Source organism: Rutidosis leptorrhynchoides, chromosome 1 (assembly GCF_046630445.1).
Source record: "Rutidosis leptorrhynchoides isolate AG116_Rl617_1_P2 chromosome 1, CSIRO_AGI_Rlap_v1, whole genome shotgun sequence".
NCBI classification, from domain to species: Eukaryota; Viridiplantae; Streptophyta; class Magnoliopsida; order Asterales; family Asteraceae; genus Rutidosis; species Rutidosis leptorrhynchoides.
The window spans coordinates 693,565,377-693,637,465 of record NC_092333.1 but is presented as its reverse complement, the minus strand read 5'-3'; the positions used below and the strand labels follow the sequence as shown (position 1 = coordinate 693,637,465).

General features: G+C 33.0%; 2 protein-coding genes across 2 annotated transcripts; one reads left to right on the top strand and one right to left on the bottom strand.

Moving 5' to 3' along the window:
* Positions 1-48,400: 48,400 nt before the first annotated feature.
* LOC139886097 (B-box zinc finger protein 22-like) lies at positions 48,401-53,249 on the top strand. Its single transcript, XM_071869840.1, has 3 exons — positions 48,401-48,731; positions 52,255-52,650; positions 52,808-53,249. Exons 1-3 carry the CDS (start codon positions 48,549-48,551, stop codon positions 53,063-53,065), a joined length of 837 nt encoding a protein of 278 aa, XP_071725941.1. The 5' UTR covers positions 48,401-48,548; the 3' UTR covers positions 53,066-53,249.
* Positions 53,250-54,618: 1,369 nt separating this feature from the next.
* LOC139886096 (protein trichome birefringence-like 41) lies at positions 54,619-66,975 on the bottom strand. The gene is made up of 5 exons (XM_071869838.1): positions 66,686-66,975; positions 55,727-55,904; positions 55,454-55,629; positions 55,177-55,335; positions 54,619-55,084 (listed from the first exon to the last, which is right to left on the bottom strand). The coding sequence occupies exons 1-5, from the start codon at positions 66,922-66,924 to the stop codon at positions 54,799-54,801; spliced, it is 1,038 nt and encodes a 345-aa protein (XP_071725939.1). The 5' UTR covers positions 66,925-66,975; the 3' UTR covers positions 54,619-54,798.
* Between the last annotated feature and the right edge of the window lie 5,114 nt (positions 66,976-72,089).

Genomic DNA, 72,089 nt, shown 5'->3' with positions numbered 1-72,089 from the left:
AAGGGTGGGGGACCATCTTGGCCTTATGTGGTATGGTGCATGGTGGTAGTACATGGTGATGGTGACATGTTGGGTGGTTTGAGACATCATGCAAGCCTTGGTACATAAGCATGCATAATACTTGTCTGATGCTTTCATGGGCTAAATCTTAATCACATGGGTTAATTAGTCCACTAACTAGCCCACTAAGTTGGGTGGGTTGGGCCATGGAAGTCCATTAAGGTGTTAAGTCCAATAAGGTAACTAGTAAGCCTTAGTAAACACTTAAGTATAATTAAGGAACCATAAAACCAAGTAATTGTCAATAATAAGTAACAATTACTTTTATGTAGTCATAATATCCCAATTATGGCAAAAGTTTAACGTGTGCTAAGTTCATAGCTTGTTTAAAGCGATAAGTGACACTAACGGTCGTTAAAGCAATCAAGGATCACGTTAAGTAACTCAGTACTTAAAAACACGTTGTAAGGCATTAACGAAAGTAATTAACATAATCAATGATCCCAGAATATAATCTATCTCATTACGCACAAGTACGCAGTTTCGTGAAAGAAATAAATATAATTAAAAGTCGGAAAAAAGTCGGGTCGTTACAAATTTCGTGCCTTAATCTGTGTTTAATTTAGGTTTTATCAAAGTTTCATACCAAATGGTTTTTTGATCAAATCTTGATCTAAAAGTGTTTGTGTCAAATTGATGTTAGTAAACATTTGTATATGAGTTACGTACATTCTCTAAGTGATTTGTAGTGTCAAAATAGTGCAAAAACGAGATTTGGGGCTCAAAATGACGAAAACAGTGACCTGGTGCTGATGAACAGCTCCCGTACGGTTATAGGATGCTCCCGTATGATTACAAGGTGTATCTGGACCATTTTGGGTGCAGCCGGGCGGTTGCAGGTGCTCCCGCGCGATTGCAGTCTGTCAGCTTTTTGGAAAACTTGTTTTGGCCGTAACTTTCAAACCGTAACTCCGTTTTTGATGAATTAAATATCGTTGAAAATGTAATGAAGTCTACTTTCCAATGGTAAGGTTTTAAAATAATAATTCAGACTCTATTTGGGGTGAAAAGGCTGTGATAGCTTGTATGCTTCGTTTTACACGCGTATAAGAGTTATTTTCGTGTGGAGACTTATGTAGCCTTGTCAAATAATGAATGTAGAGTTATATGATATAGTTTATAGTATGAATTGATGATTATCATTGAGTGGAAAAGTATACTAACTCAGTATATGATGTTCTAAGGTGATAAAGGAACAGAGAAGACTCAGTAACATTAGACCACTGAGTTCTTGCTGGTAATCGGTGAGTGAGACTATCCTTATGGATATTGGTATTTAGTAACAAATGTAGTTACTACCCACTGTTATGCTAGTAAATATTATGATTGAAATGTCCAGTTCATATTGATTAAAAACGTTCCATATTAATTGATTTCGTTGCGAGGTTTTGACCTCTATATGAGACGTTTTTCAAAGACTGCATTCATTTTAAAACAAACCATAACCTTTATTTCATCAATAAAGGTTTAAAAAGCTTTACGTAGATTATCAAATAATGATAATCTAAAATATCCTGTTTACACACGACCATTACATAATGGTTTACAATACAAATATGTTACAACAAAATAAGTTTCTTGAATGCAGTTTTTACACAATATCATACAAGCATGGACTCCAAATCTCGTCCTTATTTAAGTATGTGACAGCGGAAGCTCTTAATAATCACCTGAGAATAGACATGCTTAAAACGTCAACAAAAATGTTGGTGAGTTATAGGTTTAACCTATATATATCAAATCATAATAATAGACCACAAGATTTCATATTTCAATACACATCCCATACATAGAGATAAAAATCATTTATATGGTGAACACCTGGTAACCTACATTAACAAGATGCATATATAAGAATATCCCCATCATTCCAGGACACCCTTCGGATATGATATAAATTTCGAAGTACTAAAGCATCCGGTACTTTGGATGGGGTTTGTTAGGCCCAATAGATCTATCTTTAGGATTCGTGTCAATTAGGGTGTCTGTTCCCTAATTCTTAGATTACCAGACTTAATAAAAAGGGGCATATTCGATTTCGATAATTCAACCATAGAATGTAGTTTCACGTACTTGTGTCTATTTTGTAAATCATTTATAAAACCTGCATGTATTCTCATCCCAAAAATATTAGATTTTAAAAGTGGGACTATAACTCACTTTCACAGATTTTTACTTCGTCGGAAAGTAAGACTTGGCCACTGGTTGATTCACGAACCTATAACAATATATACATATATATCAAAGTATGTTCAAAATATATTTACAACACTTTTAATATATTTTGATGTTTTAAGTTTCTTAAGTCAGCTGTCCTCGTTAGTAACCTACAACTAGTTGTCTACAGTTAGATGTACAGAAATAAATCGATAAATATTATCTTGAATCAATCCACGGTCCATTGTATACGTATCTCAGTATTGATCACAACTCAAACTATATATATTTTGGAATCAACCTCAACCCTGTATAGCTAACTCCAACATTCACATATAGAGTGTCTATGGTTGTTCCGAAATATATATAGATGTGTCGACATGATAGGTCGAAACATTGTATACGTGTCTATGGTATCTCAAGATTACATAATATACAATACAAGTTGATTAAGTTATGGTTGGAATAGATTTGTTACCAATTTTCACGTAGCTAAAATGAGAAAAATTATCCAATCTTGTTTTACCCATAACTTCTTCATTTTAAATCCGTTTTGAGTGAATCAAATTGCTATGGTTTCATATTGAACTCTATTTTATGAATCTAAACAGAAAAAGTATAGGTTTATAGTCGGAAAAATAAGTTACAAGTCGTTTTTGTAAAGGTAGTCATTTCAGTCGAAAGAACGACGTCTAGATGACCATTTTAGAAAACATACTTCCACTTTGAGTTTAACCATAATTTTTGGATATAGTTTCATGTTCATAATAAAAATCATTTTCTCAGAATAACAACTTTTAAATCAAAGTTTATCATAGTTTTTAATTAACTAACCCAAAACAGCCCGCGGTGTTACTACGACGGCGTAAATCCGGTTTTACGGTGTTTTTCGTGTTTTCAGGTTTTAAATCATTAAGTTAGAATATCATATAGATATAGAACATGTGTTTAGTTGATTTTAAAAGTCAAGTTAGAAGGATTAACTTTTGTTTGCGAACAAGTTTAGAATTAACTAAACTATGTTCTAGTGATTACAAGTTTAAACCTTCGAATAAGATAGCTTTATACGTATGAATCGAATGATGTTATGAACATCATTACTACCTTAATTTCCTTGGATAAACCTACTGGAAAAGAGAAAAATGGATCTAGCTTCAACGGATCCTTGGATGGCTCGAAGTTCTTGAAGCAGAATCATGACACGAAAACAAGTTCAAGTAAGATCATCACTTGAAATAAGATTGTTATAGTTATAGAAATTGAACCAAATTTTGAATATGATTATTACCTTGTATTAGAATGATAACCTACTGTAAGAAACAAAGATTTCTTGAGGTTGGATGATCACCTTACAAGATTGGAAGTGAGCTAGCAAACTTGAAAGTATTCTTGATTTTATGTAACTAGAACTTGTAGAATATATGAAGAACACTTAGAACTTGAAGATAGAACTTGAGAGAGATCAATTAGATGAAGAAAATTGAAGAATGAAAGTGTTTGTAGGTGTTTTTGGTCGTTGGTGTATGGATTAGATATAAAGGATATGTAATTTTGTTTTCATGTAAATAAGTCATGAATGATTACTCATATTTTTGTAATTTTATGAGATATTTCATGCTAGTTGCCAAATGATGGTTCCCACATGTGTTAGGTGACTCACATGGGCTGCTAAGAGCTGATCATTAGAGTGTATATACCAATAGTACATACATCTAAAAGTTGTGTATTGTACGAGTACGAATACGGGTGCATACGAGTAGAATTGTTGATGAAACTGAACGAGGATGTAATTGTAAGCATTTTTGTTAAGTAGAAGTATTTTGATAAGTGTATTGAAGTCTTTCAAAAGTGTATAAATACATATTAAAACACTACATGTATATACATTTTAACTGAGTCGTTAAGTCATCGTTAGTCGTTACATGTAAGTGTTGTTTTTAAACCTTTAGGTTAACGGTCTTGTTAAATGTTGTTAACCCAATGTTTATAATATCAAATGAGATTTTAAATTATTATATTATCATGATATTATCATGTATGAATATCTCTTAATATGATATATATATACATTAAATGTCTTTACAACGATAATCGTTACATATATGTCTCGTTTAAAAATCATTAAGTTAGTAGTCTTGTTTTTACATATGTAGTTCATTGTTAATATACTTAATGATATGTTTACTTATCATAGTATCATGTTAACTATATATATATCCATATATATGTCATCATATAGTTTTTACAAGTTTTAACGTTCGTGAATCACCGGTCAACTTGGGTGGTCAATTGTCTATATGAAACATATTTCAATTAATCAAGTCTTAACAAGTTTGATTGCTTAACATGTTGGAAACATTTAATCATGTAAATATCAATCTCAATTAATATATATAAACATGGAAAAGTTCGGGTCACTACAGTACCTACCCGTTAAATAAATTTCGTCCCGAAATTTTAAGCTGTTGAAGGTGTTGACGAATCTTCTGGAAATAGATGTGGGTATTTCTTCTTCATCTGATCTTCACACTCCCAGGTGAACTCGGGTCCTCTACGAGCATTCCATCGAACCTTAACAATTGGTATCTTGTTTTGCTTAAGTCTTTTAACCTCACTATCCATTATTTCGACGGGTTCTTCGATGAATTGAAGTTTTTCGTTGATTTGGATTTCATCTAACGGAATAGTGAGATCTTCTTTAGCAAAACATTTCTTCAAATTCGAGACATGGAAAGTGTTATGTACAGCCGCGAGTTGTTGGGGTAACTCTAGTCGGTAAGCTACTGGTCCGACACGATCAATAATCTTGAATGGTCCAATATACCTTGGATTTAATTTCCCTCGTTTACCAAATCGAACAACGCCTTTCCAAGGTGCAACTTTAAGCATGACCATCTCTCCAATTTCAAATTCTATATCTTTTCTTTTAATGTCAGCGTAGCTCTTTTGTCGACTTTGGGCGGTTTTCAACCGTTGTTGAATTTGGATGATCTTCTCGGTAGTTTCTTGTATAATCTCCGGACCCGTAATCTGTCTATCCCCCACTTCACTCCAACAAATTGGAGACCTGCACTTTCTACCATAAAGTGCTTCAAACGGCGCCATCTCAATGCTTGAATGGTAGCTGTTGTTGTAGGAAAATTCTGCTAATGGTAGATGTCGATCCCAACTGTTTCCGAAATCAATAACACATGCTCGTAGCATGCCTTCAAGCGTTTGTATCGTCCTTTCACTCTGCCCATCAGTTTGTGGATGATAGGCAGTACTCATTTCTAGACGAGTTCCTAATGCTTGCTGTAATGTCTGCCAGAATCTTGAAATAAATCTGCCATCCCTATCAGAGATAATAGAGATTGGTATTCCATGTCTGGAGACGACTTCCTTCAAATACAGTCGTGCTAACTTCTCCATCTTGTCATCTTCTCTTATTGGCAGGAAGTGTGCTGATTTGGTGAGACGATCAACTATTACCCAAATAGTATCAAAACCACTTGCAGTCCTTGGCAATTTAGTGATGAAATCCATGGTAATGTTTTCCCATTTCCATTCTGGGATTTTGGGTTGTTGAAGTAGACCTGATGGTTTTTGATGCTCAGCTTTGACCTTAGAACACGTCAAACATTCTCCTACGTATTTAGCAACATCGGCTTTCATACCCGGCCACCAAAAATGTTTCTTGAGATCCTTGTACATCTTCCCCGTTCCAGGATGTATTGAGTATCTGGTTTTATGAGCTTCTCTAAGTACCATTTCTCTCATATCTCCAAATTTTGGTACCCAAATCCTTTCAGCCCTATACCGGGTTCCGTCTTCCTGAATATTAAGATGCTTCTCCGATCCTTTGGGTATTTCATCCTTTAAATTTCCCTCTTTTAAAACTCCTTGTTGCGCCTCCTTTATTTGAGTAGTAAGGTTATTATGAATCATTATATTCATAGATTTTACTCGAATGGGTTCTCTGTCCTTCCTGCTCAAGGAATCGGCTACCACATTTGCCTTCCCCGGGTGGTAACGAATCTCAAAGTCGTAATCATTCAATAATTCAATCCACCTACGCTGCCTCATATTCAGTTGTTTCTGATTAAATATGTGTTGAAGACTTTTGTGGTCGGTATATATAATACTTTTGACCCCATATAAGTAGTGCCTCCAAGTCTTTAATGCAAAAACAACCGCGCCTAATTCCAAATCATGCGTCGTATAATTTTGTTCGTGAATCTTCAATTGTCTAGACGCATAAGCAATCACCTTCGTTCGTTGCATTAATACACAACCGAGACCTTGCTTTGATGCGTCACAATAAATCACAAAATCATCCTTCCCTTCAGGCAATGACAATATAGGTGCCGTAGTTAGCTTTTTCTTCAATAACTGAAACGCTTTCTCTTGTTCATCATTCCATTCAAATTTCTTCCCTTTATGCGTTAATGCAGTCAAGGGTTTTGCTATTCTGGAAAAGTCTTTGATGAACCTTCTGTAGTAACCAGCTAGTCCTAAAAACTGACGTATGTGTTTTGGAGTTTTCGGGGTTTCCCACTTTTCAACAGTGTCTATCTTTGCCGAATCCACCTTAATACCTTCTTTGTTCACTATGTGACCGAGGAATTGAACTTCTTCCAACCAAAATGCACACTTTGAAAACTTAGCGTACAATTCTTCCTTCCTCAATACTTCTAACACCTTTCTCAAATGTTCACCGTGTTCTTGGTCATTCTTTGAGTAAATAAGTATGTCATCAATGAAAACAATGACAAACTTGTCAAGGTATGGTCCACACACTCGGTTCATAAGGTCCATGAACACAGCTGGTGCATTAGTTAAACCAAACGGCATGACCATAAACTCGTAATGACCGTAACGTGTTCTGAAAGCAGTCTTTGGAATATCATCTTCTTTCACCCGCATTTGATGATACCCGGAACGTAAGTCAATCTTTGAATAAACAGACGAGCCTTGTAGTTGATCAAATAAGTCATCGATTCTCGGTAATGGGTAGCGGTTCTTGATGGTAAGTTTGTTCAACTCTCGGTAGTCGATACACAACCTGAATGTACCATCTTTCTTCTTGACAAACAAAACAGGAGCTCCCCACGGTGATGTGCTTGGTCGAATGAAACCACGCTCTAAAAGTTCTTGTAATTGGCTTTGCAGTTCTTTCATCTCGCTGGGTGCTAGTCTGTAAGGAGCACGAGCTATTGGTGCAGCTCCTGGTACAAGATCTATTTGAAATTCAACGGATCGATGTGGGGGTAATCCCGGTAATTCTTTCGGAAATACATCGGGAAATTCTTTTGCGATGGGAACATCATTGATGCTCTTTTCTTCAGTTTGTACTTTCTCGACGTGTGCTAGAACAGCATAGCAACCTTTTCTTATTAGTTTTTGTGCCTTCAAATTACTAATAAGATGTAGCTTCGTGTTGCCCTTTTCTCCGTACACCATTAAGGGTTTTCCTTTTTCTCGTATAATGCGAATTGCATTTTTGTAACAAACGATCTCTGCTTTCACTTCTTTCAACCAGTCCATACCGATTATCACATCAAAACTCCCTAACTCTACTGGTATCAAATCAATCTTAAATGTTTCGCTAACCAGTTTAATTTCTCGATTCCGACATATATTATCTGCTGAAATTAATTTACCATTTGTTAATTCGAGTAAAAATTTACTATCCAAAGGCGTCAATGGACAACTTAATTTAGCACAAAAATCTCTACTCATATAGCTTTTATCCGCACCCGAATCAAATAAAATGTAAGCAGATTTATTGTCAATAAGAAACGTACCCGTAACAAGGTCCGGGTCTTCCTGTGCCTCTGCCACATTAATGTTGAAAACTCTTCCGCGGCCTTGTCCATTCGTGTTCTCCTGGTTCGGGCAATTTCTAATAATGTGGCCCGGTTTTCTACATTTATAACAAACTACATTGGCATAACTTGCTCTGACACTACTTGCTCCGCCATTACTCGTTCCGACACCATTTGTTCCTTTCGTTCTGTTAACCCCTGGTCCGTAGACATCACACTTCGCCGCGCTATGACCATTTCTTTTACACTTGTTGCAAAATTTGGTGCAGAATCCCGAGTGATACTTTTCACACCTTTGGCATAGCGGCTTCTGATTGTTGTTGTTGTTGCGGTTATTATTGTTGTTAAGATGATTTTTGTGGTTGCTGTTGTTGTTGTTGTTGTTGTTGTTGTTGGGCCGTTTGTTGTAGTTGCGATTGATGTTGCGATTGTTAGGATAGTTGTTGCGATTATTGTTATAATTGCTGTTGTTGTTGTATTGGTGATTCTTATCACCGTTTTCCTCCCACTTTCTTTTGACTTGCTTCACATTGGCCTCTTCAGTAGTCTGTTCTTTAATTCTTTCTTCAATCTGGTTCACTTGTTTGTGAGCCATTCTACATGCCTGTTGTATGGAGGCGGGCTCGTGTGAACTTATATCTTCTTGGATTCTTTCCGGTAATCCTTTCACAAACGCGTCGATCTTCTCTTCCTCATCTTCGAATGCTCCCGGACACAATAGGCACAATTCTATGAATCGTCTTTCGTACGTGGTAATATCAAATCCTTGGGTTCGTAACCCTCTAAGTTCTGTCTTGAGCTTATTGACCTCGGTTCTGGGACGGTACTTCTCGTTCATCAAGTGCTTGAATGCTGACCACGGTAGTGCGTACGCATCGTCTTGTCCCACTTGCTCTAGATAGGTATTCCACCATGTTAACGCGGAACCTGTGAAGGTATGCGTAGCGTACTTCACTTTGTCCTCTTCAGTACACTTACTTATGGCAAACACCGATTCAACCTTCTCGGTCCACCGTTTCAATCCGATCGGTCCTTCGGTTCCATCAAATTCCAAAGGTTTGCAGGCAGTGAATTCTTTGTAGGTGCATCCTACACGATTTCCTGTGCTGCTAGATCCAAGGTTATTGTTGGTATGTAGCGCAGCCTGTACTGCGGCTATGTTTGAAGCTAGAAAAGTACGGAATTCCTCTTCATTCATATTCACGGTGTGTCGAGTAGTCGGTGCCATTTCCTTCAAAATAGTTAAATGGAACAAGTTAATCTTACAGAATATTAAGAGTAGTTAATAGTATTTCGTAGCATAATATGAACTCATTTATAAAAGCTTTTTCTTCATATTAGCGTTTTATAAGTTTAAATTCGGGTAGTACCTACCCGTTAAGTTCATACTTAGTAGCTAATATACAATTCAACTACTACAATTCTATATGAAAAACTGATTATAATAATATTTCGCGTTCAAACTTTTATACAATATTTTACAAACTTACAATACCGCTTATTTTACATAAAGCATGAAATATAGCACACAATAACTTTGATACAAGATAGTTGTGAAGATAATTCTAGCTAGTACACAAGTCGTTCAGCAAAGGCAATAAAGACACGTAATTCATACGTCCAGAAACAAGTCATGCATTCTGGTTTTACTAGGACTACTTCCCATCCTTGGTCTTGTGCAACATAACCTTTATGGCCGTTGATAAGACAGCGTGTTGTAACGTCGTCAAAGGGACGAGGGTTACGTAATGTCCAACAGTCCCGTAACAATCTAAAAACCTCATTTCTTACCCCAATTACCGACTCCGTCACTTGTGGGAACGTTTTGTTTAATAGCTGTAGCCCGATGTTCTTTTTCTCACTTTGGTGAGAAGCGAACATTACTAACCCATAAGCATAGCATGCTTCTTTATGTTGCATGTTAGCCGCTTTTTCTAAATCATGAAGTCCTATATTCGGATACATTGAGTCAAAATAATTTCTTAACCCGTTGCGTAAAATAGCATTTGGGTTCCCCGCAATATATGCGTCAAAGTAAACACATCGTAACTTATGGGTTTCCCAATGTGATATCCCCCATCTTTCAAACGAAAGTCTCTTATAAACCAAGACATTCTTGGAACGTTCTTCGAATGTCTTACAAACTGATCTCGCCTTAAATAGTTGTGCCGAGGAATTCTGACCGACTTTAGACAAGATTTCATCAATCATGTCTCCGGGTAGGTCTCTTAAAATATTGGGTTGTCTATCCATTTTGCGTTTTTATACTGTAAAATAGACAAGAGTTAGATTCATAAAAAAAAATACTTATTAATACAAGCAATTTTTACATATATCATAAAGCATAAGCACACTATATTACATATATTACACCACATGAATACAACTATCTTATTAAGACTCGCTTGTTTCTTCTTCTTCGGTTTTGGTTCGTTTTGCCAAGTTTCTAGGGATATATGATTTTCCCCTAATACGAGCCGTCGTTATCCACATTGGTTTAGAAAAACCTGGTGGTTTAGAGGTTCCCGGGTCATTGTTACAACTTAAGGACTTCGGGGGTTGACGATACATATAAAGTTCATCGGGGTTGGAATTAGATTTCTCTATTTTTATGCCCTTTCCCTTATTATTTTCTTTTGCCTTTTTAAATTCAGTTGGGGTAATTTCTATAACATCATCGGAATTCTCGTCGGAATCCGATTCATCGGAGAATTGGTAATCCTCCCAATATTTTGCTTCCTTGGCGGAAACACCATTGACCATAATTAACCTTGGTCGGTTGGTTGAGGATTTTCTTTTACTTAACCGTTTTATTATTTCCCCCACCGGTTCTATTTCTTCATCCGGTTCCGATTCTTCTTCCGGTTCCGATTCTTCTTCCGGTTCCGACTCTTCTTCCGGTTCCTCTTCGGGAACTTGTGAATCAGTCCACGAATCATTCCAATTTACATTTGACTCTTCATTATTATTAGGTGAGTCAATGGGACTTGTTCTAGAGGTAGACATCTATCACATAATATCAAACGCGTTAAGAGATTAATATATCACATAATATTCACATGTTAAAAATATATAGTTTCCAACAAAATTTGTTAAGCAATCATTTTTCAAGTAAACACGGTCGAAGTCCAGACTCACTAATGCATCCTAACAAACTCGATAAGACACACTAATGCAAAATTCTGGTTCTCTAAGACCAACGCTCGGATACCAACTGAAATGTCCCGTTCTTATTGATTAAAAACGTTCCATATTAATTGATTTCGTTGCGAGGTTTTGACCTCTATATGAGACATTTTTCAAAGACTGCATTCATTTTAAAACAAACCATAACCTTTATTTCATCAATAAAGGTTTAAAAAGCTTTACGTAGATTATCAAATAATGATAATCTAAAATATCCTGTTTACACACGACCATTACATAATGGTTTACAATACAAATATGTTACAACAAAATAAGTTTCTTGAATGCAGTTTTTACACAATATCATACAAGCATGGACTCCAAATCTCGTCCTTATTTAAGTATGTGACAGCGGAAGCTCTTAATAATCACCTGAGAATAAACATGCTTAAAACGTCAACAAAAATGTTGGTGAGTTATAGGTTTAACCTATATATATCAAATCATAATAATAGACCACAAGATTTCATATTTCAATACACATCCCATACATAGAGATAAAAATCATTTATATGGTGAACACCTGGTAACCGACATTAACAAGATGCATATATAAGAATATCCCCATCATTCCGGGACACCCTTCGGATATGATATAAATTTTGAAGTACTAAAGCATCCGGTACTTTGGATGGGGTTTGTTAGGCCCAATAGATCTATCTTTAGGATTCGCGTCAATTAGGGTGTCTGTTCCCTAATTCTTAGATTACCAGACTTAATAAAAAGGGGCATATTCGATTTCGATAATTCAACCATAGAATGTAGTTTCACGTACTTGTGTCTATTTTGTAAATCATTTATAAAACCTGCATGTATTCTCATCCCAAAAATATTAGATTTTAAAAGTGGGACTATAACTCACTTTCACAGATTTTTACTTCGTCGGGAAGTAAGACTTGGCCACTGGTTGATTCATGAACCTATAACAATATATACATATATATCAAAGTATGTTCAAAATATATTTACAACACTTTTAATATATTTTGATGTTTTAAGTTTCTTAAGTCAGCTGTCCTCGTTAGTAACCTACAACTAGTTGTCCACAGTTAGATGTACAGAAATAAATCGATAAATATTATCTTGAATCAATCCACGATCCATTGTATACGTATCTCAGTATTGATCACAACTCAAACTATATATATTTTGGAATCAACCTCAACCCTGTATAGCTAACTCCAACATTCACATATAGAGTGTCTATGGTTGTTCCGAAATATATATAGATGTGTCGACATGATAGGTCGAAACATTGTATACGTGTCTATGGTATCTCAAGATTACATAATATACAATACAAGTTGATTAAGTTATGGTTGGAATAGATTTGTTACCAATTTTCACGTAGCTAAAATGAGAAAAATTATCCAATCTTGTTTTACCCATAACTTCTTCATTTTAAATCCGTTTTGAGTGAATCAAATTGCTATGGTTTCATATTGAACTCTATTTTATGAATCTAAACAGAAAAAGTATAGGTTTATAGTCAGAAAAATAAGTTACAAGTCGTTTTTGTAAAGGTAGTCATTTCAGTCGAAAGAACGACGTCTAGATGACCATTTTAGAAAACATACTTCCACTTTGAGTTTAACCATAATTTTTGGATATAGTTTCATATTCATAATAAAAATCATTTTCTCAGAATAACAACTTTTAAATCAAAGTTTATCATAGTTTTTAATTAACTAACCCAAAACAGCCCGCGGTGTTACTACGACGGCGTAAATCCGGTTTTACGGTGTTTTTCGTGTTTTCAGGTTTTAAATCATTAAGTTAGCATATCATATAGATATAGAACATGTGTTTAGTTGATTTTAAAAGTCAAGTTAGAAGGATTAACTTTTGTTTGCGAACAACTTTAGAATTAACTAAACTATGTTCTAGTGATTACAAGTTTAAACCTTCGAATAAGATAGCTTTATACGTATGAATCGAATAAGATAGCTTTATACGTATGAATCGAATAAGATAGCTTTATACGTAAGATAGCATATCATATAGTTTTTACAAGTTTTAACGTTCGTGAATCACCGGTCAACTTGGGTGGTCAATTGTCTATATGAAACATATTTCAATTAATCAAGTCTTAACAAGTTTGATTGCTTAACATGTTGGAAACATTTAATCATGTAAATATCAATCTCAATTAATATATATAAACATGGAAAAGTTCGGGTCACTACAATGATAATCTATATATGCATGCTGTTTCTATTGTCATTATAAGTAGTAGGTGATACTGCTATTATCAGGTTGCCCGATTAGATTGAATCTATAGCATGGCTGATTAGGGTGCCTTATATTTATTAGTGATGTTACCTACCATGAGGTTGTAGGTGGTTTATGTGCACATGTGAGAACTGTCCTTGTCTGTTTTCTATAATCATTGTCATCCCCAGTTAATACTTCCCCCCCTATTTGCTACGATTTATACTCCAATTTCTATTTCGGAGCTTTGTCCCTTCGTTTCTTCTTCTTCTTGCGATTGGGCATCTCTTGTAATGGTCCAGGATTCGCAGATATAAGTTTCAGAATGAACATTGTTAATGTCCTAAGAAAGAAACGGTAATAGCACAATTGACTTGTCAAATTACCAGAATTCAAGGAAAGATAGGACTATCAAGAAAAAAAAATATGTTCTTGATATGTTTATAGTTTAGGCAGAATGTAAGAGTCGTGTAACATGGCACATGATGACGTTATGATCTGTGAATCATCATGTTCCATTTAGAAACTCAGCATGACTTATTGTAATATAATCACGTTGATCAAGTGTCATTATATTATATTAACTCATGCATCAGTTCCCAACATTACTTCAATAACATTCATATTTTAAGCTCGAAAGTTTACAGAATATAGAAACTAACAGTTTCTATATGATGTAACACTGATAGCACGAAGAGATTAATGATTTCAGATAAGATTAGTTATGAAAATATATTCAGAAATATCGAGGATATTTATAATGAAAGATACGATAATATCTCGAAATATCTAAGATTAGAGGATGATAGAAACTATTGTCTACAAGGGTTTAGAGTAAAGAGCAAGATATTCGCTAAAGACTTTAGCAGGCATTGAATCATTTGGATTCTTTGAAGTCAAACTTATTCTTTGTGATTTGTCCACGGCTTCCTTCATAGTTTCGCATAATCCGCTTTTCGGTACTAAATTTTCTATTGAATGTTTCCAATATTCCATTCTTTATCATCAAACTTTCGACGGTTAAGGTCGTGTACAGTTTTTGCCGCTGTATTCAGCTCTTTCAGAATTTGTGGTATTGATTTGTAGACTGGGTGCTTTTCAGAATTTCAAAATGGAAGATCATAGTTCTAAGAGATAAATGTTATATGGATACATATAACTGTTGATGTGGAAACGTTGCGAGAATCACAATACAAATTTGCTGATTTCCGGTAATTGTTATGGTAGTTCTTGTTACAAGATGCGGATGAGTATATGATAGGGTTTCAATGAATAAATATAATGATTTATCAGAGAGATTTAAACCAAGAAACAACGAGGTTGCTGGTACGTCTGCTGGTAATATGGTAGAATATGAAAGGTTCCCCGGTAACAATAAAAGAGCATGCATATATATCAAGGTTATAGTAAGACTAGTCCGACTGAAAAGTCGAAGTTGACTTGTTGGAGCTGTGACAAAATTGGCTAATTTGAAAAGGGATTGCAAAGTTATATTGGGTAATAATAACACTAAAGGAATTAGCACAACTATGTGTTAAACGTTTACTCAGTTTCCGAGAGTTTTTCAGATGCATAACTAAATGCATCAATCTTTTCTCCCGTAGATGAAGTGCGGTTGGTTCATCCTCCCGTTCGAGATGTTTTCAAGAATCATGAAAGGTTTGAATGCAGATTGTAATCGTGAAGATACAAATGAGGTTAAGATGAAATCAAGTGGCAAACTTGAAGATTTGTTTATTTTCATATGTTATAATCAATATTTTAATTCATTTTAATTATCCAATGTTGGTAGTCCTCGATTGATAGTCCACAGTTAGCAATTCAACAATTAATATATAATTTAATATATAATATTCGAATTAATTAATACGTATCGTGACCCGTGTACATGTCTCAGACTCGATCACAACTCAAATTATATATATTATTGTAGAATCAACCTCAACCCTGTATAGAGAACTTGATCATTACTGCATATAGAGTGTCTATGGTTATTCCAAATAATATATATAGATGCGTCGATATGATATGTCAAAACCTTGTATACGTGTCCCGATATTTAAAGTGCGTAAAAATAAATAAATAACAGAAATTAAATAACGATAAATAAAGTGCGTAAAGTAAATAACAGAAATTAAATGATGATAAATAAAATTGCGAGAATGTAAATTGCGATAATTAAATTGCGATAATATAAAATGTAATCAGTTAGCTAGGAACAATTAGCTAGGAACAGTTAGCGTGGATTCTTAACAAAATTTCTCATAGTTAATTTGTTTGTTTCTAACAAATTTTTATTTTGTCAAATGTTTTCTTCATTATACCACTTGTTGGATTCAGATAAATCAAAATCCAAATATCAAATTGGATGAATATGATTATTCTGTGGTGAACGGATTCGTATATCCGTGGATGTAAGTAGAATAGTAAATTATCGTTGAATCAGATTCAAAGAATGTACAGTGTAACTTATTAATGTGGATTATAAATATTTCCTCAGGTATTACCTACCGGTTAAAATATTTGCACCATTAACAGTTTGTACAATACAACTTTTAATTACAATCCTTATGAAAACACACACACACACACACACACAAACACACACACACACACACACACACACATATATATATATATATATATATATATATATATATATATTTTCTTTAGACGTAATCATGGATTTAATGAGTCAATGTGATATTAAACTCATCAGATTTGCGGCTAGAACTAGAGTACATAATCTCTAAAACATTAGAGATTACATAATCGCCATGAAGGACGAAGATAGTTTATGTAGAACGATTCGTAGAACGATGATTATGCTTGAGATATAGATTGCGAGGTTGAGACGTGTGATGATGTTGTTGTTGTTGGTACTGGTTATGATGCTGGTGCTACTGATGGTGGTACTGTTGCTGTCGATGCTACCAGTGTTGTTGGTGTTGAGGTTGGTGATGATGTTGGTGTGGTAAGTATAGCTTGTAGATCACGCACCATTCTTTTCAGGGTTTCTACCTTACCTTCTACCATTTCTATCCATCCACTCATCTGATTCGATAGATCTTGATTATCAATTCGAAGTTCTTTAACTTCTTCTAATATTCCCTTTCGAATTGGTATTCGGAAGTAGAGGTTGAATATTTTCTGAGATTGCACTAACGCGACCCTCGAGGTGGAAAACTTTAGCAAGAAGGGTGAATACAGTGTTGCGCATAGGTTCACCAGTGAGTACATCGTTTTCCCCAATGTTAGGAGGTAAGTTTGGTTCGCAGTAGGGCTCGCCTTCTTCATTTCTCCATCGAGTGAGTAAGTCTCGGACCCACCCCCATCTCTTCCAGAAAGAAAAATATCTAAATGGTTGAGGCACTTCTGGTTCATTGACTTCGGAGTCTGCTTCAATATACATCTCGAAATCGCTCCCGGAACTAATGGAATCTAAGCTAAGTGTAGGATTCATCTCTCACAATCAGTTAAAGAGTTTTGATATGAAATGATTTTCGAATATCGAATGATATTCTAATTATATATAGAATATCTATACATACTTCCAAAGATCCCGTGAATTACGGAGAAAATTAAGGAAACGTGTCAGATAAAGTCTACAGTGATAGATATGCTAAGATATGGATTTTTGTCTATACACTATTCATGCAATCAATGCAGTAAGATGTGTCTAGACTAAGAATGATAAGCAGATGATTTGCCGACTACAAATGATAAGCAAAACTTTTGACATGCAGACACGGTCGAAGTCCAGACTCACTAATGCCTCCTAACGACTTATCAGTTAGACACACTAATGCAGACCTGGTTCACTAAGAACCTCGCTCTGATACCAACTCTAATGACCTGTCCTAATCCATCTGGACAAAGTCCATATCGATTACAAACGATTCACAATAGTTGATTACATCGCGAGGTACTTGACCTCTATATGATACATTTTACAAACATTGCATTCATTTTTGAAAAGACAATCTTTCATTACATCGAAAGTTGACGGCATGCATACGATTTCATAATATATCCAACTATATTTGACTTAATAATAATCTTGATGAACTCAACGACTCAAATGCAACGTCTTTTGAAATATGTCATGAATGACTCCAAGTAATATCTTTTAAATGAGCAAATGCACAGCGGAAGATTTCTTTCATTCCTGAGAATAAACATGCTTTAAAGTGTCAACCAAAAGGTTGGTGAATTCATTAGTTTATCATAAATAATCATTTCATAATCTTAATAGACCACAAGATTTCATATTTTCATTTCTCATAAATATACGTCCCATGCATAGAGATAAAAATATCATTCATATGGATTGAACACCTGGTAACCGACATTCACAATATGCATATAAGAATATCCCCATCATTCCGGGATCCTCCTTCGGACATGATATAAATTTCGAAGTACTAAAGCATCCGGTACTTTGGATGGGGCTTGTTGGGCCCGATAGATCTATCTTTAGGATTCGCGTCAATTAGGGTGTCTGTTCCCTAATTCTTAGATTACCAGACAAAAAGAGGCATATTCGATTTCGATCATTCAACCATATAATGTAATTTCAATTACTTGTGTCTATTTCGTAAAACAGTTATAAAAACAGCGCATGTATTCTTAGTCCCAAAAATATATATTGCAAAAGCATTTAAAAAGGGAGTAATGAAACTCACTATACTGTATTTTGTAGTAAAAATACATATGACGGAACTGAACAAATGCAGGGTTGGCCTCGGATTCACGAACCTATATCAATTGTATATTCATTAATACATATAATCGAAATCGAACAAATATTTATATTATTGTTAGTGATAATTTTTATATTATTAACTTATATATTTTATTATATATTTATTTTTATATACATAATCTTTTGTTTACAGAATAATAGTTATAGTAATACTAGAGTAATATTAATAATAAAAATGATAATAATTATAATACTTAAAATTTTTAATTAAGATAATAATGGTTATGATTTCATTAGTGATAAAAGTAATGATATAAATACTAATAATATACTTATATTAATAGTAATGGTTCTAATATTTATAAAGTGATAATAATAATGTTAATAAAAGTAATGATATTAATAATGAAAATAATACTAAATTGTATCATAATTATAATAAATATGATAAGAATAGTTATAATAATTTTATTAATTCCATTAAATCATATTTTGATTAAAATTCTAGTCATTTTTATAATGATAATATTTACATCAAAATTTCTATATTTAATTTTAATAATAATATGAAAACCTTTATCTTCATAGTCATGATAATGATAATCTTTGTAGTTATTAACTATTGCTTCTCATAACTTTAATTTGTATAAAAAAAAAATTATAATTTACGTGTAATCATATAATTATAACAATTTTCTATAATTTTTAATATAACAACTTTTATTATATACCTGTTTTATTAACCTGTTTACTAACTCTGAAATCATATTAATAACACTAACAATAATAACTAACAATAATAATACAATGATAATAATACTAATAGTAACAATAATAATAACAATCATAATCATAACAATAATAATAATAAATAACAATACTAATATTAGTTAGTAATAATAATAATAATAATAATAATAATAATAATAATAATAATAATAATAATAATAATAATCATAATAATAATAATAATAATAATAATAATAATAATAATAATAATAATAAAATAATAATTGAAATAGAAGTAATAAAATATACCCTTGAAGCTTTTTGTAAAAAGAATTGCCCCGCACGGGACTTGAACCCACGACCTCCTGGATACTCGCAACACCCCATAACCCTCGATCCATAACAATTTATCTGTTTTATAACCCACTCCCATTATATTTATGTCATATTTAGTTTCTGTTTTTCTCTTCTCCTTCTTCACATCATTTAGATCGACCAAAAAAAAAATGATTTTCACTAAACGATTTCCCAAACAATATTTAAGACTTGATAATTAATTTAAACGAATTGTATTTGGAAATTAATTCAACAGCTCGCTAAAAAAAATATATAAAAAGTGTTGCTCCTGCCGTAGCTGTATGAACATAAACAAAAAATTTTGCTTTTCGATTTCTAGTACGTTTCAGGTGGTGATTATAAAATGAAATAGGTTTTAAATCATGCCTTTAAACTTTCTCAAACATCAATTTCAGCAAAAACGTTCTATAAAACTTTAATTTGATCGAAACATAAAAGTTGACTTTTTCAAACTCAAACTTTGAATCGAGAATTCGGATTCGATATAGAAAATTGGAAACTCAAATCTTGCAGATAGTTTGAAGGAATGATTTCTTGCAAAATGGCATTTATAGATTTTAAAGTGTCATTCGAATTCTGGTTATAGCTAAAAAGTTTGAACGTACAGGGGTAATGAAAAAAAATAACGAAGGATTTAAACAGATAGGGATGTGCTCTTACAGCTATAATTGAAATAAATGATGATTAATCGTAACACAGAAGAAGTAAAAAAAATGATACGTATTGAAGATGTGGATTTGCAAATGATCACGGGTATACAGAAAAAAAAAATGGGAGGGGTCGAAGAAGACAAACAGAAATATTATCTGTGATCAATTAACGCATCCATCTGTTTCTTATAAAGGTACATTATTTTTAATATAAATAATTAATAAATATATTAAATATAATAATATGTTAATATTAATAATTAATAATAACAATATTAATAATATTAATAATAACAATAATATTATTAATAGTATAACTAACAAATTATAATTATGTACCTAGTATGAAATATTACAATTTTCTGTACATATATATTAATTGTAAATTACAATTAAACTACGATGGTTAATAATTATTTGTTATTATCATCATTATAAAAATAAAACTAGTTGTCTATTTATTCGGTCCCAATCTCAATATAAATAATAATATTAATTTATATAACTAAATATCATGTAAAAGAAATACAGTTGTCAATATTCGTACTTCGTATTAAACAGTGATGGATAAAAGCACACGGAAATATCCCAAGCAAAAAAAAAATTGTACGAAGTATTAGAATTCACCTTAAAATAAATAAATATATTTTTAGCCACATTACATTTTATATTGCGTTATTTAGTAAATTTTCATAATTTGTATGTTACTTGTTTAATATCAATCGAATGATAAACGAGTGCTATTGTCGTTTATTAACTAAATTCGAAACAATATCTATATATTAGATATACTTCATTTATATATATATATATATATATATATATATATATATATATATATATATATATATATATATATATATACTTCATTTATATATATAGATATAGATATACTTTTAATAGTAATTATATATATTATTTTTATTTTACAATATTAATTCTCATAATGACATTTTATAATGTTTCAATTTATAATTCAGATTATTATATATATATATATATATATATATATATATACACACACATATCTATTTACAAGTAATTGTTTGTGAATCATCGAAACTAGTCAAAGGGTAATTGATTACATGAACACAGTTCAAAGTTTTTGAGATTTCACTTTACACACTTTGCTTATCGTGTCGGAATCATATAAAGATTAAGTTTAAATTTGGTCGGAAATTCGCGGGTCATCACATTAATAACTACTGTAAGCTATGTTCTTCCCTTTTAAATTAATGTCTCATATTTAAGTTATTATTATGCTTATTTAAGTAGAAGTAATCGTGATATTGGACTAAATATTAAGACGGGGTTATTGAACTTTGGACCATAATTAGGGTTTGGACAAAAGACCGACACTTGTGAAAACTAGACTATGGGCTATTAATGGACTTTATATTTGATTAATATAGAGATTTACAATTTGACGTATTTATAAGTAGCCACATACGTTCGATCGGGTACGATGGGCGGGAGATTTATAAATACTAATAATTGTTCATTTGACCAGAAACGGGGATGGATTAATAGTCAATAGACTCATTAAAACAGGGGTGGATTACATACAAGGGTAATTGGTGTAATTATTAACAAAGTATTAAAACCTTAGATTACACGCCGTCGATAACCTGGTATAATTATTAACAAATTATTAAAACCTTGTTACAGTTCGAATCCCTAATTAGTTGGAATATTTGACTTCGGGTATAAGGTTAATTTGACGAGCATTTTATAATTATGACCGATGAACTATTATGGGCAAAAACCAGATAGGTTTCAAATAAATCCAGGGAAAATGACAATTAACCCAGGTAATAAATTAAAATCAAAACGTCAAACATCATGATTGCGGAAGTTTAAATAAGCATAATTATTTTATTTCATTTCTGAACGCAATTTTATATATCGTCATTTAAATATCATTATTTATTTTACGCACTTTAATTTTCGTCATTTATATTTACGCTTGACTTAAAATCAACAAACCGACCATTAAACGGTAAATCCCCCTTTTATATATTATTATATATAATTATATATATTTTGTACAAATATAGTTATATAAAAATATAGTGTAAAATAAGCCAGCTCCCTGTGGAACGAACCGGACTTACTAAAAACTATACTGCTCTATGATTAGGTACACTGCCTATAGTGTTGTAGCAAGGTTTAGGTATATCCCATCTGTAAATAAATTAAATTAAAACTTTTGTATTGTATCGTATTCCGTAATAAAGATAATAGTATTTTCGTACCCCTCCGCTGCATCATCAAGTTTTTGGCGCCGCTGTCGGGGACTCGGTGAAAAACGCTATATTAAAACTATATTATTGTAAAAATATATAATTTCTTATTTTGTAAAAATATATTGTTTTTGTAATAAGTGTTAATTTTTTTAAAAAATAATATATATATATATATATATATATATATATATATATATATATATATATATATATATATATATATATATATATATATATATATATATATATATATATATATATATATAAAAGATTTGTCTATAAAAAGTATTTTTATTTTTAGTTTTTTAAAAATATAAGTTTATTTTTATTTTTATATATATTTTCTATCATATTGTAAAAAAAAAACGAATTTGAGCCTGAAATGATAACTGAACCTGCATGCCATGCGACCGCATGGTTTCCTTGTCTAAACCCCATGAAATCGCATGGGGTGTTCTGACAGCCCAGAATCCTTAAACATTAATTACGGAAGTAGGGTTTTATTTTTATTATTATTATTTAACCTATTTAGGGTTTAATTTATTAATATATTTAAATCTAGTTTTAATATAATTTGTAATATTAAGTTTATTAATTGTTATTAATTATATACATTAATATTTTTATATACATATAAAATAAAAATAATATTTTTATAAAATTTGTTTTTTTATCATTTTAATTATAATTTGTATTTTTATCGTTTATTTCGTAATATTTATCGTTCGTTATATAGTTTTAAGTTTAGTGTTTTGCCGTAGTTATTTTTATATTTCTAGTTTTTAGGATTTGCCGTAAAATTCCTTAAGTGCTTTTTCTTTAGATTAAGATTTAGGCGCTTTAGAATTTTGAGACGCAGTTTTTAGATTTTAGTGCCTAATTAAGTTATTGCCGTTTTGGATATATAATTCCTTTTAAGCTTTAATACCTTTAGACGCAACTTTTTAGATTTAATTTTTAGACATTTAAGTTTCGACGTTTTTCTTTCTCATTTTTATTTTTTGACTTTTTGTTTTTCGACTCTTATTTTTCGGCGTGCTTTTTCCTTTTCATTTCTACGCTCTAGTTTTTTAGACATAGAATTTTCTTTATTTTCTTTAAATTTCAACGAAAAAATATTTTAAGCAATTAAATTGATAGACATCCAAAATTTTCTGGTTCGTAGTAATAGTTGGATTTGTTAGTGGCGAGTTGTGGGCTTCCGATTTAAAAAGGGTCCTGGCTACCTGCTGCATCTATTGGCTATTCGAAACGTGGGCAAAATCAGAAAAGTCTATTAATTTGATAACTTATATAATTTTTATTTTTATAACTAATAGGATAATTAGTAAATGCACCACATTGTAGCTAAAATTTGTTAATAAGTGTATTATGGAAAATTTCGAGAATATGTTGGAAACTCTTTCTGACATGCGAAATCAATTAAATCAATACTCTCAAACGAGTGTTGATGAAAATTCCTTCGGTCAATTTTGGATCACGAATGACGAGACAATAACTGGTTGTGAAATCTGTGGAGATTATCATTCAACATGGGAATGTTATTATTACGTTCCTATGGAAATTTATGCACCCATGGAACCTGAATGGAATGATTATGAGGAATACAATTTAAATTGGGATTATTCCCAAGAATATATCCAAAGTCAATAACCAGAGGACGAGGAAAATTATGTGTCTGAAAATTTATTAGATTATATGAAAATCAAACTCGAAGAATTTGATGCTCAAAATGAACAGATAAGAGAGTTTGCAAATAGGCAAGCTGAAACTCTACCAGACTACATACCTGTTGATCTGAGGAGTATTGTGCAAGAAAATCTCATATCATCGAATTTTGATGAATTCGAGAGCTCCGAAATCACCAATTATCCCGATGATATTTTTTATTCAGTCTTACCAATTTCACAAGATATCGACACATTAGCCTCTACCGACAAAATCACCAATCCATCAATGAATGAAGAAGAAGTAAGGTGACAAATTGGTACTCTTGGGAAAACGATAACGTTGAAAATTTTACCCCCGAGACCAAATTGGTGGGACCGATAAGGACCATTAAAGAAGAAGATTTTGCTTTGATCCCGAAATTCACCATTCCACAACCTTCCAACCCAATATTCTCAATAGACGAGTCATCTACCGAAGATGAACTGCGAGCTGTAATAGATATTGACACCTCGAATTTCACCCAATTGGGTAATAGAGGTGAAAACTTTGATTCCGAGGATGAACGGAAGAAAATGTTAGGAATTGTCCACCCTATAGAAATATGTATGTCGGTGTATATCGATCCATTTGACCAAGAACCAGAAAAGAGACATATCCATTTACTAAAAGCTACAATTAAAAAAGAATTAAGTAGTGACGATCGGGTGGGTCTAAACTTTAAACCCATTGATATATTATACACCACCCGAGATGTAAATAACTGGCTCACAATTTTAATTCTTGGAACTTATTCTACCGACTTCACATGTTGTCAGCTAAGTGTGGGGAAGTCTAACCCCACTTAATGTTAAATTCGGGATTCGGGTTAGTGCAAAACTCGTTAATAAAAATGCATGATAAATTAGGGTAAAATACGCATTTTCAAAGATTAGCAAACAGTTCAGAAAAGCAACCATTTTTGAAGAAAAACATGTGTGATAAAACAACAAAAGGAATGAACGATGAGGTGCACCATCTATCATTCGACGAGCTTTATAATTACAAATTGGGTATTTTTAATCACTTTTCTACACTAATCACACTCATGAATTTATAATTATAGTCTGATTTCATGCAAATGAGGGCATTGCATGATCTCAAGTGTGGGGAAGGGTTATAAATTCTCTCGGGTTTGCACTTGGTTTATTTGCCAAATTTTGTGAAAATTTGAAAAATTTTCAACTAAATGAATTCAAAATCATGTTTATACATATTTATGAACGATAAAAACTAGGTGTTAATACCGAAATTATCGTTACCTCGGAAAGGACATAAATTGAGAAACAACCTAAAATGCTTGAATTCATTTAAAATGAAAAAGAGGAGAATAAAAAGACAAAGAAAGAAATAAATAAAAGCCAAGCGTGGGGAGAATGCACCAATTTTTTCAATTAAAAACTATCTATCACATGTTTCTGTAAAGTTATTGCAGGTGCTTTTGTTTTGGACTAAATTAATTGTTTTACCCAATGAAAGAAAAGAAAAGATGGATCTACACGATGAATCAATTCCATCATTAAAAGGAAGTAAAGTCTTCCGAAAAAGAAATGCGCTTCTTGATTTAGGTCAAGAAGTTGTCATCCAGACCAGTTGTAGAGTCTACGAAAAATCTAGAAAAGTCATCTCTAAAATCAGCATGAAATCCACGGACCTCAGCATTAAACAGGGTCGCCAAGTGATCAGACTTATCCTAACCATAAGAGGATCTGTCTCGTAAAATGGTGAGGGCGCCTTGCAAATTAGCCTGATAAGACTAATGAATCATACCCCCAGAAAGGATAATCTCCTTAAAGATTAAAAATCAGTATTTAAGCCAGATATTACTCAATCCCTGAGATTGACTTTAAAGATTGAGAATTACGAACTCATGAAATTCGATGATATCTAAACTCGAGCTTGAACGAGAAAATATTTTGATCAAAATTAAAACCGATTTGTTTTTTGAAAACCTATTTTCAATAAGTTCATTACCATTGAACGTAAAATTCTGAGAATTCATCAGAATTCATTAGGTCACCTTAACCAAATCGGGTGTCAACCGTAAGAGCGGTGGTTGCATAGCATGGTCGAAGACAGGACCTTGTGCCAGACCGAAAAATTATAGGGTCATTTACTATTGCTCCTACAAAGGATAGTAATTGCATCCGACACATTTTTGACCATGATCATCTGCATGTCATTAGACATTGCCTTAACAGTTGCTTGTTCATCGCTTTCCTTTACAACTGGACGGTAGTTTACCGAAAGGTAATATACGGAGCAAGTATACTGGACGTGTTGCTTTCCTAATATAAGGTTAGCAAGTTAGTGACACAAAACCACGAGTTTTGAGCTAAAATTTTAAAATCTGAAACCCACAAAATCATTTTGCAAACACCGGTGAAGAGTTATTCCGGAAAACTTATCTAGGGTAAAATCTAGCTTAAATTTTCAAAAGATCAAATGTTTTCATAAAGATCCAATTTCCTTAAGGATCTAAATTTTCATAGTCACGTGGGACTTTAAACCGCCTTTCAAATGTGCACTTTGCTTTGGAAACTGAAAGTAAATCGGCTATTTGATTGCAAGTGTCGTTGACCTGAACCCGAGGCAACTGTAGATGGAACACCCACCTTTAACCATGGTTCTATTGTTACTATCATTGTTTATACTGCTGTATCAAAATCACTGATGTATAAAGTGTGAGAATAAAAAAGTGATTCGAGTGAAGTGTGATTTAATTTCAAGTTCTGTATTGCTTGAGGACAAGCAACGTTCAAGTGTGGGGATATCTGATAGTGCTCCAAATGAACATATATTTAGTCGCAATATCATCCCAATATGTAAAGTTTTTAGTTGTAATTATTCTATTTTTATGTAATATTCGTTTAAATAAATAAGTGCGAAGATAAAAGACATAATTGACGATTTGAAGAAGCAAATGACCAAAAAGCTCAAATGTACAAGATATAATTCAATTGGTTCAATTTATTGATGAGAAACGTCCAAAAATGACAAGAGTACAAGTCGCGAAACGCAAAGTACAAGATATCTAAGTATACGAAAAGACGTTCGAAAATCCGGATTCGAGACATAAACCGAGTATCAACGTACGAGTCAACGGAGCTAAAATTACAAGTCAACTATGCACAAGAATATAATATAATATATATAATATATATATATATATATATATATATATATATATATAATTACATAATATTATATATATATATATATATATATATGATGTGCTGGATCGTAACCTTTATTTATGAACGGATTTGAGTTGTTTTGTTACACGAATTGATTTATTGTATATGTGGTATTTTATTGAATTCAGGTTGATTTCACACATATATAGACAACTAGTCTTATTCATGTAGTTTAGTTTGTTGGTAAATCCGATTCGTTCCACAGGGAGATGGAGTGTTTAATGGTTTTTAATAGTCTTTGATGTCAAACTTATTTAAAGGGGGTTTTGGATTAGGAATTTATAATATAACAGTAAAAGAAAATAAATTAAACTAATTTACTAAATAAAATTACAAGATTACAATAATTAACTTAAAAAGGAACTAAATGAAAATATACTAATTATGATGCGACAATTATATTACTAAATGGTAATTAGTAAAATAGTAACTTTTAATAAAACTATATATTTAGAATTTTGTTTTGAGTAATTATAATATAAATTTATTTAAATTAACTAAAATACATTTTTAATAAGATTAATACAAATTAAAAAGAAGTAAATTAATTAACTAATTATAAACTAATTTCTAATTATAAAGTAATAATAATTAATACTAATTATTAGGTTTTAAACATGTATTAAAGTTATTTTATAATAACTAATAATAATTATATAGTAATAACCTAAACTTAAATAACTAAAACCCTAATTTTAACCTAATTAAATAACTAAACCCTAATTTTAACCTAATTAAATAACTAAACCCTAATTTTACCCTAACTGGTACTGTAGCCGTGTCTTGTACATACGCGTTTCACGTATAAATACGCGTATCGCGTATATGTTAAAACGTACGCGAATTGTGTGATTTTAATCGTACAGTTTAGTATTCAGGCTTACGCGTTTCGTGTAATCATACACGTTTCGCGTATGGTATAAATAATGTGACAAACAGTCTGATACGAATTTTAAGTATTTTTATGTATTCTTTTTATATTTTGTAATAATAATTCGTAAATAATAATAATAATACTTTTATAATAAATATAAATGGGATAAATGGGAGTGTTTACTTAAATGTGTCACCCCTAGGTCCATGGATTATTTTGAGTTTACGCCCTATTTAAAATGTTTTAGTAATAAACTTTATATTTTTCTTTCAAATAAATATAAGGTTACAACTAACTAAAATAAATCTAATTTTCATCGGATTCTTTTTAGATAGCTACTATTCCTTAAGTATTTAAATTGAGACCTAGTCTAGTTTTGACTTTCGCCAATACCCAAATTATAACGGTTTCCCTTTTTATAATTTCACTATCATATAATTATTGATATTACCCAAACCACCGAAGTTTATTTCTAAATTGGTGTTAATAACTTATCCATAAATTCGTCTAGATCATTTTTAATGTTGAAGCTTAATTTATGTAAATAAAAACAACTTTCGTTATTTAAATTTAATAAATTAAGTGGCAAGAGTTAAATACCTAATTATACAATAATGGTTCTTTTAACTAGGCTCAATATTAAAAATACTAAAGTTACATTTTAACTTTTACAAATGGTAACAATCCATTTCACTAGGGGCTCTACATCTAAGCTAACACTATGAAAATTTAGCTATTCATTACGCTAGGGTAAACATAAAAATATGGATATGCAAACATAATAACAACGATAATTTTAACATAGTAAACTTACTAAAATATCTTCACTTTCATTAACTTCAAACGGTAGAAAATTAATATAATAACACCCGTAATCACGAACAATACACCCTTAATATTTGAAACTATCTTAATTCTTCAACTATAATATGGAACTAAATTATACGGAGATCTTGAAAAATATAAAGTAACTAAAGTAACAATTTTTGTATAGTAATTGATATGTGTCCTGTGTGTTCTCCCTCTCTGTACATACTCCGTATTTAACATGAATAGAAGGGAGTAGTTGAGCTTAACTGGTTCCTTGCTGTATCACAATTCAACAAAAGAATTGTTTTAAAACTCAAAAGCCAGTCGCCCTTATCTGAATCAATGATTATGTTCTGCCTAATACTACGCGTTTCGTGTATGGCTACACGATTTGCGTAAGAACAAATTACTACGCGTTTCGTGTAGACCTACACGATTCGCGTATGTGTTAATGACAGTTTCCTTTATTTTTCTTTTTCGTTTGTTCTTTGTTGATCCCGTATTGACGTGTACTGACTTGGCACTTTCCATTTGAACTCTTTTCTTCATCTATCTTGTACTTTCATTCGGATAAACGTTTCTTGATATAAATTTGGTTAAAACTATCGTTTTATCATCGTTTCTTCAAACTTCAAGCTCTTGTCCACTTTTGTCGTTTTTCTTGAATATTATACGTTGAATGTTTTTTAAATGATAAAAGCTGATGAAATATGACTGATATTGCGTCGAATAATATGTATGTTTAGAGCAATATCAAAATACCCCACACTTGAACGTTGCTTGTCCTCAAGCAATTACATCTTTTAACAGAATTAGAACATTATATATTTTTCCTTATTGAACATTTAGATCACACAACACACACTACACGAAATGAACACACGCTATATGGAATAGTTTGGAAACACTACACAATTTTTATTGAATCACACGCACACCACACGAAACGAAATTCTGATAACAGAAACAAACATGAAACTCGTGATTAGGGTTTAAAAATTTGGATCCTTAGGGAAAAATTGGACCTTGTGAAAACGTTTTATGATTTTATAAAATGTCATGCTAGTTTTTACACTAGACACATTTTCCGGTTTTAACCTCAAATTCCGGTTGAGGGTAACTGAAAACCGAAGTCTCAGTCGGCGATTAGCAAGCTATTCGCCCCCATGATTGTAGTATCATGGAACTTGAAACCGAATGTCCAAAAATAGTTTTACACAATATAATTCATAAAATAGCATAAGTTTTAGAACAAAATTATATCGTGTCCAAATATCATCGGTGAACCATGAGTTTGCACACCTCAATTTGTTATGGCATATGTATGTTGACCGCGGTCAAACATAGATGCGGTTGATCTTTACGAAGATCATCCATCTGGGGATTAGATTCATTAGTCTTAAAAGCTAATTTGCATTGTGCCCCCCATTGTACGAGACAGATCCATCTCATGGTTAGGATAAGTCTGACTACCAAAAACCCTGTTTGATGCTGAGGTTAGGTGGATTTCCAGCCGATTTTAGGGATGACTTTTCAAGATTTTTCGTCAACCTACAGCTGTTCTGGACTACATCTTCTAACATAAGTTAGCAAGTGTGTCAATTTGGAAGACTTTACTTCCTTACGGGATGGACTTGATTCATCCTCTATTACTCGTAATAATGGAATATTCAGGTTTATAAGTTCCAAAGCAATGATATTTGCAATAACTTCATAGAAACATGTGATATATGGTTCTCAACATAAGGCTTATAAATTCTTGTTATAATTGGTTTTCTTTTATAGGTTTTAAACAAATAAACTTATGCGTTTTTAATGTATTGAGACGATAATTTCGGTTTTTGACACCTATGCTTTAATCGCTCGTAGTTACCTTAAAAATTCATTTGATATATTTGTTTAAAATTTTTATAAATCTTGATAAAAATCACCAAATTATAAGTTCTCGAGAATTTATATATTCCCACCCCACACTTAAGATTATGTAATGCCCTCATTACATAAAATCAGATAATAATGTATAAATTTGAGAGGACAAATAGTGTGAAGTATTTGGAACTTCCTTTGTTAACCGTTTTGGATTTTCAAATTGTTTTACCTATGATTATATCCAATGTTTGTATCACAATGTAATTCGATGTTTCGTTTCGTCTAATTGCATTTTCTTCTGTACCTGTCAAAACCATGTTAAAAACATACAAAACATGGGGTTGTACTTCAATCGTACAAAACAATTTTACCCCACACTAATTTCTTACTAATATATAATAAAACATAAGAAGTATAAAAAGTATCAATACACACCATACAATTATGTTATTATAAACCATAAAAATAAAAATGTTTTAAACAATAGAACTAGTCAAATGGGCTCCAAAATGGGCCTCCTCGTTCGCCCTCTTCCTGTTGCTGTCGCTGCCGTTTCTCGTTTAGGCGTTGTTCCTCGTAGAAACGCCTATATGCATCCTGACTCGCGGCTATGGCGGCGTTATGGTCATATGGTGGAGGTAGAGGGTCATTGGGTGTTTGCCATTGGAGGTATGAAGGAAAGGCTGAGGGTGCGTAATTCTGCGGGTTAGACGCGTATAAATATGCCTGATGGTGCGCCCACTCTAATTGTGCTCCCTGACCCCTCTGATCGTATCGGATGTTAGACAGAATATTATACTGATCTAGTTGGGTATGCCTAATATCCCCCAATTGCCGAGACAAAGTAGTATACTGGTCTTCTGATCTCACTCCCCAGTTTTGATATGAGTTACGTACATCTAAACTCAATGCGTTAAAAGAATTTTGGAGCATATCGAAATCAGAAGTACCTGTATGAGACGAGCTAGCCTGATCTGTCTCTCTGCGTCTCCTCCTAGCTTCCCTCGCGGGTTCATCATCCTCTTCCATAGGTGCGTGAGCAGCAACTTCCTGTTGCCTTAAACTACGTACCCCACCCCTTACACGTATAGCCTTAGCTGTCCTATACACCTCCAATCCCAAATTACGAACCGGTTGATCTATTGGTTGGATTGGAGGGTCTAATTCGTTCGGGTTGAGACCGAACCAGGCTGCCAAACACGTGATATAGTGACCCCCCGACATGTCACTGGATCCTCGAGCACCCTTACCAAAATGGGCTAAAAAGTAGGCCACTCCATAGGGTATACTAATAAACGTATCCCTATCTCTGATTGCATCCAAATACCAAAGGTCAACATAATTAATCTTATCTGTATTAAGGAATGCCCTTTGGTTAATTTTGTTCGCTATAAATTTATGAATTATGCGATAGCGAACATCAATGATCTTAAGGTATGATTCTTGGCCTGCTACATAAGTATTCTTTTGGGAAAAAGAGCGCCAGACACTCAAAGAATCATAATCTCCTGTATACCTAGCTCCTGTAAAAATATATTCCCAAAAACCTGGAGCATTCATCTCATTACCGTCATAAATCCCTAAGGCCATAGTCATGTCGCCTAGGGACATTACTCTATCTACACCACCCAATCTAAATTGTAGGAATCTAGTATCTTGGACATTTTCCGGGTTTATGTTCATCCTAACGGTAGAGTAAAATTCCAAACACAATTCTCTATATACAGGAGAATTTAACCTAAACAATCTCTCAAAGTCATTATAATACGTGATTTCCCCAAATTCATTCGTGAAACTTTGGGTTAAAATTTCCCTTATCGGTGTATCTAAGTTGACTGGGTCTCCTAGGGGATCCCAATCAACAACGTAAACTGGAGAGATGGTTCTATTTACAAGAATGAGCAAATCCTTAACCTTTTGTACCCTTTGATGTAATTCGTTAGAAAATTGCAGGATCGGGTGTAGGTTCAAGAGTTGTTGTTCCATTTCGGGTGTAACCTGATTTTCTGCTTGTTGTTGGTTAAATGCCCTCATTCTAATTGGTCCCTGCATAACATTTTAAATCAAGAAAATCATCCCAATAGGATGTGTTAATGTTAGCAAAGAGTCTAAATTCAACATACAAGCTTGTTTTCAATCAACACAGGAATCAACTTGTTTCAGCAACATTGGAATTTTTAGTTCTATGATTCAAAACAAAGCAGAAACAAACCAAAAATCATAAATCAAAAATCAAGTTTCATATACAAAGTCTAATTCATAAGTGAAAACATGTAATTTTTCTAAGTATATCGAATTCAATTCAATCACATTGCGTGTATTTCAGCTTCTAAATAATCCTTAACAACATTACAATTCATACTTGATTCATTAAAATGACAAAAACTATCAAAATCATACTAAAATTAAAAATTACAAAATCAAACAAACAAAATCATGTTCAAGAGTTATAACTACTGACAAAACACTTAAAAACATTTAATTACAACCAAAATAACACACCTCAGTAGCAATTTCACAATTATCCCCAATTTGTATAAACCCTAATTTTTTAATAACCAATTAAACATCAATTTTTCATGCTAATCGGGTTTAATATCATACTAACAACAATAATATAGCAATAATCAAGTAAAAATCAACAAGAACATGTATATACTTCGGATTAAAGCTATAAAGAAATATAATGAAAAATTGGAAGAACACTAGGTAAAATGGGTTTAGGACCCTTACCAATCTAGGCATGTTGAAAGATTGAAGAATTGGAGAAGATTGGAAGTGTTAATTTAAGTTTTGGGTGTGATTTTGGCGATTTTTTTGGGGTTTCCGCTCGTTTACAGCAGCCTAAATAATGAAAAGAGTGTGTAAAGAACAGACTGCTGCCCGTCTGTTATGTTCAGCTATTTTTGACCTTACGCGTTTCGTGTAGGTCTACACGATTCGCGTAAGGCTGAAATTTTTTTTTTTTTTTTAACTTATAAACAATTAATTTTAAAATATCTTTTATAGATTTATATTTGTAACGGAAATTCGGTTTTTACACCTGTTCTTTATCTGTTTATAAATCTTAAAAATAAATTTATAAAATTAAACGTTTTATAAGGTATAGTTTTAAAATTTTTCAAAAACAAGTTTAAAAATAAAATAAACTTACTCTTTTTATTATTAAATCACTCTGCTTTTTTTTTTTGTTAAAAATATTAACATTTTTAAATTTAAAAACAAGTACATGAAAAATAAAAATTTACACAAGTTAAAATACACTCTATTTTTGTTTATATAACTTAAAATCAATTGAATTTTAAAATATCTTTTATTTATATTTGTAACGAAAATTCGGTTGTTACACCTGATCTTAATCCGTTTATAAATTTTTAATTTCAATTTATAAAATTCAATTCATTAAAAGTTCAAGTTTTAAAAGTTTTTCGAAAACAAATTAAAAATAAAAACACTCTATTTTTTTTGTATACCCCTAAATCAACTAATTTTCAAACTTAAAACTTTGTTTCCTATCGATTAGGTAGAGATAAATTCGGTCGTCAAACCTATCATTATCCACGACAAAGATTTACAAGTTATATATTTTTACGGTTATTGATAAAAAGGTATATTTTGCAATCTACTGTAGACTTTTAGAATTTAACAAAAAAATTTGTGCAATTTGAAGAATGAAAATTCAGTTGTGACACCTAAACATTTTCATTTTCAAAGAAACAAGTTAAACTCAAGGCGTTTCACCTTCAATTTAGTAGAAAGGATTTTTTTTTTAAATTTTTATTTTGTTTTCGTGGTTTACTATTTAACAGATATCTTATGAATCCAACAAGAAATTTCGTGCAATTTGAAAAACGATAATTCAGTTGTAACACTTAACATTTATCGTTTTCAATGAAAACATATTGAACTCAAGGTTCATCACTTTTAAATGGTAGACCGTTTTAATAGAACATACAACAAACAAAAACAAACCAAACACACCAAAACATTACACACAAAAATGCACAAACACACAATTGGCGAGAAAAAGATTTAAAGAGTGAAGCCTCGTTGGCTCGCCTCGTAGTGGAGTCGCATTATTTCGCTCCCCATTGCTTCGTAGGCGTAACCTCGCTGGTTTAAGAGGTTTTCTTCTGCACATTTTAAAGGCCCTTCTCGGCATAAGGTTACGTACTCGTAATTAGAGTCCGTTTGGTTCTTTGGGCAATCTCCGGAGTGAGTCGGTTTTCCACATTTCACACATTTACCCAAATGACGTGCTCGACGCCTTTTAGCTGATTTAGATTTTCCTCTTGCATAGTTTGTCTCATTTAGTTTCTGTCTTTCTTCTTTCCTCGCCTTATCGCATCTTTTCTTAATATCTAACACCACATCCCTCGGTAAAATCTTATCGCACTTTAAAATGAAATGGTTGTAGATATACTGACTGCGCATTTTGAAATTACACAATAAAAACAAAAAGAAATTAAAAAGGTAGAATGGATGGATAAGACTAGTTCTTTAGGATCTGCTAGGGAAAGACCAATCTAACCCCACTCTTAAAGATAAGAATAAAAATCGAGAATGGAGTTTAAAACCTTAGAGTTACCCTGAATTTATTTGTCCTTAGGGTAGAAGGTGATTTCGTCTCTTTCCGTAGTATTGATTTCTTCAAAGTATAACTTGAGTCTGTGTCCGTTCACTTTGAAAGTTCCACCGTCTTTACCATACAACTCTGCATATCCAGATGGAAAAAACTGTTTTATTATATATGGCCCAGTCCATCGGGATCTAAGTTTACCAGGTGAAAACTTGAAACGTGATTGGAATACCAATACTTTATCCCCTTGTTCAAATTCTTTCTTTTTTAATCGTGCATCGTGCCATACTTTAGTTTTTTCTTTATATGTTTTAGAATTTTCGTAGGCTTGTAATCTTAATTCATCTAGTTCGTTAAGTTGTAATAACCTATTTTCTCCGGCTTGTACAAGGTCAGTATTACATTCTCTCATAGCCCAGTATGCCTTGTGTTCAACTTCAACAGGTAGATGACACGCTTTACCGTATACAAGTCTAAATGGTGTGGTACCTATTGGTGTTTTATACGCAGTCCTAAAAGCCCACAACGCGTCATCTAACTTGCGTTGCCAGATTTTAGGGTTGTTATTAACCGTCTTCTCAAGTATGCGTTTTAAGGCACGATTCGTGTTCTCCACTTGACCACTTGTTTGCGGGTGGTACGGAGTAGAGAAACGATGAGTTACGCCATACTTCTTCAACACCTTTTCAAGAAGGTTGTTGGTAAAATGTGTTCCTCGGTCGGATATGAGTGCTTTTGGGATTCCAAAGCGTGAGAAGAGATTTTTCAAGAAGTTTACCACCACCCTAGCATCATTTGTAGGCAAAGCTTTTGCTTCAGCCCACTTGGATACATAGTCAACGGCTACTAGTATGTACTTGCACTTATGTGAACTTGGAAAGGGTCCCATGAAATCGATTTCCCAAATGTCAAAGATTTCACAAACTTGGATGCCGGTTTGAGGCATCTCATCCTTTTTTGTGATGTTACCCGTTCGTTGGCATGCGTTACAAGTCCGAACGAAATCATGGGCATCTTTAAAGATCGTGGGCCAATAAAAGCCCGATTCAAGGATTTTTCTTGCAGTGTGGTTTGGTCCGAAATGACCGCCGGTTGGCCCTTGATGGCAATGCTCAAGAATTTGTTGAGCTTCTTGTCCGTACACACAACGGCGAATTATTTGATCCGCACCAACACGAAATAGGTCTGGGTATTCCCAGAAATATGACTTCAAATCTGCAAAGAATTTCTTCTTTTGCTGATAAGTAAGTCCTTTTTGTAGAATGTCTGAAGCAAGATAGTTTGCAAAATGGGCAAACCATGGGATTTCAGATGCTTTTTCAACCCTCATTAGAGATTCGTCAGGAAATGTATCTTTGATGATTGTATCATCAAGTTTATCTAATTCGGGGTTTTCAAGTCGGGATAAATGATCGGCAGCTAGATTCTCAGCTCCTTTCTTGTCACGTATCTCAATGTCAAATTCTTGAAGTAAAAGAACCCAACGTATGAGATGATGTTTTGCATCTAGTTTCGAGAATAAATACCTAAGTGCCGAATGGTCCGTGTAAACAATGGTCTTGGACAACACCAAATATGACCGAAATTTATCAAATGCATAAACAACCGCTAGGAGTTCTTTTTCCGTGGTGGTATAATTAATTTAGGCTCCCGTTAGAGTTTTACTTGCATAATAAATCGGAAGAAAATGATTATCGGGACGTTGTCCTAAAACAGCACCTAAAGCATAGTCGCTTGCGACACACATTAGCTCAAATGGCATACTCCAATCCGGAGATACCATAATTGGAGCTTGTGTGAGTTTTGACTTTAGAATCGAGAATGCATTCTCGCAATTAGAATCGAAGTCAAATGGAGCATCCTTTTCAAGAAGTTTGGTCAATGGGCGGGCGATTTTAGAAAAATCTTTGATAAATCGCCTATAGAATCCTGCGTGACCAAGAAAGCTTCTAATTGCTTTAACATTTGATGGTTTAGGTAGCTTAGAGATAACTTCAATTTTAGCTTTATCTACCTCTATTCCCGCACGAGATATTTTGTGACCAAGTACAATGCCCTCCTTCACCATGAAGTGGCATTTTTCCCAATTTAGGACCAAGTTTGCTTTCTCACATCGGATAAGCATACGTTCTAGATTGAAAAGACACGATTCAAAGGAGTCTCCAAACACGGAAAAGTCATCCATGAAGACTTCCATACAATCCTCTACCATATCATCAAAGATTGCCATCATGCACTTTTGAAAGGTTCCGGGTGCATTGCATAAACCAAACGGCATGCGGCGATAGGCAAAGGTACCGAAAGGACAAGTGAATGCGGTCTTTTCTTGGTCGTTGGGATCAATTGGAATTTGGAAGTAACCGGAGAAACCGTCTAAAAAGCAATAATATTCTTTTCCCGCTAATCGTTCAAGCATTTGATCAATAAAAGGTAACGGGAAATGATCCTTTCTAGTGGCATCATTTAGACGTCTGTAATCAATACAGACTCTCCAGCTGGTAACTGTTCTAGTTGGGACGAGTTCGTCCTTTTCATTTAATATAACGGTTGTACCCCCCTTTTTGGGTACTACTTGTACTGGACTAACCCATGGACTATCGGAGATGGGGTAGATTAACCCGGCGTCAAGAAGCTTGACGACCTCCTTTTTAACAACCTCTTTCATGTTGGGATTTAGCCTACGTTGTCTTTGTACTACGGGTTTGTAGTCATTCTCAAGGAGAATTTTATGTGTACAATAAGACGGGTTTATTCCCGGAATGTCGGTTGTTTTCCAGGCTATAGCCTTTTTATGGGTTTTTAATACAGAAATTAGCTTATCCTTCTCATTATCTGAAAGATGTGAAGCAATAATTACTGGTAATTGAGATGTACCTTCGAGATAATCATACTCCAAGTGTTTGGGTAGCTCTTTAAGCTCTAGTACGGGTGGTTCTTCTAAGAAATTTTTTATACGAAATCTATCTTCATTTTTGATTTCCTCAAACGATTCCTCTTCCATGGGAATTTCTTCTATTATGGTCTCGTCATCCGTGACCACCTTCATCAACTCATCAAAATCTTTATCAATATTGAAGTATTCATTCTCACTTACCGGGGCTAACCCCGGGATATCAATTTCAAGTAGCTCCTTCAATTTATTCTCGACACAAAGATCTATAACAACAATTTGAAAACAAGAGTCATCGGTAGAAGTGGGTCTTTTCATGGCTTTGTCAATGTGACAAATTATTCTCTCGTTTCCCACACCTAGACTCAATTGTTCTTTTTGGACATTAATGATAGCATCTGCAGTGTTTAGGAAAGGACGTCCTAAAATGATAGGAACTTTTGTGTCCTCTTGCATTTCTAGAATAACGAAGTCGACGGGAAAGATAAGTGAGCTAACTTTTACAAGTATATCCTCGGCTATACCTATGGGAGTATCAAATGATTGGTTTGCTAATCGAATACCCATTCGGGTTGGTTTTAAGTCTCCTAAGTCAAGTTTTAAATATAACGAGTAAGGCATTAAGTTAACACTTGCACCTAGGTCGGCTAGTGCATCGTACACTACCGAATCACCCATCATACATGGTATGATAAAACTACCAGGGTCTCCTAATTTTGGAGGTACATTTTGTTTCTTTAAGATGGCCGAACATTCCTCATGGAGGAATGTGGCAGAAACGTCGTGGTATTTACCCTTCGAGGATATGAGATCCTTTAAAAACTTCCCGTAATTGGGCATATCCCTAAGAACCTCCGCGAGTGGCATGTTAATGCTAATTTGCTTAATCATGTCCGCAAATTTCTCATACCGCCTTGCGAGTCTGTCTTTCTTTAATGCTTTTAGGTATGGAATGGGTTCCTTATGCACCTTTACTGTTGGTTCTTCACTTTTCTTTGGTATGACCTCAGGTGGATCATCTTTCTCTTGTTCTTTGTCAACTTGCTCATTTTCATCAACCGGTATTTGTAAAACAGAAGGACATAAAGGAACTTCCGGGGACTTAAGAGTCTTCGGTTTAGTAGTTAAACCACTTCTAGTAGTTATAGCATTTACATGCTCGTTCCTTGTTTGGAGGTTGTTGGGATTCACTTGAGTATTTGAGGGAAGAGTACCTGGTGGTCTCTCTGATAGTAACTGTGATATCCTTCCAACATCCCTTTCTAAGTTTTGTATTGTGGCTTGTTGATTTCGGATTTGCTGAGTTTGGAGCTCTGCATTTTGCTCGTGCTTAACCATAAAATCTCTTAAGAGATCTTCTAAACCAGATTTCCTCTCAGGTTGAGGTTGCATAATTGCTAATGGTTGTGGTTGCATAAGTGCTAGTGGTTGTGGTTGATTGTGTTGGAAATTATTTTGATAATTTCGTTGAGGTTGATTTCGGTTATTATAACCCGGTGGCGGATTTCTTTGATTTTGATTTGGGAAATTCCGGTTATTTTGGTAACCTGGATTTCCTCCTTGATAGTTATTATTATTTTGATAGTTATTATTATTTGATCCTGAAGGTCCTCCTACTTGATAGCTGTTTATAGGAGGATATTTTCGGTTGTTTGCTTCTATAGCTGGAAAATCACTGAAGTTCATTTCACCTTTTCGTAAGTAAGCTAAGAAATTTGCTTGCTCTTCCATTGTACTTTGATCACAATCTCTAGTAAGATGGGGACCTTGGCATAGTTCACATCCTACTCTGATAGCATGCATTTCCTTGGTTACTTTCTCGATTTGCCTTGCTTGATTTGCTATTTGAACTTTTAAAGAAGCAATTTCATCATTGCTTTCAATACTAGCAACATTTGATGATCTAGAGATTTCTATTTCTTGATGCCAATTATGGGAATGGGAAGCTAAATCAGCAATGATTGTGTGAGCGTCTTTAGGTGTTTTCTTCATGATCGAACCTCCGGCTGCAACATCTATATCTTTTCTAGTTGCCACATTGACTCCTTTATAGAATATTTGGACCTTTTGGAATGTATTCAACCCGTGTTGAGGACATACCCTAAGCATTTTGTTGAATCGGGTCCAAGCTTCATAAAGAGTTTCATTAGGCTTTTGCATAAAGTGATTTATATCACTTTGTAATTTTGCTGCTTTTGAAGCAGGAAAGAATTCTGACAAAAACTTATCCATCATATCATTCCAGTTTTCAATATAACCTTCTGGTAATGAGTCTAGCCAATCTCTTGCATCATCTTTTAAGGACCATGGAAAGATTTTTAAACATGCAACTTCATCGGTGACATCTTTGATTTTGAAAAGCTTGCAAATGCTTACAAACTTACGAAGATGCTCGTTAGCATCCTCATTTGGGGCTCCACCGAATTGACATGTATTAGTCACCATGTGTAAAAATTGACCTTTTATTTCAAAGCCATCACTCATCGTGGGTTGGATGATTGCGTGGCCTTGACCTTTTCTTGTGGCCTTCATTAATGCTTCCATCGTTTGATTTGTATCAGCCATTTCTTCTTCTTCTTTAATAATCGGCTCTATGATTGGTTGAATTATTGGTTCAGAGTCGGATTCTAAGGAAAGTGACTCTAAATTTTTAGCAAGAGATTCTACTTCTTGAGCTCTTAAGCGTTCGTGGAATTTTCTTTCGGGTTCAGGATGTGAAGGAGTTAATTCAGCGTTGGAGGAACGTAAGTTCATGCATTAATTTCGATTATGAGATCATAACACCAAAAGCTTTTCTAGTGTTACTTACTTGTTTCTTTTTTTAGTGTTTTTCGGTGTTTTAAAATTACTAGTACTTCTTTTTGTTGTTTTTGACTTTTATTAATTCTTTGTGGTTCCGGATTAAGTTTAACGAGTTTAGTATTTTCTGAACGGATCATACAATTGGGAAATTGTACAAAGAACTAAAGGATTTATTCATAAACTTTGAACTTTCTTGGAAATGAATTTCCTCGAGAGGATCGAATAACATAAAAACAATGATAAAAACCCTTAAACAAACAGATTTTCCTTCTGATTTTGCCCACGTTTCGAATAGCCAAAAGATGCAGCAGAGGGGCAGGATCCTTCTATTGACCAATAAAATTGGCGATCCAACAACCCGGTCCACGTACAAATCCAACTACTACTACGAATCAGAAAAATTATCTATTTATTTAACTGCCAACTCCCCGGCAGCGGCGCCAAAAAGTTGATGTGCTAGATCGTAACCTTTATTTATGAACGGATTTGAGTTGTTTTGTTACACGAATTGATTTATTGTATATGTGGTATTTTATTGAATTCAGGTTGATTTCACACATATATAGGCAACTAGTCCTATTCATGTAGTTTAGTTTGTTGGTAAATCCGATTCGTTTCACAGGGAGATGGAGTGTTTAATGGTTTTTAATAGTCTTTGATGTCAAACTTATTTAAAGGGGGTTTTGGATTAGGAATTTATAATATAACAGTAAAAGAAAATAAATTAAACTAATTTACTAAATAAAATTACAAGATTACAATAATTAACTTAAAAAGGAACTAAATGAAAATATACTAATTATGATGCGACAATTATATTACTAAATGGTAATTAGTAAAATAGTAACTTTTAATAAAACTATATATTTAGAATTTTGTTTTGAGTAATTATAATATAAATTTATTTAAATTAACTAAAATACATTTTTAATAAGATTAATACAAATTAAAAAGAAGTAAATTAATTAACTAATTATAAACTAATTTCTAATTATAAAGTAATAATAATTAATACTAATTATTAGGTTTTAAACATGTATTAAAGTTATTTTATAATAACTAATAATAATTATATAGTAATAACCTAAAATTAAATAACTAAAACCCTAATTTTAACCTAATTAAATAACTAAACCCTAATTTTAACCTAATTAAATAACTAAACCCTAATTTTACCCTAACTGGTACTGTAGCCGTGTCTTGTACATACGCGTTTCACGTATAAATACGCGTATCGCGTATATGTTAAAACGTACGCGAATTGTGTGATTTTAATCGTACAGTTTAGTATTCAGGCTTACGCGTTTCGTGTAATCATACACGTTTCGCGTATGGTATAAATAATGTGACAAACAGTCTGATACGAATTTTAAGTATTTTTATGTATTCTTTTTATATTTTGTAATAATAATTCATAAATAATAATAATAATACTTTTATAATAAATATAAATGGGATAAATGGGAGTGTTTACTTAAATGTGTCACCCCTAGGTCCATGGATTGTTTTGAGTTTACGCCCTATTTAAAATGTTTTAGTAATAAACTTTATATTTTTCTTTCGAATAAATATAAGGTTACAACTAACTAAAATAAATCTAATTTTCATCGGATTCTTTTTAGATAGCTACTATTCCTTAAGTATTTAAATTGAGACCTAGTCTAGTTTTAATTTTCGCCAATACCCAAATTATAACGGTTTCCCTTTTTATAATTTCACTATCATATAATTATTGATATTACCCAAACCACCGAAGTTTATTTCTAAATTGGTGTTAATAACTTATCCATAAATTCGTCTAGATCATTTTTAATGTTGAAGCTTAATTTATGTAAATAAAAACAACTTTCGTTATTTAAATTTAATAAATTAAGTGGCAAGAGTTAAATACCTAATTATACAATAATGGTTCTTTTAACTAGGCTCAATATTAAAAATACTAAAGTTACATTTTAACTTTTACAAATGGTAACAATCCATTTCACTAGGGGCTCTACATCTAAGCTAACACTATGAAAATTTAGCTATTCATTACGCTAGGGTAAACATAAAAATATGGATATGCAAACATAATAACAACGATAATTTTAACAGAGTAAACTTACTAAAATATCTTCACTTTCATTAACTTCAAACGGTAGAAAATTACAATAATAACACCCGTAATCACGAACAATACACCCTTAATATTTGAAACTATCTTAATTCTTCAACTATAATATGGAACTAAATTATACGGAGTACTTGAAAAATATAAAGTAACTAAAGTAACAATTTTTGTATAGTAATTGATATGTGTCCTGTGTGTTCTCCCTCTTTGTACATACTCCGTATTTAACATGAATAGAAGGGAGTAGTTGAGCTTAATTGGTTCCTTGCTGTATCACAATTCAACAAAAAATTGTTTTAAAACTCAAAAGCCAGCCGCCCTTATCTGAATCAATGATTATGCTCTGCCTAATACTACGCGTTTCGTGTATGGCTACACGATTCGCGTAAGAACAAATTACTACGCGTTTCGTGTAGACCTACACGATTCACGTATGTGTTAATGACAGTTTCCTTTATTTTTCTTTTTCGTTTGTTCTTTGTTGATCCCGTATTGACGTGTACTGACTTGGCACTTTCCATTTGAACTCTTTTCTTCATCTATCTTGTACTTTCATTCGGATAAACGTTTCTTGATATAAATTTGGTTAAAACTATCGTTTTATCATCGTTTCTTCAAACTTCAAGCTCTTGTCCACTTTTGTCGTTTTTCTTGAATATTATACGTTGAATGTCTTTTTAAATGATAAAAGCTGATGAAATATGACTGATATTGCGTCGAATAATATGTATGTTTAGAGCAATATCAATATATATATATATATATATATATATATATATATATATATATATATATATATATATATATATATATATATATATATATATATATATATATATTATAAAAATCAGCAGCCCACGTTTTGAATTCAAATGGTGAGCTGGAACTGGAAACTCCACGATCGCGGAGCTGCAAAAGGTAAAACCTCCACGATCGCGGAGCACAACAGGACTCAAATTCGCCTATAAATACTCCAGCCTTCTGCTCGATCAACCTACACCATCATTAATCTATCTCTCCCTCTGTATAATATAAAAACTAAACTAATTTATATTATATATATATATATATGTATATATATATATATATATACATAGGTATATATATATATATATATATATATATATATATATATATATATATATATATATATATATATATATATATATATATATATATATAATTAGTTTAGTTTTATATTAGTTTAGATTAGGTAATGTAATGGTTATTTACGGGTTTTAAAGTCGAAGTTCTGTCCATGTAAAGCTACGCGATTAATAACCGCTATGTTCTTCCTTTTTAAATTAATGTCTCATATTTAAGTTATTATTATGCTTATTTAAGTCGAAGTAATCGTGATGTTGGACTAAATATTAAGACTGGGTTATTGAACTTTGGACCATAATTAGGGTTTGGACAAAAGACCGACACTTGTGAAAATTAGACTATGGGCTATTAATGGACTTTATATTTGATTAATATAGAGATTTACAATTTGACGTATTTATAAATAGCCACATACGTTCGATCGGGTACGATGAGCGGGATATTTATAAATACTAATAATTGTTCATTTGACTGGAGATGAGGATGGATTAATAGTCAATAGACTCATTAAAACAGGGGTGGATTACATACAAGGGTAATTGGTGTAATTGTTAACAAAGTATTAAAACCTTGGATTACACGCAGTCGATAACCTGGTGTAATTATTAACAAAGTATTAAAACCTTGTTACAGTTCGAATCCCTAATTAGTTGGAATATTTGACTTTGGGTATATGGTTAATTTGACGAGCATTTTATAATTATGACCGATGAACTTTTATGGGAAAAAACCAGATAGGTTTCAAATAAATCCAGGGAAAAGGACAATTAACCCAGGTAACAAATTAAAATCAAAACGTCAAACATCATGATTACGGAAGTTTAAATAAACATAATTATTTTATTTCATTTCTTAACGCAATTTTATATATCGTCATTTAAATATCGTTATTTATTTTACGCACTTTAATTTTCGTCATTTATATTTACGCTTGACTTAAAATCGACAAACCGGTCATTAAACGGTAAATCTCCCTTTTATATATTATTATATATAATTATATATATTTTGTACAAATATAGTTATATAAAAATATAGTGTAAAATAAGCCAGCTCCCTGTGGAACGAACCGGACTTACTAAAACCTATACTACTCTACGATTAGGTACACTGCCTATAGTGTTGTAGCAAGTTTTAGGTATATCCCATCTGTAAATAAATTAAATTAAAACTTGTGTAATTTGTATCGTATTCCGTAATAAAAATAATAGTATTTTCGTACCCCCTCCGCTGCATCATCAAGGGTCAACGATCCTCTTGTATTTATAGCCGTTAGTGCTATGTATAGCCGTTAGTGCTATGAGAGTGAATAGCTGTGTAGAGCTATTGATACTTAGTGAATAGCTGTGTAGATCTATTGATACTTAGTGAATAGCTATGTAAGGCTATGTTAGTGTAGTGCCTTTGGTGCCTTTAGTGAATAGCTTGTTGATGCTATTGCTGCTTTGTTAGTTGAATTACTGCCTAGTTCTGTATGTTACAGATGTGTAATGTTATATTATATGATAGCTGTGTAACGCTATATCCACATGACCATGATCAGATGCATGATCCCTAAAAGCTAGGCTTGGTACTTGATAGTAATATCTGTTGGGATATCCCATTCACTTAGCGTTGTGCTAATCCCTCACATTTTCTCCCCTGCAGGTTATATTGTTTTACATGCTAGGGACGGGAGAAGATAATCATGCTTGGGTTATGTTTGACACACTGAAGAACTCTGACGTTTAATATACTATGTATAATTGTTTTGAAAAGTAACACCTGTTGTATTGTAACATATGAATATTATATGCTTTAAATACTTCCGCTGTGATTTAAAAAAAAAGTACGGTGTTACACCTGAAGATACGAAACAGAAGGCTAGAACCTTTTTCACTCCCATGCTTACCCTCTATCGAACTATTCAGACCTAACAGTTTTTCATGATCTAGAGAATCTAGATCAAGAGCTTGCTTCTTTTGTGAATCAATATCACCAACTTCTAACTTGTTATTATCTTTATCTTTGAACTCGATCTCTTCATAAAAAAAACTGAAGCCACCACAACACTTTTTTGATCTCACCCATATCAACAGATTTAACACTTATATGATCATAATGATCCTCATGAACAGCCTTCGTGACGAAGACTCATCATGAGCAGCAACCTTCGTTGACGCAGACTCATCATGAGCAGAAGCCTTCGTTGACGCAGAATCATCATGAGCAACAACCTTCATTGGCGCAGAATCATCGTGAGCAACCTTCATTGACGCAAAGTCAACCTTGTCGTCTAAACCATGTTTGCTCCGATGTACGCGTGAATCATTCAGAAGCACACCAGGGATCGTACTATACACCTCGTCCATAACATCCACAACATCAGGTCGTGTAACCGACCCAAAACTCTTAGTCGATACAGACTTATCTTGACCACAAATAATGTGATTCCACAAAATCCTAGGTTGGGGTTCTTGGACGCTTTTCTTCTTCCCTCCCCCGAACTCTTACCCATAACTAGCAATCGAAGTAAACAAAACAAAAAAGACATATTTTTTTGGGTAAGCGAGGAAACCCTCCTATGAACGAGTACATTGGCTCCCTCATAGAAGGTAAAACTTCGGGTAATCAAGCCCCTCGAGCGCGAGACCTGGTACCGGATGAATGAAAGACATATTAATTAATTGTAACAAATGAATGAAAGAAACGCTAGCGATTGACCGGGAAAGAAATTGTTACGGTCGCAAAAGGTGACCAGGTTAAATATAAACAATTAATATTTATTTATTAAATCTAATGCAAACGTACCTTGATGTTACATAGCAATAATCGTTATTGAAAAAAATGAGGTGACTTTATTGACAAATTGTTGGTAAGCTACCTCATGGACAATTTAGTCGTTCTCGACTTTTGATTATTGTTGAAACTTATTACCGTTTAAAAATTATCACCAATAAATTACGATCAACTAAAAATTTATGAGAGCTCAACATAGCTCTCATTTCACGACTTTACATTTCCATTTACTATTACCATTTTCATCATCTTTAATCATGCCGGCCCCAACCAAATATAAGAATTTTTAAAGGCAAGAAACTTAAAAAAAAAAAAAAAAATTAGAAAAATACACCTAACAAAAAGTTAGCGAATTACAAAAAACCACAAAACAAATACAACTTAAACAACAAAGCCAAACTAGCCAAATACCATGATAAATACTAGTCAAAACCACGCTCTAATAACCCCACAAAATCCCAGCCAAGCACCACTGAATCCAAGCGAAAAACAACACACAATTTAAGGCTAGTCCCCATAAATTACAAGAGCTTCCAACCAGACCTACACCAAAAACTTGGATTCAAAGGTCCCAAAGATGAACGAATATATCATTTCACATGTGTTTGATAACATAATAAGATAGAGTTGAAACTAGTACTAGACGCTTAAATTTATTTTAGGAAGCCAGTTAGAACAATTTATACTTTGTTAACTTCTATAAGACTAAATTTCTACAATCGTCAATTACATTTCGCTGTAAAAATAATATTCTTTCATTATTAGTAAAAACTAGTTTTCGAACCCTCGCTTCGCGCCGGGAGTTCGGTTTTCAATGTATTTTATTTCGTTTAGTTTGTAAAATTATTTTGTGGCTAACGATGATGTCGTTGAAGCGCAACTCGAGTCGAACTAAAATGTATAACCCGTGAAAGATTTAAATGTTATTTTAAAATAATAATATATGTGCATCTCCGCGTTTCGTATGGAATTGTCGACTTTTAAAAATTTAACGCAAAATCAACGTTTATGAAAAGTACCCCGAATATTTAGCGTTTTTTAAAAGAATCCGTTTTGCGTATAGTTAGTGACGTTGTGTTCGCAAAATTATTTCGAGTTTAACGATGATGCCAGAAAAATTTAACTCGTTGCGAACCAGAAGATATGACCTGTTGAATATTTGAGTGGAATTTATTTAAGATTTTTTATGAAAATGTTGATTTGAACAAAGTGTTGGGTTTTTTTTGGAAAAGTGAAAGTTATTAAAAAAAAAAAAAGACGAAATGATGAAAATATCTATGATATTATTCATCATTTTTGTCTAGTTAATATGATAATATCAATCAATATCAATATCATTCTAAGATGATATAATAATAAAATGAAGAGAAAAAACCTCTCACGTTTTTTTATAATTTATGGTAGAAGGGAAAATTAATAAAAAAAGGTACTCTTAATCCTCCCTTCATAAGACCATGAGGTTCGAAAATCCTAGAAAGATTCTGCTCACCGAATTTAAAAATGAATAAAAAAATAATATCTTCTATAAATTATTTCAATTAAAAAAAATATATTACTCCATCGTTTATAAAAAATGTTGGTTTTTGGAAGGGAAACAGCACATGTTACAATTAAAAGAAACGTAACGTGCTCTGTATTCATTTCAATAAAAGAAATCTCTCACACTCTATTTCCTTCTTCGTCTCACTTTCATTCATATTCATAAAAACATAATAAGATGAAGATTCAGTGTAATGTATGTGAGGCGGCGGAGGCGACGGTGCTTTGTTGCGCCGACGAGGCGGCGTTATGCCGTAATTGTGACGAGAAAGTACACGCAGCGAATAAGCTCGCTAGTAAACATCAAAGAGTTCTTCTTACTAGTTCTAATTCAAAGATGCCTAAGTGTGATATTTGTCAGGTATATTCGTAGATATTTATTTGTTTCTTTTAGCTGTTGAGTGTGATTAGGTTAAGTTAGTTGCTAGTTTCAGAATTTCAATTTAAGTGCGTTGAGTATGATTTATTTAGTTTAAATTGAGAACGTAGTTTAAAGATTTTGATTTATTGTAGATATATTTCGAAGTTCGTTGAGAGCCATGTACTATTTTAGATTTAATACAAATACAAATTAATTACTTAAATTATACGGAGTAGGTTTCTAGTAAAATTATGAGGTTAGCGATTTCTGTTTATGATTGTTTGTGATTTTAGTTATATTGATTACAGAGGATGTTTGTCAATGATAGAAGATAACTTAAGGCTTAAGCGAAATCAGAAGATTCTGGTGTTCAAGTTAAAGTGGTTTGTCTTAGGATAATAAACTTGATATAGTATAATTTACCTTGTGTAAACTGATATTAATTAGGCAGTAACTTATATTACTATAATTTGTTTCTGATAAAATATATGGTGTCTAATAGTTTATTTTCAACCATGACAAGTTAGCCTAGTGGTTGGGTGCTGACATCCTTGCATGAGGTATGAAGGTTCAGATCTTGTGGTGGTCAGGGGAAGAAATGGGTTGGAAACAGTCAAAGAGTAATTCCTGATGGGTTTCGTATAGTAGAGTACGAGGTTGGATTACTCACCCTCTTGGATAATAGGGAAAACCTTAGAACTTTTAATCTTAACAAGATAGTCCAATGGTTGGGGCCTGGATATCCTTGCGAGAAGTCTTAGGTTCGAATCTTGTGGTGTCTAGGGAAGGGTTGGAAACAACCAGGGAGTAATCCTGATGGGTTGCGTAGATTGTGTAATCCAAAGAGGGAAAACCTTATAACTTTAATAGTTTATTTTCATACTCATACATCAAGATGTTTGACTTTTACCGTCACATCCATAATACACAGCCTCAGAATTTACAGATTTTTGGAATTTCTATGGAAAGATGATATATGAAGTGATACAGAAACAAATATAGTTTAGGGTAATAAATAGTAATCTCTTTGCTTGTAATTTATATGTTAAAAAAGTAGCTTTGCAACATTTTGATATGTGAAGCCGCGAAGGTAACCGTTCAAATTAGATGAAGGTAACCGTTCAATTTAGATGTAATTACGCTTTTCATCTAGATTAGATCAATTGGATATAATCTATTTCAACTATAACTATTTGAATTCAGAGGCTTTAAATTAATCTTGAATTTGATGAAATGCAATGTGTACCTCCCATTTACCATTCATGCTTTAGCTAACTAAACCACTTGTAACGAATTCAAACTAGTTGGAACTCATTATGGAAAATATCTTTTAGTCTTCTTGGATCCCTAGAAAGCAAGGGCGTATCTACGTTTAGGCCCCCGGGTTCACGGGACACCGCTAGTTCGAACTTTTTAATTAGAAGTAGTCTTCAAATGTTTTAGGACACCGCTAAAGTTTATCAAAGGAACCCATATAGTTTTAGAATTTATAGTTTTTCTTTTTTTAGGTTAAACAACCACTAAAGTAGCATTAAAATATAATTAAGACAAAATTTCATTCCTTGTCCCTGAACTTAACATCGACTTTGACTCCCGGTCCTTTTTCTTTTTTTTGTGCATTCCGAGTCCCTAAACTATGAAAAGAGTACATCCCTCGTCCCCCCGTCTACTTTCTGTCAAAACCTACCGTTACCCCTCATCACGTGCATGTCATGTGAGGGTATTTTTGTCATTGTTTTTTCTTCTTCTATCATAAAAACCCTTAATTTCACATAGTTCTTCAACCTAAATCAAATCCCCCATCACCAAATCGACACCAGTCCTTCATCAACCTACTGCAGCTTTTTTTTGTTCAACCTCATTTTACAATCTAAATCAACATAAACATTCTTCTCAGTCCTAAAATCCAATTCAGATTGTAGCCGGTAAATCAAGTATCCAGTGAAGGTTGATGTTTCAGATCGTGATTGAAGCAACTATTTATTTGTGTTAAAGAAACAAATTCATGAACTCATGAAGTTACAAGTCTTATTAAAGAAACAAATATGGGAACCCATGGAGTGCAAAATCCAGATCTGAAACATATTTCGAGGTGTGGGTTTTACTATGTTCAGATCTTGAGCACTGACTTTTGGACTCCAACTTATTTGTTATTGTAACTAGTTCATCGTTCATATTCTTCTTCAATACCCGTTTTTTCTACCCATCTTCGTACGTGTATTCGTCACCCAGTGGAATAAATATAGGTGATTTGGTTTCTTTTTTTCTTTAAACGAGTTAATACTCATTTCAGTTGCAAAAATCAAGGAGATTTTGAGCTATATTATTTCGTTGATTTATGTTTAACAAAGTTAGGTTTTTTAATTTAATTATTTTAGTTTTTTTAATTTGGTTTGGTTTGTAATCAATTTTGATTTGCAGGGCATGTTAGGAGGAAAGATGAAACTGAACTGTGTGAAATTTTAATGTGTGAAATTTTAATTTGCAGATGAAATTGAACTGTGGTGATGATGATAAAACAATTTAGTTTATTTATTTATTTGCAATGGAATGTTTATAGAAATTAATGGAACAAATTAATGGAACGAATTAGATTTTTGATTTGATTTATGTAATGTTTTGAATTTTAGGTTGGTGAATGATGTTTATAAGTTAGGGTTTGTGATTTAGTAGTAGAAAGAGTGAGCTGTGAAGAGTGAGCTGTGAAGATTTGGGGGTTTTTATGATAGAAGAAGAAAAGACAATGACAAAAATGCCCTCACATGACATGCACGTGATAAGGGGTAACGGTAGGTCTTGACAGAAAGTAGACGGGGGACGATGGATGTACTCTTTTCATAGTTTTGGGACTCGGAATGCACAAAGAAAAGAAAAAGGACCGGGAGTCAAAGTCGATGTTAAGTTCAGGGACGAGGAATGAAATTTTGTCTATAATTAATACTGAAAAATTTAGGACCCCATTGAGTTTTGATCATGAATCGCCACTGCTAGAAAGAGTTGTAAGATAGTAATAGTTATGGAGTAAGATAATGGGAGTGGTCTGTGTGGTAGTGCTTGTCCTTGTAGGAGATGGATATAAACTTGTGTTGCCTTTAAGTGGCCGTAAGAAGGATATTATTTTATTTTGGGTGTTCATTGATGAAGCTACAGATCAATTTTGGTAGCCCAGGGCGGTTGTTAGTTGTTCAATAATTCCATTGTCGATCTTAGAAATTTCATAGGTTTATGGGGTATTGCCTGGTCTAATTTGCATGATTGTGTAAACCATTAATCCAACAATTTGCACTTCAATTATGAAACAATATTTTAACTACTTTTTGTAGTCATGTATCTTGTGAATACACCCTTCTTTCCACTGATAGGCGAAAAATGTAATGTTGCTGACGTATGACCACTCCAAGATGTTTTACTTCTCTTATTTGCTCAATATTTGTTCTCTCTTTCATTTGTCTTTCATTTGTGTAGTTTGTTATATAATATAACAAGTTTTTAATGGTATCAATACGGTTACCTCGTTGTACAGGAAACAGCTGGCTACTTCTTTTGTCTGGAAGATAGGGCTTTACTCTGCAGAAAATGTGATGTTGCGATACATACAATCAGTTCTCATGTCTCATCACACCAAAGGTTTCTGCTTACAGGGGTGAAAGTAGGGCTTGAAGCTTCTAGCATTGTTGATGCATCATCATTTTCCAGCAATTTCCAACCCACCAAAAATGGCGTTCCATCGTCTTCAACTGATCAGTACACCAAACCTATGCCAGTCCAAGCCGATGGAGCTAATGATTTTGCTCCGCCTAGTTTGCCTTTTACAGGAGGTTCTTCAGCCAATGATATCCAACAATGGGAGTTTAATGAGTTTCTTGGGCTTACTCATGTCAACCACAATTACAACTACGTTGACAATGTCTCATCCAAGGTAAATTATAGAAGTTTAAATTTACTTATGAATGGCTTTTTTTTTTTTTTTATCTCAAATGCGTCACTTGGTCAACATGCAGCTGTTCTTGGTTATTTCAATTGTAAATAGTTACTTTGGTTACAACTTCTACTGATTTTGATTCAATCTTTCTTAGGCTCGTAATGGGAAGGTAGGAGACACCGACTGTTCCCCAATTCTAAGAGCTATGGAGGCTGAATTAGATGAAGGGTTAGGTCAAGTTCCTGATGCATTGTGGACGGTCCCGCAAATCAATTCCTCACCAACTGTTTCAGGACTCTGCTGGCCCAAAAGTCATGACCATCATCATGACCAATTGGACACAGCTGCTTTCGTCCCTGACACGTGTTACCAACAAAGTACAACTAGCCTAAAAAGGAGAAGGCAGTATTAAGTTCTACGTGTTGTCCTCTAGTATCGTGTTGTCCTCTAGTATCGTAGTATTAGGTGCTCTCTGAAAGGTCTATATTCACAATAGTCCATCAGGGATGCTAGCTGTAAGTCTCAGTTGTGTTGTGTGTTTGTAGCATTAACTCCAAAATATGATGATGTAGTAGTGTGGTCTATCCACCTTTTGTTATGCCGCCTTCAAGTTGAGGAGGAGGTTGTAGTACTTTGGATTAAAGTCTACATTTCATGCAATGAAATATGATCTATAGATAAACCTGTTAGACGGTTTCATTTCTTTAGTCAAACATATATCGTTAAAATATAGATGACCATTGAACAAGGTTATTTCTGTCACCGGCCTTAAGCACGGTACCCGGTTAGAGATCGAGTGATAAAAGAGTGGGGAAAAGTTTGGCAATCAGTTGAATGCTCTCCGAACCGGTTATCGTGAATAACCCTGTTGGAGGTGAAGATCTCGAGGGGGTCGCGAACCCATCTATGATGATTCGACTCGGTATCGGACTCGAGTGACTGGGCACGGAGTCAATTAGAGAGAGTACTTAGAGAGAAGGAGTACTAACTCTCGTAAATTGATTGTGATGTCTGATGTGACTTGCTCGTGTTTTTTCTTAGGAATGACAGTAACATATTAATAGGCAAACACCTAGGATTATGTTCTAATGGGGCATTGGGGCCTAACCATGGTGACGTGGCATTCCATTATGGGCCGGCCAACATCGGTAGTTGGGCTCAAGCCTCTTAGGGCTGATATGTCGGGCTTATGTGGCATTAGTGTCGCGTGCACTGTCTGTGTAAATGTGTAATACTTTTTTGTACTGGGCTTACGTGTAAACACAACCTTGAACCCGTTCCCATTCACTTGACTGATTTGACCTCTTTACTTGATTGTATCATGACGTTATCACGAACCGTGAACCAGTTCTAAACCATATTGTCGGTTTGGTGTTGTATCGTGACGCTGGTTAGACGTTTGTCTTGTTAGCGGTTACCGTCTGTAAAAGGTTTCTTCTAAATGTTTTACGGTTACCGGATATGATATCCGGTACGCGTATCATTATTCAAAAAGATTTACTTTCACGATCATGAAGTTGTTTCATTGCTGCTTTGGTAAGTACATATCTTAGCGTTTCATCCCACACCATTGTTTATCTTCCCAGTGCAACCTCTTCTTTTTTTTCTCTCAACTTTGAGCTCTCTTTTGTTAACCATTCCATGCATCCCAAAAGCATAAAACTCCATCTGCAATGGATCCAACACCGTGCACCGTATCTCTCAAGGATAGTCAATCGTCTGGAGGTGGGACCCATTTGCAATCAACATCTTGCAAATCTAGTTCAGGGAGCTGGAGATCATAATGCCACTTGATGGTTTATAAGTGGTTAATCACGTAGCTATCGGTTATCCTTAACTTGAGTAATTAATAAGAAAAACTGAAACCATGATGCATACTTCAACGACTATACATGCCATGAAGCATGATTATTGTTTATTTCTTTATATCATGAATTGCAAAAGAATGTAATGTAATATTTGCCATATAGAGTACTCTATTTCCATGGCAATTGTATCTATAAAGTTACAATAATGCCCCCCCAATTCAAGAAATTTCCAATACTAGTATTCAAAATCCTATGGTATACCACTTTTTATTTATTTATTTATTTATTTTGTATTGTATGTAAAATCCAATAATTGAATCATAAATGTATTATCCCCTCAAAACAGAAGGTTGTAAAGTAACACATTCCAAGTATCTGGAACTCCAGCTAGGCACCAGTGGCTGCAATCCACCACTCCTAAGCCGTAAGCCGATGGGTGCCCGTCTTTTCGCAACAACGATAGGTTAGTTACATCGAGCAATGTGACCGGTTTCTTGATGGTTTTCAATGACTTCTTTAGTACTGCCAATGCCGGCGGTGAGACTCCGGGATATTTAGAGGTGAGAAGAGGTATTTTTTGTCCGGAACAAGATTTTGCCTTTGGCTCTCCCCAATCAGTGCCACTATCATATTAAAATGATAAAAAAAAAAAATATATATAAATGAGTATACATGTTTAGATAGTACATATGAACAGAATCTACAAGAAACTTACTTGTAATGTGATGGTGATATCCCTTGAAAAAACACTTTAGTCTTATTCGGATCAACGTTAGCATCAACCCATTGACCCCATGTTACGACAGCCTTTCCGAAGGCAATCACTCGTTCCATGTCCTTATATAGACGACTCCCGTCTTGTATAAAATCAAATCTGTATAAAGAAAAGTGTCGGTTATGTAATTAAACGCCAAAATATTTAAGTACTTTTTAAGAAAGAACAATATATTTAAGTAATTCCTTTTTTTAGGAAGAAGGGGACGGGAACTCACGGTTGGCTGGCTCCTCTCCGGTTCCACCAATGCCAGGTGTTAAACACAAGGTAATCAACATCCAACCACAATTTGCCAGCTGTCAAGGTGTCCAACTTCAACACTCTCCCAATTCTCTGCTTCACTATATCCACTAGGTACAAATTGTGATGGTATGTGACTTTCACATGATAATCCTACATTTAACACATATTATGTACACAAAGATAGAATGTAGTAAGTTTTAGTATATAAGAAAAAGAATTTTGAACATAATATGATCCAATGACATACCGTAAAGGTGTAAGTAGTCATATCCAGAGATACGGAGATGTTAACTGCGTAGTTCGCAGTTGGGACCGATGAGTGAATCATGCATAGCATCGACAACCATTGATTTCGGCTAAGTGAATCTCCTACAAACATTATGGTTTTCCCTCTTAGTTTTTCTAAGAAGTTTTTACCATCAAATCTATACAAAAGAAAAATGCATTAATTATGGTTAATAATGTTCCATTAGTTCATATATCATTGAACAGAAGAAAAAATTTGATTTTTTACTGACTCGCAGTTATTACATTACACACAATTAAGTACTGTGTTACGTATTACGGAGTATTTGTTACGGGACCTCTTATTTTAAGAAAAATTAAAAGAATTTCTCTAATTGTAGAGTTGTCAATTAGATTGGCCCCATCATATGTGCATTATCACATGAAGTTGTTCGCAAATCATTTCAGAATGGGGCTTATAAAAGGAATAAGAAAGAACCTATGTCAAACATGTAAGGTTACTCCTTCACTTTCATATTGATTAATGCATTGATAACAATGGTTGTTGGGACACAACCTTTATTTAAGAACAAACGTGAGATGATAGATAAGCTACTTTTTGAGCCCACTAGTCCATAATTCCATAATAATCTATCAAAGTATCAAGCAAATTCTTTTAACTGATACAGTATTATTTATTTCAGGAAAAAGTATACACACAGAGTTATGCATATTATATTAGATAGAAAAATGTGACTGGATCAAATAAATCGTTTCCTTTAGAAGGAACTAGAAAAAAATTCGACCGCGCGTTGCTGCGGTTGTATTCGGCGCCCGGTCGAATTTGAATATACGTTTGGTACCTAATATATCTAGTAGGTTGGGTTGTTTGTTGGACGTTTGTTGGACGTGTATGTATATGTATGTAATATGGCCCGAAATATTTAGTGTTTTTTTAATGATGTCAAATTCGTGTATAGTTAGTCACGTTGTGTTCGTAAAATTATTTCGAGTTAAACGGTGGTCTCGAAAAAATTTAACTCGCACCGAGCGAGAATATATGGCCCGTTATCTAGTGTTTTCTTAACGATGTCCGTTTCGCGTATAGTTAGTCCCGTTGGGTTCTTCTGGTTTTTTCGAGTTGAAAGGTGGATTCGGAAAAATTTAACTCGCACCGAGCGAAAAGATAGAGCCCGTTAAAAAATCGGGTGGAATTAGTTTCTTTTATTTTAATAAAATTATATATTTACGCTTTCTACCCTTGGAAACGTGTAAACTTGAGGGGCCGTTGTGTAAATTGAGTCGAAGTTGAGGGACCGTTTGTAGTGTGAACGTAAACTCAAAGCGACAATCCGATAAAGCTGAGACGACGAAGTTTGCCATGGATTTTAGTACTATGGATTTTAGTATATAGGTATAATGTAATATAATATAATATAATATAAAATACTTATTATTACTATTATTACTGTTAGAAACGATTAGGTAAGCCTTAACAAGACTTGATAATCTAAGTTATCAAACTCAATAACAATAAACGAATTAAATAAATAGAATATGAAGAATGAATGCAAGAAAGTAAAAAAAACACAAAAATATAACGTGGTTATATGTAACCAATGTGATTACTTTAATACATGGCGAACCAAAAAGTATTACTCCGTATTTATTAAAATTCGTAGATGCAATTTACAGGTTACATATAGGGTATTTATCGCATAAAACGAGTTAAAATCGCAACAAAACTAGGAGTCCAAAACAAGTTCTAATTAACGTGTTTCTCGCGATCGCGAGATCAGTGAGCATGAATCCTCGCGAACGCGAAGTTGTGATCGAGTTGTCTTCCGGTTGCGAGAAATCACCCATTCGCGAAATTAGCCTGCTGCACCATTTTTTACTTGCTTAACTCTACTTCGTACTCCAACAATCTCCTACTCGAAGAAACATTAAACAACACCCATCTTCAACCCGTTTTTCATCCCACATCAACACCCCGACCCGCTAAATACGACTCCTTTTGATACTATTGGACGAGACATCAAAATCACGCCGCACTTCACACGTTAAACTTTGAGTAAGTAAAGTCTTTCAACACCAAAAAACCCGTTGAGCTATAATTCGATCTTTTTGTTACTAGCTTGGGACCAAGAACCTCTAAGAATACTGTAACGACCCTGGATTTTTCGACTTATATTATTAATATTTATTATTAATACTTGCGTTGTACTAAATGTATTCTTATACATTTTACTTGTTACCGTAATTGACTTTCCATGTCCCGACTCGTCTTTTCGACACGTGCTTTTCACGAATAATATTTCGAATATTATTTACGTTCATAATTAATTGTTATTAATTATTTCTAATTAACTAATGTAAGTAGTTAATTATTTGGGCTTTTACTAATTTGTTGCATACTTATACATGGGCCTTTATTATTGGACTTGGGCTATCAAAGCCCACCCTACATTTCTTAATGGACTAATTGTGAGCCCATCATTATGCTAGTGATTCATTAAGACTAAACAAGGATTAATTAGTTAAGTAAGGAGACAAAGATGTTTCAAGCATGCATGCACCATCTTCACATACATTTAACCTTATACACCTTCATAGCAAACACCACTCTCCCACACATGAAAGAGCAAAGTTGACTACCCTCTTTTGGACCCCTAAAGGCCGACGGCTTTGAGCAAGGGGGAGGGAGTTCCATTTTCTTTTTTTTGTTACTTATATGATAGTTTAAACCTCATTCCACACACATCATACTTACACTTTCTTTTCTCTAGACTTTTTCTCTCTAACTTGTAAGTAAAACCTTTCTTTTTTCTTCTTCTTCCTTCCTTTAAAAACCGCCAAGTTTCATCATCATCATACTTGTTTGTGTTTGTTGTTAAAGATCAAGCTTTATAGTTTGTATCTTCATGTAATCTTGCTTCTTCCATCCTTTGTTTGATGAGGAAACAAGAACAAGGATCTAAGCTTGTTAGCTTATGGTTCTACACTTGAAATATTATAAAGATCTAAAGTTCATAAGCTTTAAGATCTTACTTGTGTTCATGTTTTGGAAACTTAAGGTTTATTGTCTTAAGATCCAAGCTTTGGCTTGAATCTCCTTAAGTATGAAACAAACATGAACTTGCTACTTGTAACTTTAGTTTATATCTTCAATTTATTTTAAATTCGTGATTGTATAATTTTGGTCAAGTATTACTAGTTAAACTTGATCTCATTTTTCTTGAAACTAAAGTTTAAACTTTGTAAGTTCAAGAACATGGAAGTTAAACTTTCTAGTTATAACTTCATACACTTATGTTAGATCTAAGTTTCTATAGCTTATGGTCTTCCAATTTTGTCTAAAACAAAAGCTTATAAGCTTATATACATGCTACAAGATAAAAATCTAAGTTTCATAACTTATGGTTTTATTAAAGTAAAGATGCAAGTTTCATAACTTAGGGTTTAACTTAAGAACACTAGATCTAGACTTTTTAGTCTAGGATCTTCAAGATCTAACTAAGATCTAAGTTCTACAACTTAAGATCTTGTTTATTTAGTTTACATTCAAGTTTATAGCTTGATATTACTATTAGAACTCGTGTATGTGTCGGATCTAAGATCTTGATGTAACTTTGGTTCATCAACCTTCTTACAACCCTTAAATAAGTTGTGCTATTTATCTTAGACATACACTAGTGTCATGATGGTCAAAACTTGGTTAAGGTGATGCAAACACATCAACGAGTTGTACACTTGAAGCTACAAGCATCAAGGATGAGAACCGTGATGAACATCAAGCACCAAGAACCCACCGGAGCACTTTGCTTACTGTTTTTGAGGTCTGATTAGTCACCTGGGCTACTGGAAAAGTTGATTTCCAGATTGTTCGGTTCGAGTAGATGACTTTTCGTTTAGGACTCGTCTTAATCCGATTTATGGTTTAGGATTTATAGCCTTCCGAAAGTCACTACACCTTTGTAACGTTGTGCTAAAATTTCTGACCTACTCGCACTTAAACCGTCGCCACGGTCAAAAGAAGATGAGTTTGGTTCTGAAAATTGGTCAGTGGTTAAAGGACTCACATACGGAGCCATAGCCACTGACTACGCATCTTTTTGATTTGTATAGAGGTCGTAGCAGCTGAACGAAGTCAGCCCTTGTTTCGATCTCTATTCTTGATTGAAACTTACTTTACTCTTTTTGATTGATGATGAATGATGATGATACTTAAGACTTAATTTACATACTTTTAAACCTTTGGGAACGATTTACTGACTTAGTAACTTTTGACTTAGGTTGAGGGCCTTTCGGACCAACTACTTGCTTACTTATCTCGTACCGACTTTACTACTTTTCACTGTGAGTTATAGCATCTCTTTTTTACTTTAGCTATTTTGGGAACTGAGAATACATGCGCTTTTTACGTTTTACATACTAGGCACGAGTACTTAAACTTTATATATGTGTGGGTTATATAACGGCATAAACTTTCCCCTTAGCTCGGTAACGTTTAGTCATTGGTTTTTGAACCGGTGAACGCGAATCTTAGATATGGATTCATAAGGTTTGACATCCCCACTCGGGCTAGTCGCGCTAGCATTTAACGGGTGTTTAATACTTCGTAAACTTACGCACTCGCCAAGTGTACTTTTAGGGGGTGATATTTACGTTAAGTTAGTTACCAAGTGCCCACGGTTGAACATATACTTTTCATACTGTTTTGAAACACTGAAATCTCGTGGCCTACCTTACATTACTGTTACACTTAAACTATAGCTCACCAACATTCGTGTTGACGTTTTTAAGCATGTTTTCTCAGGAGCTTAGAGGTTTGATGCTTCCGCTGTAGTAGTCTTGCTGTGTAGACTCCCGCTGCTTTTGTTAGAGATGTCACTGCATGAAACGTTTACCTTGCATTCACAAACTATGTTACTTTTGAATAATAAATTTGTAATGACCATTGGGCCTCGTACTTATGTTAATTGCTTCTATTCGTAGAAGCCTACTATCGTTTGTAAAACTTTTGATGTTGGTTATGACGTCACCCTTTCTTATGAATGGAAACTTATTTTAAAACAGCATATAGTGTTTGACCTTGTAATGATCCTGTTGTTGATGATCCGTACATGTTAATTTTGTACGGGGCGTCACAAATACGACACTTATCTCCTTAGTTTAGGAGACAACGGGTCGGAGCCCGACCCAACTCTAGCAACTCCATCGCTTAAGCGATCCACCCGTACATAATACCTTTCACCTAATCCATATTACCTACAAAGAATAAACCAGTCGGTAGAACAACCATATACGTGCGCACGAATTTAGACAAACCATATACGTGCGCACGAATTTAGGATAAACTTCTTGTTCATCTATCTCGGCCAGTCACAACAAAGTTGCCATTGGAAAAAATTTACTTGAAGTAACAAATACTAGTGAAACCAATTTGACGTGAATCTCCACCATTTTCGACTCCCTTTAGGCTCCCACTCAAACAAGAACCCTCAACAGTACTAGAAAGCATTAGCACGTTAGGACTTTTAGAACATACAAATCCACTTAGCCATTCCTCAGAAGGAATATCAACCATATACATGGTTCTCCTCTTGTACCCACGAGCAACTTCAGGGTCACCTTTAAACACCGTCCACCATGATCCCTAAATAGAAAATGACACCCATCATCATCCAATTGCTCAACCGATATCAACATACCCATGTGCTTGGGGATGAACCTCACGTTCCTCAAGATCCATGCATAATCCAAGTTTTTAATAACATGGTCACCAATACCCGCAACATCAAGCGTCTTCCCATCCGCATTCGAACTTCATCAGAATAACACTTGAAATTCACTATCCCGTTCATGTATGGGGTAGCATGATATGAGGCGCCCGAATCTAAAACCCATGATCCGTCAAGAACCTCCTCTTGGCACATCAACACATCCTCGATCACCGTAGTCATTGTGGTCTCGCCGAACTTTAAACTCAGGCACTTTGACTTATAGTAAGCAACTTGTTAACAATTTCAAGACTTTAAACTTGTGATCACCGTAGTCAAGTTCTTACTCCTTGATGGACTTCTTAATATAGTTCTTCCCCGACCCATACTTAAAACGACCCCGAATTGGCACTTGAATCTTTTCTTCTAATCTCTTCACTAAGAATCAAATCACGTATTCCTTCAAAAGTAAGCTTAGTTGTTCCGGATGAACCACTAACCGCCATCACAGTACCGGTCCAACTATAGGGTAATGAAGATAGCAAAAACAACGCCTTAAGTTCATCCTCGAATTTAACCCCAACCAATTTTAACCGAGTTAAAATCAAGTTAAACTCGTTAGTATTATTCGCCGTCGAAGAACCCTCCATCATTCTATCATTCACCAATTGCCTTATCAAGAAAACTTTGTACAAAGTGGATGGCTTTTCATACATGTTGGATAACGCCACAATCAATCCTGCAGTTGTGGTTTCACACACAACATTGTATGCAACGTTCTTGGCCAGAGAAAGTCGAACAACTCCTAGGGCTTACCTATCCAACAAGTCACACTCGCCTTGCCCTCTCTCTACCGGTTTAGCGCCCATTAAAGGTTGATAAAGTTTCTTTTGATAGAGAAGGTCTTCAATTTGCATCGTCCAAAAGCTAAAATCGAGCCCATCGAACCAATCGATATTCACATCACTCTTATCCGCCATTGTTCACGCAAACACGAGAGCCTAAGCTCTAATACCACTTGTTAGGCTAACAAGACTTGATAACACAAAGTTATAAAACCACTAACAATAAACGAATTAAACAAAGAGAACACGAAAACGAATGCAAGAACGTAAAAAACGCGAGAATATAACGTGGTTATATGTAATCAATGTGATTACTTTAATTCACGGCCAACCAAAGAGTATATTTATCAAAATTCATGAGTACAATTTACAAATTATATATGGGGGTATTTATAGCATAAAACGAGTTAGAATCGGAACACAACTTGGAGCCCTAAACAAGTTCAAATTCTGGCCGCGTAGCGTGTTTCACGCGATCACGAGATCTGTGAGCATGAATCGTCGTGAACGCAAGGTTGTGATCGAGTTGTCTTCCAGTCGCGAGAAATAATCTCCCACTTGCGAAATTAGCTTGATGCACCATTTTTCAACTTATTTAACTCGAGCTAGTATTCCAACAATTAGTATGTATGTTTTCCTTTATATAAAAGTGCAAGTACAAAACTTGTAGTTTCTTAATTTTTTTCATTATTATTTTCGTTAGTAGCCAACCCCCAACCAATTTTCTTATTATTCATGCCCAACTAGCCTCTATGACAACTATACCCTCATAAAAGACATAATTTATCATTCACAACACATTTACATCTTCAAATTGACCCAAAACATTCAACTTAGTCTTACTTGTAATTGACTTTTTTGTCTCATAGCATTAAAGTAATATTAAAAAGTTTTTTAATCCAAAACATATGGTAATGTCAAGAAATTCATATGGATGCATACAATTCATATCTTGTAAATCTCACTAACCTAGAAATTATAAGTTTAAATCTTGTAAATTGTACATATTTGTGTTATAAATTATACGGTACGATTATCATTTAGAAAAATGTAACTATATCGTTTAAAAAAGATTGCACATCAAAACCTTTTGACATTTTATTTTGCACCCTGTAATTTTTGTAGAAAAAAAAAAGGAAGTTGAAAGTGCAGAGAACCGAGGAAAACATCCTCCGTGACACCTCACCTAGTACAGTGTGCCTTATTAAGCTCACATGAATCCCTTTTGTCTGAATTTATTATTTAATATGTTTTCATGTATATAATATTTAATAAAATATATAATAATACATGTTTTCATGTTATTGCTAGGATATATACGAAGTACTTTGGCTCGTATATTCTAATTAATTAACATAAAAAAATATAACTTGGATATGTAAATACGAGTCCGTATATTAACCAAGATTTAAATTCATAAAATTTTTATATTTATTAAACGCTTTGTACGTAATCAGAACTTGTATTAATCGAGTCTCGTGAAAGGGATGTAATATACAACTCGTAAACCATAGGACAAAAAACACAAGCCTGCCCAATTACATTTGAGATCCGTGTCCTCAATTTCATGTTCTCAATCATTTTCCTTTTTATCTTATTATTATCACTCGCAACATATGTCGGTGGGAAAGTTACACAAAAAAATATGTATAACAAAGCTCATAGCAATACAAATATTTTAAATTATATACTTCATTGTTTTATTATAATAAAAACTTTTGCCTCTCAATAAAATATATTTTAAATTCTACGTATGCATTAACTTTTTTTAAAATAGGGTCAAAATCGTGTTTAGTTCCGAACTACTAATTTCATATCATATAGATTTAAATTAAGTTGGACGTGTCACTTGAAGCACAGTATTTTGGATTAAACAAATTTTCATCTCAAGTTGAATCATTAATAATTACTAATAAATTATGGAAAATGCTAATGACAGTCCTTAGTGCTGTTGTTAACACGCTTTAAAATGTTGTAAATTTTGATAACCGCCTTTATGAAAGTAACTAATAACCGTCATGTACAATTACTTAAGGCATGTTAACGACAACCCTTAGAGTTGTGGTTAGCATTTTCCGCATATAAAACTGATAGCTATATGATAATTTGTGCATAGGACAAATGTCGACACTGCATCTATGTGAATAGATCTAAAACACGCTATTAATAAAAAAGAGATTGTCAAACCACCGAGCCCTTGGCTGAGTGGTGCCAAGCTCCTGGACTGTGGGTCTGTATCCTTTCAATTGCGATTGGTGCGGGTTCGATTCTATGGGGGGAGGTTTACCGTATATTATATATACACAGTCAACCTTCGGGTCTGTGGTCCCTACGCTTTACTACTGGCAGGTGTAGGTATATAATAAAATCGATCCGGTTCACGTAAGTGCGAAGATTCGAGAGCGAGTTCCTTCTAGCGTGTGTGGGGTGACTAACCATCTAACCGGCCGTTCAAAAAAAAAAAAAAAAAAAAAGAGATTGTCAAAATGACCCTCGATCAAAGTTATATATTAACATTAATAAATAATGATATCAAACTTAAATACAAAAAATAGTATTAAAATAGATATTTATATTTTAAAATTAATTCAATTGAATTTTTATAAATATAAATATAATAAATTTAAATGTAACTATTTGACTACTAAAATTACATTAAATACAACTTTGATTTTAGGTTGTATGATATTTTAACTCTCAATCATAAAAGTATTAAATATTAAATACTCCATCCATCTCGTGCTCTATTGAATTTAAAAAAAAAAAAAGAAAAAAAAAATCAACTTTAACATTATACATTTTTATTTGTGATATTTCATGAAAATTATATAAATCGATGGGATTTAAATGTGTTATTCATTAATATAAATTTTTATCAAGTGTTATATAAATAAATAAATATATTTACAATAAAATTTGAAAAAATAAAAACTTTAAAAAGTAAATAGGGGACATTTATCATAGAAATGGAACAGTATACTCTTAAGATTTATGTGGTGTATAATAATAATTAATATATAATTTTAATTATTCATTGATACATGATGTTATTAATAGTTGTCATTTGAAAAAAAAAATGTTATTAAAAGTTGACAATTACTTAAAAATAATTAAAAAGGAAAGATGGATAAATAATACGAGAGTATGAGATGGTGAAAATATATTATGTTCAATCGGACGTGTGTTTTAAGGTTACTTGCTTCTTTATATTCCTCTATCATAAATGTCAAAAAAAAAAAAAAAAAAACAAAAAAAAAAAAAACAAAACAAAAAACAAAACAAAAATTTATATCAATTTGGAACTAAAGACATAAAAACTTTGAATATTGAATTACCCAATTATTAAGTATTTATCAACAATTAAAAGTTAAAATTTGGTTTCCATATGGTTAATACATTTATTCTTCATCAATTTTCTATAAACGTTGTTGAATTAATTATAAAACAAAAATATTTCTTTGTATATATATAGTATGTTTAATTGTTTAAACATAGTCTTAAGAGTTACCGATCGAGTATATATTTAACATTCTTCGTATTTAATTTAGTTCTAACATACATTATAACATATACATACATAGTATTTCTATATTTCATTAATATAAAATGAATTAATTAACTTAATACCAATACTAAAAACTTACCGTATACAAAATAATTTCGTTTTAACAATAACGATAAGTATTCTAGGTTCTTATCTTAAATCATAAATAAATTAAATCAAATAAAAAAAACCAAAAAAAAACCTTCATGGCTCAAAAGAATTGAGTAAGCATATCTTGACAGCAACATTATATGGAGTGTACTATACAAAAATTGCCGTAAAGCATTTTACAACTTTTAGGACTAAAAAGTCGAACTAGTTGACATCTAATGTCAATAGTCACATCATTATTATGTAATCCTTCCTATAATTATACTCCATTATACTACTAAATTAATTAGTTAAACGTTAAATCCAATTACTCTCATAATTAAAAAAGTGTCAAAATAAAAAATGGAATCAATATCTCTACCCAATAAAAACACAAACATTTCTTTCTCACACAAATAACAAATGGGCATTTACAGCTATGACCACCACCACCACCACATCAATTTCTTAATTGTGTGTGGGCCCTCGCCACTTCCCCCCTCTTGTTGGAGGGAAAATGAACCTCCACCGGCAACTATCTAAATCTAAATGTCATATGGTAATTCACCATTAAATTTAATTGCTTATTAAATAATTTTGTAATTGTATGTATAGTTACAGGAAATTTATTAAATTCAATAGTGTTAATATCAGTTTATCAAATACTACGTACAAGCGTTACAGAACATAAATGTGTTATGTAACAATAACATTATGTTATTCTTAACTTACAAATTATTTTATATAAATATGAATATTCAGGTGAGTGAGTTATTTACCTGGATACACGGCAGCCGTGAGGTTGCCATCGATATTTGAGATATAAGCGGTCGGGGCGGCCATTACTAACGCAGTTGAACTCTTTTTCGAGGAAGGGGCAGGTGGTTTCGTTGTAGACTGGATACGATTGATCTAAAACCCAATTTCCTTGAAACAAATCGCACGCGAATGCATTAATTTTGAACAAATTGATGATAATTAAGAAAAAAAATAAGATAATATTTACTCTGGACTCCATTCTCAGTCTCTCGAAAGAAAGATAGAGAGAGAGAGAGAGAGAAGGAGGGAATTGAAGGGAAAAATGCTTTTTGGTTTGCTGAGTGGGCTGATCAGCTGTATTTATAGTGTGATTTTATTTTTATGATTAAAATTTTGTTATTTAATTTTTATTTTATTTTGTTAAAATAGAACAGCATGTATACCAAAACAATCAATTGTTTCATTATTAATCCGTTTAAATATAACGAGTATTCGGAATGGAATTTTGTTAAAAAGGTAAAGATTGATTTGATATGTTCTTTATTTTTCTGGATATGGAAATAAGTAACTATTATTCTTTTATATAAACAGAGATAGTAATAAGATTCTTAAATGAATTTTAAAGAGACGTGAGTATGGAAATGGAAATGGAAATGGAAATAAATAGTTAAATTCAATATTTTATTTAACTTCGTGATTTTTATGTGTCCATTTACGCAGTATTTCATTTTACAAATTTACCCAAAAGTATATTATTATAAAATTAAAATGAGTAAACATAGTACCCCGGTTTTAAATGTTCAAGTTATCTATGTAGAAGGAATAATTTTACTCTTTTTTTTTTTTTTTAAATAACTATTATGTTGAGTTTCAAAGTCTTAGCTTTTTAAATTTAACTTTAGATAATTTTATTTAATGTCATATAATTATAATATTTGATAAAAATAAAAATAATTTTGTAATGACCCGTCAAAATCGCTATTAACGCGGTACATTAACAAACGGTCACACAACGAAGTAATGTTCTCTATATGAAACGTTTTAAGTAAACATTGCATTCATTATTCGAAAGTTTTTTAAAAAAAATAGACAATTGCTAAAAATAATAGGTTTCTAAAAACTGAAAATTCCCAAAAATAATAAGTTGTCAAAAATCAAAGTCGTCCGACATCTAACATAATGTAATAAAATTTGAATGCAACAATGTTTGAAATAATGTCAGATAAGACTCCAGATGCAAACACTTTGAACATCAACAACGGAAGCAAACTTACGAATATGAGAATAAACATGTTAAAGTGTCAACACAAAGTTTGATGAGTTCATAGGTTTATCACAAATGATAAAGTAAAGTAGAGTAGAATCAAGTGGACCACAAGATTTCATGTTAGAAAACATCCTCGAAAAGTTCATCTAAAAGTTCTACAGTTTTGAGCACCGGTAACCAGACTTAACAAAATAATAAACTACCCTATGTATAAAATCACACCGAATTAAGTGTCTTCTAATGATGTACTATACATCCGTTAAATGCTAGCACACTAGCCCAGATAAAGTTGTCAAACTCTATGGATCCATATATACGTATTCGCTCCAACCAGTTCAAAACCAGTAGTTAACAGTTACAAAGCTAAGGGATTTGTAATTTAAACTCAGTGTAGAATATTATTAAAAAAATATCTTCTTGTACTTGTGTCCATAACTTAAAACAGTAAAATGAGCATGTATTTTCACCCCAAGTATAAAATAGTTGTAAACGAGTAAAAAGTAGGGTTATGAAACTCACCTTGAGTGCACAACAAAAGTCTCAAACAACATAAAGAGCTAAAGTGATCACAGCAGACAGACTTACTCAACCTAAAGATACAAGTTGGTCAAATGGTGTCTAATAACTAGGTCAGGCCACAGTGTAATCATGTTTTTATTGCTCGATTCCGACACGAAAAGTCAACAAAACTCAACCAAAACCAACAAGACTCGATGAAGGTCAACACTTTCAATTAGTGATCATAATCAAATTTTGACTTCAAATATACAAGTTTTACATCTCATAATCTTTTCAGAGAGCAGTTAAGTCTTAGACAATACGCGTAAGGTTTAACAATCTCTTTTGACTCAAAAATGTTGACCAAATAAAAGTTAACTGATTTTAAGTGAATACACATACTATAAGTCATATGTCAACTCATAAAAAGTAACTCAACTAGTGACAGTTCAGTAGTATCACTACATGACTTAAACCCCTTTGACTTGTGTCATACCCCGTCCTAATCCATTTGGACGAAGTCACCAACATCTGGTCCCATTGCGATGATCGACTCCAAATAATGTCTTTAAAATGAGCAAATGCACAGCGGAAGGTTTCTTTCATACCTGAGAATAAACATGCTTTCAAGTATCAACCAAAAGGTTGGTGAGTTCATTAGTTTATCATAAATAATCATTTCATAATTTTTAATAGACCACAAGATTTCATATTTCCATTTCTCATAAACATACGTCCCATACATAGAGACAAAATAATCATTCATATGGATTGAACACCTGGTAACCGACATTAACAATATACATATAAGAATATCCCCTATCATTCCGGGACACCCTTCGGATATGATATAAATTTCGAAGTACTAAAGCATCCGGTACTTTGGATGGGGTTTGTTAGGCCCAATAGATCTATCTTTAGGATTCTCGTCAATTAGGGTGTCTGTTCCCTAATTCTTAGATTACCAGACTTAATAAAAAGGGGCATATTCGATTTCGATAATTCAACCATAGAATGTAGTTTCACGTACTTGTGTCTATTTTGTAAATCATTTATAAAAGCAGTGCATCTATTCTCAGTCCCAAAAATATATATTGCAAAAGCATTTAAAAAGGGAGTAATGAAACTCACCATACTGTATTTTATAGTAAAAATACATACGACGTCATTGAACAAGTGTAAGGTTGGCCTCGGATTCATGAACCTATATTATTTATATATATATATATATATATATATATATATATTAAAACATGTAATCGTAATCGAACAATTTATTTATGTATTTATTAACGATATCATTTTATAACTTATGTGTTTCATTAAAATATTTTAATATTACAAATAATGATATATTAATAATAATGATATGAATTAATGATAATGATAATAGTATTAAAGATAATAATGATAAAAATAATACTAATATTGTTAAAAATAATGATTATAATAAAAATGACAGTTTTTAATAATAATAATAATAATAATAATAATAATAATAATAATAATAATAATAATAATAATAATAATAATAATAATAATAATAATAATAATAATAATAATAATGATAATGATGATGATGATGATAATAAAAGTACTAATAATACTACCTCACATGTAAAAGCTCCAAAAAGAAAATAATTGCCTTAGACAAGACTCGAACCCACGATCACCCATTAAACACAAGTACATCCCTACCATCTAAGCCGTTTTGCATTTCTGAAATAACTTGCAGATTAACTTCTTTTAACCATTAATTCTGTCTTCTTCATCATCATCATATTAATCATAATCAACCCATTCCATGATCATCATTATCCTAACTTCTATCATTATCATTTTCGTTTTCTATTGTTGTCATCTTTATGATCATAATCATTATTTATCACATAATCATTTAATCATTCTCGTTATTCATTATCATTCGAATTAACATCATCTAATCATGATCATTAACATTAACGTGACATCATAATTTGCTAGCCTCACTATCTTCATTCGATACCCTATCATCATCATCTTCTCTGTTCTAACATAGTCATCATCATCAACATCTTCATGTTATTGTAACATCATAATTTTGATCGAATCTTAATTAAAATGAAAAGTGGATCAAGTGTTAGACATCTTGAGTCTATTCCACATAATTCGGCCCACTAACACAAAAGCCCAAACGTAATAAACCCAAGTACAAACCCGTTACAATAATAGAAAGAAAACTGTCGGTGGTTATGTATGTAAACGTCATAGTCATTATCATTATATCACCCACTTGTTTATCATCATCAATAGAGTATCATTATCTATCTTCTTTGTTACCACAACCACAGGAACCAGAAAAGCAAAGTTTAAACTCGTGTAGCAATAGTGGTAAACGAAACCGAACATATTAAAAGTAGTAGCAGCAGCGTAACAGAAAACATAGTCTTGGCAGCAGCTGTAGCAGAAAGAAAGAAAAGAAAAAGACTGCAGCAACATTAGTTCTAAATGATTGGAGGTGGCTCAAGGTGGTTCAATGAAGGTGATTGTGGTGTAGTGATGTGGGTGTTTGTGATTAAAATGGTGGTTTGAGTTGTAACCGAAACAGGAGCATAACAATGATCGTGTTCATGGTCAAGTGGTAGGTTTATGGTGCCCGAAGTGGTGTGTTGTAGGTTGGCGGATGTGGTGGTTTATTGGTATTTAAATAGTGACCATGGTGTCTGATCGAACCAACAGAAGTGGGTACAAATAGCTGCAGTAGCAGCAACGATACAACATCATCAACTCTTTAACAAGAAACGAAACAGTAGAAAAGAAAAGACGTAGCAGTGACAGAAGCTTTATGGGTTGTTATCGATGGTTTGTTCGAGTGGGCAGAAAAACAACAAAACAACAAGTATGTCCGTATGTACTAATCATTTTCGTGGACTTGTATTCTCCTGTTATGTAACCAGCTTCTCACTTAGATGTGTATCAAATGGATCACCAACGAAGGCAATTGGTGGGGTGGTTCTGTCTACAGAAGAACAAGGAGAAAGAAGAGTGTTGTGTCCATAATTTGATTTGATTTGATTTGGATATTTCAAATCTCTACCGGCACTTCCTTTAATATAAAAAAAATCTAAAGATAATAGTATTTTAAAATATGTGTATGTGTCAACTAGTGATGGTGGAACCAAACACAAAATGTGATAAAGAAAGTCACGGGTATATTTAAATAAAGCAACCCACTTATTTTAAACACACAGAAAATCATGTCTAATTACATAACAAAACAACAAGTGGGTACCCTTTACAGCACATAAACATGAGGTTAAATTATGGAATTTGTTTAACATAAATAAATTAGATAAATTTTAAAATTTGCAACATATATAAAGGTTACTCCCATCACTTTCTATATTATTTGTAATATGTACTATATGCATGTGTGCTATATAATAAGTTAGTAGGTGGGATGCAAACGAAATATTTTTGAGTGGTATTTAAAAGTCATAAAGTAGAAAAGAATTAAAGGAGATGTGATATATGCATGTAATGTGCCATGTATTACGGATAAATGACTAGTTCAAAGATAAACAACTTGTAATTATCATTCTTCAATCCCAATTTAATCCACAACTACTTCTGACTTCTACCTTTGCTAATTTGGACTTGGGCTTATTAACACTTGGACT

Coding starts and splice junctions, on each gene's coding strand:
- LOC139886096 (XM_071869838.1), bottom strand. CDS start 66,924: ATGGAGTCCAGAGTAAATATTATCTTATTTTTTTTCTTAATTATCATC. Junction 55,905..66,685: donor CACGGCTGCCGTGTATCCAG/GTAAATAACTCA, acceptor TCTTTTGTATAG/ATTTGATGGTAAAAACTTCT. Junction 55,630..55,726: donor TGACTACTTACACCTTTACG/GTATGTCATTGG, acceptor TGTTAAATGTAG/GATTATCATGTGAAAGTCAC.
- LOC139886097 (XM_071869840.1), top strand. CDS start 48,549: ATGAAGATTCAGTGTAATGTATGTGAGGCGGCGGAGGCGACGGTGCTT. Junction 48,732..52,254: donor CTAAGTGTGATATTTGTCAG/GTATATTCGTAG, acceptor CTCGTTGTACAG/GAAACAGCTGGCTACTTCTT. Junction 52,651..52,807: donor TTGACAATGTCTCATCCAAG/GTAAATTATAGA, acceptor AATCTTTCTTAG/GCTCGTAATGGGAAGGTAGG.